Source organism: Phacochoerus africanus, chromosome 7 (genome assembly GCF_016906955.1).
Source record: "Phacochoerus africanus isolate WHEZ1 chromosome 7, ROS_Pafr_v1, whole genome shotgun sequence".
NCBI classification, from domain to species: domain Eukaryota; kingdom Metazoa; phylum Chordata; class Mammalia; order Artiodactyla; family Suidae; genus Phacochoerus; species Phacochoerus africanus.
The window spans coordinates 4,428,059-4,496,821 of record NC_062550.1 but is presented as its reverse complement, the minus strand read 5'-3'; the positions used below and the strand labels follow the sequence as shown (position 1 = coordinate 4,496,821).

Below are 68,763 nucleotides of genomic sequence, written 5' to 3'. Positions count from 1 at the left end.
AGAATTCACGTTGTACTTGGGTATTGAAGCAAAGCAGTGCAGGAGTTCCCTGGAGGCCTAGTGGTTAAAGATCCGATGTTGTCACTGCTGTGGCATGGGTTTGATCCCCGGCCCAAGAACGTCCACAGGCTGCAGGCACAGCCAGAAAAAAGAATAAAGAATTTTTAAAACTGTATGATTTCAGTAAGTGCAAAAAAGCATGTGATCAAATCATTCATGATTTTTTTAACTATTTTGAATTTTCAGCAGTGTAGGAATAGGAGGGAATTTCACCAACTAGATAAAGAAACTTCAACCATCGACAGAGGAGTGGATCCAGAAGATGTGGCACATCTACGCAATGGAATATTACTCAGCCATTAAAAGGAAAGAAAGAATGGCACCTGCAGCAACATGGTTGGACCTAGAAATTATCATGTTACGTGAAGTGAGTCAGACAGTGAGACGTCAACCTCCTCTGCTATCACTGACATATGGAATCTAAAAAAAGGACACCATGAACTTCTTTGCAGAACAGATACTGACTCACAGACTTTGAAAACCTTACGGTTTCCAAAGCAGACAGGTTAGGGCTGGGGGATAGGCTGGGGGTTTGGGAGGCAAATGCTTTAAAATTGGGTTGTGATCATCATTGTACAACTATAAATGTAATAAAATTCACTGAGTTAAAAAAAGAAAGAAAGGAAAATTCAAGAAAGCCTACAGCTAGCATCACAGGGGAAGCGGGGAGGCTGGGGTTTTCCTAGAAGGGCGGAAAGGAGACAGGAGGTCCACTATCCCCACTTTCTTTCCACCTTTCTGTCCTAGAGCTTCTAGCCCATTCCATGTGCCAGTAGCATGGCTGTCCATGCAGAAGGCCCTATAGAGTCTACAAAATGCCCCCAGACCTGTCCTCAGTGAGGGAGGGAAGCGGGGGAGGAAGGAAAGCTGAACCCGGGCAGAGGGCTGCAGGCGCTGGTGCTGTCCAGTTATTTCCAGGCAAATTGGGCCTGGGTGTTCCGCAGCGGCCAGGCTTGTTCTCTCTGGGAAATCGGAAAGCAGCCACTGAAGACAGATTCTTGGCGGGACTGCGGGGCTGCACTGAACCGGCTGACTGGACCCGGGGGCTTGGGCCCCGGGCAGGGGGCTGGCTGCCAGCTTCTCAGAGGATGCATTAGAGGGGCGGTGGGGGATGGGCACTTGTGAACGACCTCAGCCCAGACCCCTTTCACCCCCAAGGTATACGCCCCACGGGAGAGGGGAGGGGGAGTTATGCAGCCAGAGCCATTCCCATGGGGTGGGGGAGCGAGTGGGTCTCGGGAGGGGGAAGCCAGCCCACATGGCTGGCGGGCGGGTCCTGCCGCGCCCACCCTCTTGGGCACGCCTGCCCTGGCTCAGCACCTGGACCAGAGCCGGAGACCTCACAGGGAGGCACCGGGCCTGTGGGATGAGCGCTGGTCCTGGAGTCCTGAGCCCAGCTCTGCCCTTGGTGGGAGCTTCCACTGCCCACTTAGGAGGAGGGGTACCTCCAGCTCCAGCTTCCAGGGCCCTTTCTGGAGCAGAATTGGTTTCTGGGTCTGCTACCCCTGCCCCCACCTCGGAGCTCCCCAGGGCTCCCGTCTGTAACCAGGCCCAAACTTAGGGCCTAGCACGAATGAGGCATGAGGAAAATACTCCTTGAATTAAACCAGACTCAGCTCCTGTGACCGTGACCCGGGGGGCCAGGTCAGCAGAGGGACGCCAGGCTTTCAGCGGGGACCAGGGCCGGAGCAGATGGATCAAGCGCCGGAGCCAGAACCCGCAGGTGGAGAGGCAGAAGGCCGATGCTCTCTGCCGGAGCCCCCAGCCCCCGGCCAGCCTCGCCAGGCTGCCCACCGCCGAGCTGGGTCACCTCCCCCAGCCAGCCTGGGCCCTGGGAATATCAGCGGCAGACAGTCTGCTAGTCAGCTGGCATAGGCCCCAGCCTGGCTCCCACCTCTCCCAGGGTCAGAAGGAGGGGGCTGTCTTGTGATGGCCCAGGAGGAGGCACCCTGTTGCCAGGCTCTCCGGGCATGACGGCCAGGAGCCCCGCTGCGGGGGAACAGGGAGATGGCTTGCTTGTTGCTAAGAGGGAAGATGCGCCTGGAGACTGTGGGTACTCACGAGAGGGCTGGACAGGACTCCGGGGTGCTGGCTGTGCCTGGTAGCAGCCGAGTCTGGGGAGGTGGCTTTGCGCTGATTGGATGCTCTGGGAAGGGCGGGCAACTCTGGGATCAGGTATCTTAGGAAACCCCGTCTCCAGGGACCGCAGCCTGGAGTGAAGGGTCACTCCTGTAGCGGGAAGGGGGAGATTTGGTCATTTCGTGGCCTGGACAACCTTCACGCTGTGATCTGTGTTCAGTGATTACTAAGCTGGAGGGCTCATGGGGGTTTTTTGTGTGTTTTTTGTCCCGGATGGGCCTTGTCTGGTGTTGGTGTTCTGTGTCATTGTTTATGTTCCATTGACAACAAGCTGTTTGCTCTGGAGAGGGAGAGGCGCCCAGAGAGGGGGGAGGGCTGTGTGGAGCATGGCCCCTTGAATGTTCGGGAGAATTCCTGGATGGGTGTGGGTGCGACGAGGGCCCAAGCTCTGCACTGAGCTCTCCTGGAGCCCCTGGATCTCCTGTGGGGCTCCCGAGGAGCTGCCAGGCAGTGCAGGAGCCTTCCAGAAGCCCCAGAATCCTGGGTGGACGGGCCAGGGAGCAGGAGTGGACATTCCCAAGATGAGAGATTCAAGGTTGGGTCACAAGGAAATAGCCCTTTTTCCTTCCTTCCTTCCTTCCTTCCTTTCTTTCTTTCCTTTGCTTTTTAGGGCCACATCCATGGCATATGGAGGTTCCCAGGCTAGGGGTCGAATTGGAGCTGTAGCCACCGGCCTACGCCAGAGCCACAGCAACTCGGGATCTGAGCCTCGTCTGTGACCTACACCACAGCCCACAGCAATGCCGGATCCTTAACCCACTGAGGGAGGCCAGAGATCGAACCCGAGTCCTCATGGATCCTGGTTGGATTCCTTAGCACTGAACCACAAAGGGAACCCCAAGGAAGTACCTTTTTTTTTTTTTTTTTTTTTAAGGAAATAGTCTCTTGTCAGGGTGGGCTCCATTCAAACAGTGACCCCTGGAGTAGAACTGGTATTTCAGGTGTCTAGAGGAAAAGTCTGGAACCTTCAAAGAGAGACACAATCAAAGGTGAAGCTCTCCTGCCCCATCTGGGCTGGGACAGGAAGAAGTGTGTGAGTCCTGGGGTCTCCTGAGGCTGGCTCCCTCCCACTTGCCCACCTGTGCCTGGTACACAGGTGTGATGCCCAGGTGTGCTGCCCAGATGTGGCATGCACTCGTCAAAACGTCTCTTGGGTACCGACTTGGTCCAGCGCTCTGCAAAGCGCATCCATCATTTGCCAGACTTTCTCTGAGCACCTACCTTGGGCCAGGCCCTGTGCTGAAGGCCAGGTTCCTGCTTCCGAGGACTTTCCATTCCAGGGAAGAAAAGGAGGAGGTGAGGAAGGGACCCCAACAACTCCTCCTGTTTTTTAAGGCTTCCAGGCCACACTAGCTCCACAGGGAACAGGAGCCTGCCAAGGGAACAGGAGGGCCCACGTGGGTCAGCAGTGCCGTCAGACACAGGACCTGAGAGCCAAAGGTCAGGTCCAAGAAGCTGAAATCCCAAAGAGAGCGGTGCACGCAGGGGGGCACGCACCCCAATGTCATGTGATTATTACCCAGAAATCCTTATTTCCCCTTCAAATCACAAAACATAATCTTAGATCAGGCCCACCAGTCAAGAAGAGGGGCCCCTTGGAGTTCCCGCTGCGGTATAACCGGATCAGCGGCATCTCTGCAGCACCAGCACACAGGTTCGATCCCCAGCCTGGCGCCGTGGATTAAAAGAGCCGGCATCGCCACGGCTCTGGCCTAGGTTGCAATTGTGGCTCGGATCTGATCCCTGGCCCAGGAACTCCCTATGCCTTGGGGTGGCCCAAAAAGGAAAAAAAAAAAAAGATGAGGAAGAAGAGGGGCCCCTCTGGCAGCCGTGGGGGGCAAGGCGGTCAAGGTCAAGGGTGAGACCTGAGCTGCCCCGAGGGGTGGACAGAGTCAGGGTCCAGGGTGTTCCTGGCGAGGCCGGGGGTGGACCCCTGGCCGCCTGTCATCACAGCCGCTTCTGAGGTGGTATTGGCCTCTCTCCGCTGCAGGTCTGGGTTCCAGGCAGAGCCTCTGTCTTCCTTGTGTGCTCCTGGAAAGAACCCCACCAGCAAGAAGTGTGTAAGACTATAAAGAGCACGATGCTGGTGAGTCTACCTCTGGAAGGAGCAAAGGACATTTGCCTGGGTGGGGGCTGGGGGTGGGGTTCTGTTTTTTCCTTTACTAGTTATTTTATGTGTATAATATTCTTATAACACTTTAAGCACCCATGGGAGGAAAATTAATCCTGGAGTCCCCATCATGGCTCAGCAGGCTAAGAACCTGACTAGTATGCATGAAGATGCAGGTTTGATCCCTCGCCCTGCTCAGGAGGTCAAGGATCTGGTGTTGCCATGAGCTGTGATGTAGGTTTTGGATGCTGCTCGGATCTGGCGTGGCTGTGGCTGTGGTGGAGACTGGCAGCTGCAGCTCTGATTCCATCCCTAGCCTGGGAACCTCCATATGCTGCAGGAGCAGCCCTAAAAAAAAAAAAAAAAAACCTAAAAAAATAAATTTTGGGAGTTCCCGTCGTGGCGCAGTGGTTAACGAATCCAACTAGGAACCATGAGGTTGCGGGTTCGGTCCCTGCCCTTGCTCAGTGGGTTAACGATCCGGCGTTGCCGTGAGCTGTGGTGTAGGTTGCAGACGCGGCTCAGATCCCGCGTCGCTGTGGCTCTGGCGTAGGCCGGTGGCTACAGCTCCGATTCGACTCCTAGCCTGGGAACCTCCATATGCCGCGGGAGCGGCCCAAGAAATAGCAACAACAACAACAACAACAAAAAGACAAAAGACAAAATAAATAAATAAATAAATAAATAAATAAGAAAATTGTGGTCTTTTAAAAAAATAATAAAATAAAAAAAATAAATTTGCAAAGGACTTTTGATTTGCAAAGCACTTTTCTTTCTGTCTGTCTTTCTTTTTGGGGGGGGGCGGGGGGCATCCCCACAGCATGCAGAGGTTCCTGGGCCAGGGATGAAACCTTCACCTCAGCAGTGACCGAGCCATAGCAGTGACAACACCAGATCCTTAACCCATTGAGCCACCGGGAAACTCCGACAGCACGCTGTCCTTATGCCTGGCAATGAGCACCAGCTCATGAAATATTGTTCAGTGACTCAATCAACCAAAGAAGAAACCAATGAAAGCACAACCCTGTGAAGCTGGCAGGTGTGACCATCCCCTCTGTAGGGACGAGGAGCCTGAGGCTCAGCGTGGAAGGGTCACTGGATAAGGGACTCAGCCTGGGTCTGCTGGCTGCCAAGCCTGTGCCCTTCCGTGCCAGGACAGTCCTGGCACACGGTGGCGCTGGCCTCGAGGAAGGAAATGGGAGGTCAGCCAGCTGCCACGGCGGGGCTGGGACCTCACCTGAACCTCCGTGGTTTCCCGCAGCCTCACGTGACCCGCAGAGCAGCTGCGAGGCGGCACGTGTACTCACTGGGGTTTCCTGCCAGGCCCTGGATGCACTTAGCTCTCACAGGGCTCCCGCAAGAGGCACACGGGTTCACCCCCACCATCCCTCTGAGGAGAAGAGCTCAAAATCCCCCCAAAGCCAGACGGGAACTTTAAACCAGGAGGTCCTGGGTTGGGGCACCAGCTCTGTCATGACTCACTGCATGTGGGCATTTTTTAAAGATTTTAGGGGAGTTCCCGTTGTGGCTCAGTGGTAATGAACCTGACTAGTATCCATGAGGATGTGGGTTGGATCCCTGGCCTCGATCAGTGGGTAAAGGATCCAGCGTTGCCGTGAGCTGTGGTATAGGCCGGCAGCAGCAGCTCTGATTAGACCCCTAGCATGGGAACTTCCATATGCCATGGGTGCGGCCCTAAAAAGACCAAAAAAAAAAAAAAAGGAGTTCCCATCGTGGCGCAGTGGTTAACGAATCCGACTAGGAACCATGAGGTTGCGGGTTCGGTCCCTGCCCTTGCTCAGTGGGTTGACGATCCGGCATTGCCGTGAGCTGTGGTGTAGGTTGCAGACGCAGCTCGGATCCCGCGTTGCTGTGGCTCTGGCGTAGGCCGGTGGCTACAGCTCCGATTCAACCCCTAGCCTGGGAATCTCCATATAGCCTGGGAATCTCCATATGCCTCGGGAACGGCCCAAGAAGTAGCAAAAAGACCAAAAAAAAAAAAAAGATTTTATTTTTTGGAACCACTTTAGGTTTACAGTAAAATCTGCCAGACTACACCACAGCTCACAGCAACACCGGATCCTTAACCCACTGGGCAAGGCTAGGAATCAAACCTGCAACCTCACGATTCCTAGTCAGATTTGTTTCTGCTGCACCAAGACAGGAACTCCGAGGTGTGCAGTAAAATTGTGAGAGAGGTAACAAAGATTTCCCATAAACTCCATGCCCCCGACCCATGATTGGTTTCTTGGGCTAGAGGAGGGCATTTGTTACAATAGGGGCGCCTACGTGGACGCATCATTATCCCTCAGTGTGTAGTTGACTTCAGGGTCATTCTTGGCGCTGGACTTTCTGTGGGTTTGGACAAGTGTCTAATGGCATGTACCCACCAGTGGAGGATCACACAGGGCGTTTTTACGGCCCCAAACCTTCTCTGTACTCCAATTATTCACCCCTTTCTCCCCCCCAGCCCCCGGCCACCACGGACCTTATTGTCTCCAGAGTGAGCCTTTTCCAGAATATCATGGAGTTGGAACCATACAGTCAGTAACCTTTTCAGATTGGCTCCTTTCACTCGATAATGTGTATTTAAGGTCCTTCCACGCCTCGATGGCTTAATAGTTCATTTCTTTGGAGTGCTGAATAACCTTCCATCATCTGACTATTCCAATACTTTATCCACTCATTTACCGAAGGACATTCTTAGTTGCTTCCAAGTATTGGCAATTAGGAATAAATCTTCCAGAAACAGCTGTGGGCAGGTTTTGTATGGAAATAACTTCTTGGGACAAATACCAAGGAGAGTAATTGCCGCCTCACGTGGTAAGAATATGGATAGTTTTGTAAGAAACCACCAAATAGGCTGTGTGGTGCAGGTCACAGATGCAGCTTGGATCTGGTGTGGCTGTGGCTGTGGTGTAGGGTGGCAGCTGCAGCTCCGATTGGACCCCTAGCCTGGGAATGTCCATAAGCCGCGAGGGAGGCCCTAAAAAGAAAAAAGAAAAAGCAAAAAAAAAAAGAAACCACCAGACTGCCTTCCAAGGTCTCTGCACCATTTTCTATTCCTACCTGCAATGAATGAGCGTTCCTGTTGTTCCACGTTTTTGCCAGCATTTGGTGATGGCAGCGCTGTGGATTTTGGCTGTTCTGATAGGTGGGTAACGGTATCTCAGTATTGTTTTAATTTGCATCTCCCTAACAACAGTGGACACAAGGTGTCTTTTCAATGCTTATTTTGCATTTGTACATCTTCTTAGGTGAGGTGTCTGTTAAGCTCTCTGGCTGGGTTTATAACCTCTCTGCGCCTCAGTTTTCCAGTTCGGTAGAGTGACAGAATTAATATTATCTATCTATTAATGTTTGGGTCCCGGTCCCAGCAGAAGACAGAATTCACTCCTGGTGGTCCAAATGAGAGACGTGACTAAGGGGAGTGCTTACAGAGTTGTGGGCAGGTTCAGGAGCACCCAGAGCCTGGCGATGGCAGGACACTGCCACCCTCCCTGGGGCTGGAGGAACAAGCAGAGGCAAGGACGTTTCCAGCGGAAGCTGGTGGGAGCTGCAGTCCCAGAGGGCCTCCCAGCAGGAGCCATGGTCACAGAGGACACAGACGACGTCAGTGCCACACCACATGGGCAGTGGGAGGAAATGCCCCACCCCCTCTGATCTCCAGCTGTTGCCCCATTGGCCTAGACGCCCCCTCCCCCCCCCCCCCGCCCCAGGTCCACCAGGGTCAGCGCAGAGCCAGGTGGCAGATGGATCTAGGGGCAGGGGATGCCACAAAGGAAAAGCGACCAGCACTGCTTCCGACCGGGACATTCATCCACTCATCCTTTCAACAGTTGACCTACTTGGCACCTTCTAAGTGCCAAACGCTGTTCTTTTTGGTCTTTTAGGCCACGCCTGCGGCATATGGAGGTTCCCAGGCTAGAGATCGAATCAGAGCTGCAGCTGCCCACCTAGGCCACAGCCCCAGCAGTGCCAGATCCCAGCTGCATCTGCAACCTACACCACCGCTCCTGGTAATGCTGGATCCTTAACCCACTGAGGGAGGCCAGGGATCGAACCTGCGTCCTCATGGATACTAATCAGATTCCTTTTCTCTGAGCCATGATGGGAACTCCCCAAACACTGTTCTAACCACTAGGAATCCTTTAGGGGAAGAAAGGAGACAACCCCATCCCTACCCCCCTGCAGGTCTTAGGGACTTTACATCCTAGTAGCAAACTAAACAATAAAGAAATAACCAACGGTAGACTGTAATGCCAAGTGCAAGCACTAGAGGAAGCAGGACAAGGGAAGAGAGAGTGAAGAGTAGGTTATTTTATTGTTATTTCTCTATTTATTTATTTTTGCTTTTTAGGGCTGCACCCGTGGCATATGGAGGTTCCCAGGCTAGGGGTCCAATCGGAGCTGTAGCTGCCGGTCTACACCACAGCCACAGCAAGGTGGAATCGAGCTGCGTCTGTGACCTACACCAGAGCTCGTGGCAACGCTGGATCCTTAACCCACTGAGCAAGGCCAGGGATCGAACCCGCATCCTCATGGATACTGGTTGGGTGCAGAACCCGCTGAGCCACCGTGGGAACTCCAGGACTAGGTAATTTTAGATCGTCCAGAGAACGTGCTAGAAATTCCTCGCACATGCTCACTTCAGGTCTTTGCTCCCACTGGTCCCTCTGGCCAGGTGCCCGCGACACTTTCTGGGACGCCATGGCCTGCTGCCCTGGCTGCGCTGCCCATCCCAGGCCCCTGGTGGATCCCACCAGCTCACTCCCTCCCCTAGACTTAGTCAACAGGAGGCCTGCCACCTGATCGGCCCCATTTTAACACTGTTTCTCGGGGGCTCACGAGGCTTAGCTGCAAACAAGCATAATGATGGGAGGGAAGATGTTTTGATCCTGAATATGGACACAAACATTTGCACAATGGTCTTCCAAAACTTTATGAAACACCTAAGAACCAGTAACCACCTCTGCGGAGAACACCCCAACCAGGCCCCTGCCCCAGGCAGCACAAGGTGGCTTGGCTTTCTGCCAGCAGTCCTAGCAGGGCTGCTAATCCTGCTACAGAGAATTCCTGGTCCAGCAGCCCCTCCCTCCCACCCCCCAACACAGGGTCCAAAGGGAGACCGGGTGAGACTTTTTAAGTGAAGGGTGGTAAGAACCCCTTTTAGAAACTGTGGAGTGCGGACCTGGGGTGCTGAGTGTGGGGTATGGAGTGTTGGCTATTTCCACCAGAGCAGAACTTCTCAAACTTCACAGGAATTTGGGAAGCCCCAGGAGGGCTTGTTAAAACCCGATTCCTAGGCCCCATTCGCAGGTTCGGAACGTCTAGGCTGAGGCCCGAGAATGTACGTTTCTACCAAGTTCCAGGGTGAGGCCGAGGCCGAAGAAGCAGTCGGGCCACACTGACTACCGCAGCCCTGGGGTGTTTAGATGCGGGAAGCGCATCGCTGCACCCTCTTCCCGCCACAAGACCCCGAGGCAGGGACTGAATCGGAAGGTCCGATTTCCCCCGCCCCCACCCCGGCTCCCCGCGTCCTCCACAGGCTGGGGCTTGAGGAGGGGGCGCTCGGTGGGCGACAGAGGGCCTGGGAGGGCTGGGTTACCGGCCGGAGAACCGATCTGGGCCGCCAGGGTGGCCGGGGACGCCCCCTTCCCCGGCGGGCACCGCCCACAGCCTGCGCAGTGCACCCGGGTGGGGGGAGCCGGGAGGGCGCCCCCGATCCCCCGCTCCCAGCCGGGGCGGGCCCCGGCCCCCAGAGGCCCGGGTGGGTGGGCGTGCCCGCGGCGCAGGTGGCCGCCCCTCCCCCCCGCCCCCGGCGTCCCCGGCCGCCCCGGAGTCCCGGGGGCCGGGGCCGCGGCCGCGTCGGGCGCCCTGCGCGGGCCCGGGGGGCGGGGCGGGGCGGGGCGAGGCGGGGCGGGGCCTCGGCGGCCCCCTCCCCCGGCCCCGGGCTCCGGCTCTGCGCGGTGGCGGCTGCGGCGGCGGTGGCACGGGGACCAAGGTGAGCGGCGGCGACGCGTCCCGGAGGCCCAGCCAGGGAAGGGGGTCCCGGTGGGCCGGGGGCGGGGGGCACGCACGCCCCTCGGAAGGCGGGGGCCCGGGCGGTGCCGGCGGAGTGGCGTGTGTGTGCGCGCGCGCCCGCGTGTCGCGCCGAGTGCGGGGACATGGGGTGGGGTGCGGTGGGGGGGTCGGGCGGTCCCCGTGGTTGGGGGCCCTCTCCCACCTCGGTCTCCTGGGGGCTCCCCAGCTCGTCCTCCCTCGAGGTCTCTCTCCTCGCCCCCCCCCGCCCCGCCCCCCTTCTCTTCTCTGTCTCTGAGTTTCCCTCTGTCTCTGCATGTCCGTCCAGCGGCTTGTCCAGCTGCCTCGTTTCCTGATCGTCCTTCCCCCACCGTGCCCCCTCCCCATCGCAGCCCTCCCCTCCCTCTCCCTGCCCCCCTTAATAGAGCAAACAAAGATGCTCGAGGAGGGGGATATCTCCTTTCTGAGCCCTGTCCTGGCTCAACATGCGGCCCCACCCCTCTGGCCTCTGGCCTGGGCCTCCAGCCACCTTCCTGCAGGGAGCTGGCCCTGCAGAGCGTGGGGGTGGGTTTGGGGCAGCAGGGCATCTGAGGGCAGTGGAGCATGTAGAGTCTGTGCCCTGAACCTGGGGACACCCTCCCCCCCCATCCCATGAGAGGTGGCACGCTGGGCAGATCTGCTTGGTCAGGAGGCTGAGCCTCTGGCAAAATCAGACCATGCAATAGACCCCATTCACATGAGCAACGCCTGACACTTTCTAAGATTTGTTTCCCAGGGAGCGGCCATAGGGGAGAACTTGCTGGGTGGGGGAAGGGTCCGTGGCTGGAGGGTCACAGGGTGTGGTCTCACCCCTGCTCGGCCTGGCCACTTCCTGGGGGTGACCGCCACCTCCCCATCCGTGATATGGGGCAGCAGTGAGAGCCGGGTGCAGCTGCCGTAACGACCGTGTGAGATGGCCATCGCGTCCAGGTGATTAGCAGGGTTCTTGGCGAGAGCCTGGCAGTGCCCGAGGTCCCCCAGGATCCCAAAGGCCAATCCCTGGACTGCATCTGGACAGGGAGAGCCAGCTCCCTGGGGCCTCTCGGACCTGCTGTCCCAGGCCCAACCCAGGGACCTTTCTTGGAGCGAGTGGAGCCTGGAACCATCAGACTGTCCTCTTTCATGACGGTTTGATAAGATGCCGATTCCTGGGCTCCTGTCCTCACCCCTGATGGGGCCCCAGGGGTCTGCATTTTACAACGCCCCCCGCCCCTTCTGATGCATGCTCAGGTGTGAGCACCCCTGGGTGGTAGCATTGCCTGATGGGACAAGGCCGTGTAGCTCCCTCTGGCTGGCAGGCAATGGGGCGGACCCAAGAGGAGCCCATCCATTCTAGGGACATGGCCTTACTGTGTCCCTGGACAGGCCACGTCCCCTCTCAGCGCCCAAGTCCACATCAGAACGAGGAGGTTAGGGTTTCCCAAGGGTCTTTCCTGCCAAACGGTCTGGGATGCCCAGCCCTTTGTTTCAGTGGAGGTAGCAGGTGGGTGGGAGCTACAGATTCAGGCAGACATGGGCCAGCATCCCAGGACCACTGCTGGCTGGCTGTGTGGCCCTGGGCAAGTCACTTTGCTTCTCTGGGCCTCGTTGCCTAATCTGAAAGCTGGGAATCATAACATTACCAACTCCCTATGGGTGGTCAGGATCCAAAGAGGCTCAACGCCTGACACGTCGCCAGCCCACTGTGAATGGGGGTGGTACCCATCGTGAGAGAGGCTGGCACTCTGTGTGTCTCGGCTGTTTTCACTGTCTGGCGATGGGGACAGTCACATGGACCTGATTTCTCATCAGCAGGGAAAGTGGTCGTGCAGAAACATTTGTCAGCTAATGGATTTTTTGTTTCTAATGGGTGGCTTAAAAGGCCCGAGGATGGCCGTGCAGAATTGCCTGGGTGGCGTTTTGTAGGATCTGGCTGGGCGCCGGTGCCAGCTCCCTTGCTCAAGGCAGAGACAACACCCTTGTCTCCCGGGCGACTCCCCGCAGAGTCAGGAGAGCAGAAACCCAGGAGGGACCGGGATGGGAGAAGGAAGGAGAAAGCCCTGAGCCTCACCAGGTGCCCCAGTTTGTGGACAGAAACAAAACCATCTTCCAGGACATCTTTGGGGACAGCAGAGCTCTCAAGGTGCCCCGAGAGGGACAGGGACAGTCATGCATTCATTTATCCATGCCCTTGCTCATTTCCACGGACCTTCTCCGGGCCTGGTGGATGGCGGGGGCCGCCAGGGAGGCAGAGACCCACACAGGAAGGGGGAGGCCACAGACGCACCGTGTGGGATGGGCGTGACCCGGTCAGATATTCCGTCAGTGTCCTCCGGGTCAAGGGCAGGGACAGGAAGTCCTGCCTCAGGACTCACCCTGAAGCCCGGGCGGCCCTCGGCCCTCGAGGGGGCAGACCCTGAGAAGGCCCAGGACTGGAGGCAGGAGGTGTGATTAGGGCTGCGGGCTGTGATGAAGACGTGGGTTAGTGAGACAAGGAGGTGACTTCCTGTGTCACCTTCTTTTTTGCTTTTAACCACATCCCCCTTTTATGTCTCAAGATCGAATCGCCGTGGGGGAGCACCTAGTGGGGTGGGAGAAGTCTGCTGAGCTGAGTTCTGGTGACTCAAGAATCTGAGTGTCTCTGGGGAGCAGCCTGGATGCCACTGCCTGTGGGTCTTGGCTCTGGCCTCAGACTCTGGGCTCTGGGTGGCCTGGAGGAAGAGCCAGCAGGGGCCAGGGAGGGGCTGGAAAGCCTGGAGACCCCAGAGTCAGGTCCACCTGCCGGAAATCCCAGCAACACCATTTTTTTGGAATGATTTTTATTTTTTTCCGTCAGAGCTGGTTTACAGTGTTCTGTCAATTTTCTACTGTACAGCAAGGGGACCCAGTCACACATACAAGTACATATTCCTTTTTCTCACATTGTCCTGCTCCATCCTAACTGACTAGATATAGTTCCCAGTGCTGCACAGCAGGCGCTCATTGCTTATCCATTCCAAAGGCAATAGTTTGCATCTATTACTCCCAAATTCCCAGTCCATCCCACTCCCCACCCCTGCAACCACAAGTCTCTTCTCCATATCCAGGATTTTCTTCTCTGCCGGCAGCACCATTTTTTAGCTGTGTGGCCGCGGGAAAGCTGCCTAACCTCTCTGAGCTTCAGTGCTCTCACTTGCGTAGTGTAGAAAACACAGCTTAGGTGATGAAGACCTGGCTTCAGGAACCAGGCTGCTTGGTGGGTTCAAATCTCATCCCCACCTCTCACCAGCTGTGTGATGTTGGCAAGTGCCCGAAGGTCTCTGTGTGCCCCGGTTTCTTCATCTGGGAAGCGGCGATGACCGCACACCTGCCGCCTAGGGTCCTGGTGAGGGCTCTGTGGCTACATGAAGGGTCCCCAGGTCAGTGCCCTGTGTTGGTGGGATGGAGTGGTGTGCGGTGACGTGGTCTGGCAGTGACAGTGGCTTGCAGTCAGGCTGGCCTGGCATTAGCCCTGGAGTTCCTGTTAGTATTAGTGTTGAAACCCACTGCCAGGGTCAGGAGATGGCTGTGGGTGAGGAGATGTGACAGGGCCCCTTGGTGCCTGGCACAGAGAAGCCTCAGGGGATGCTGGTGCCCAGCCGCGCCCTCTGGGGAGAGCAGAGGGGACCCAGGGGCAAGAGAGTCCTTCTGAACAGGTTCTTAAGAAAATCAGTGTAATTCGGTTCACTGAGGGGTGTTGCTCTCCTCTGTTCTGACTCCAAACCGTGGGTTTACTTCTGGAAGGAGGAAGGGGTCGGCTGTTCCCTGAGCATCTGCTGGGTGCCAGGCCCTGTGTGAAGTCTTCCCGAGGCACCATCTCACAAACTCCTCCCAACCAGCCCAGGAAGTGATCGTGGCCATGCCCACTTACCAGATGGGCAAACTGAGGCTCGGAGAGGCCAACGGCTGCCCAGGGATGCAGGCAGCAAGGAGCAGGGCTGGGGCTCAAACCCCAGGGTCTCTGGCACGAGGCGTGCTTGCCCGCTTTCCGCCACACTACGTGGTAAAGGAATGTCGCCAAGATGCCACACCGTCAGGAGCTGCGCCATGGGCTCCTCTGACCTCAGTGGAAGTCGTGTTTGTTTCATGGAAAGTTCTTTTTTTTTTTTCTTGGTGTTTTAGGGCTACACCCATGGCATATGGAGGTTCCCAAGCTAGGGGTCAAATCGGAGCTGTAGCTGCCGGCCTACACCACAGCCACAGCAACACAAGATCCAAGCCGCATCTTTGACCTACACCACAGCTCACGGCAACACAGGATCCTCAACCTGTGAGTGAGGCCAGGGATCAAACCTGCATCCTTTTGGATACTAGTCGGATTCATTACCGCTGAGCCACGAAGGGAACGCCCCATGGAAGGTCCTTAAGGGTTCGCTTTCTGTGCCATCAGCTGGGCTGGTTAAAAGCCTTCTTTGTGTTGCCAAAGCAGCTTCTCCAGCAAAACCAATCTGCCTGGAGCCATTTACACCCCTTTGAGTCTGACGGGGGTGGGGTTACTCTGCAGCTTGGCTTTCAAAGCTCTGAAATGGGAATTTTTATTCCTGCCCTGGTTAACTCCCGTGGGTGGGTGGGTAGAGCTGTGAGATGATAATAGCCAACACACATACAGCCCTTGACAGGTACCTAGAAAACGTCTTACCTGTGTGCCCTCATTTTACCTTCTGAGGCCTCCTGAGGTCGTTGCATGATCCCATTGTATAGACGAGGAGGGCACAGCACAGAGAAGTCAGAATCGTGTCCAAGGTCACACAGCTGGTAAGACAGCAGGTCTGATTCAGATGGCCTAGAGCCAGCCAGTGAGGCCACTTCTTGGTGGATAGACATGAGACCTCTTGCTTGATTATTCCCAGTGACAGGGAGCTCACTACCTCACGAGCCCCTGTGATTGTTAGTCTAGGACTTGGGTAGTTGGTGGCGATGGTCCGTGGTGCAGTAGACTCCACTTAGGAGAGGATCTTAGGCTTGGCTTTGGCTGTGCTGGGTCTGAGGTGCTGGCAGGCCGACCGTGGAGAGATGGGGAGGGGGGCTCTGCATACTTCCTTACTCACAGTGCTGTCCCTTTCGTCCCCCCCAGACCAAATCTGAGGCTGAGCACACAGGGGGTTAGACAGTGGGTGCCCAATAAATCCTTGCAGGGGACCAATCCTATTTCTAAGGAAAATGTTAAATTATAAAACCAGGAGTCCCCATCGCAGCTCAGCAGAAATGATTCTGACTAGCATCCATGAGGACGCAGGGTTGATCCTTGGCCTTGGTCAGTGGGTTAAGGATCCGGCGTTGCCGTGAGCTGTGGTGTAGGTCGCAGACGTGGCTCGGATCCCTAGTTGCTGTGGCTGTGATGTAGGCCAGCAACTAGAGCTCTGATTCGACCCCTAGCCTGGGAACCTCCATGTACCGTGGGTGCAGCCCTTCAAAAGCAAAACAAAATTATGAAATCAACATAGGGAGTTCCTACTGTGGCTCAGCAGGTTAAGAACCCAGCTAGTAACCATGAGGATGCGGGTTCAATCCCTGGCCTCGCTCCGTGGGTTCAGGATCCAGTGTTGCCGGGAGCTGTGGTGTAGATCACAGAAGCGGCTTGGATCCCATGTTGCTGTGGCTGCGGTGCAGGCCGGCAGCTGTAGTCCCGGTTTGATCCCTAGCCCGGGAACTTCCATAGGCCACGGGTGCGGCCCTAAAAAGGAAACGAATGAATGAATGAATGAACACACACATACGTACATACATAGATAAATAAATACATAAATGAAAAGTGAAACCGCCACGGCCATGTCATACTGGAAATACAACCCCACTCTTACCTGTCACCTGGAAAAGAAGGCTCACTTTTACCTGCAGCCTTCGCCCCGTCAGCATCATCATTCCAGTCTCTTTTCAATTGATAACCTCGGCCTAGAACTGCTTTCACCCGACAGCACCCCCCACGCGTCCTCCCGCATCCTGTTCGTTTTCCTTTGCTCCGATGCTGCGAGCGTCTCCCCCGTTGCTAGGACGCTCCGGTAGCTCCTAGAGCGCGAGGATGATTCTGTCCTGACCGCACAGTAGCCTCTGGTCGTGTGTCTTGGCCTGTCCCCTGTCTGTGGAGCCTCCACGCGGACAGGGGTGTGAAGAGCCGATGCTGACCCCTCGAGGTCCAACAGGACGGCTGGTCAGCCCCGCCAGGCTGTGTGACCTCAGGCCGGGCCCTGCCCCTCTCTGCGTCTCAGGTTCCTGCTCTGCTCGGAAATGGGGGGACGACCCTCACAGGACAGGGCTGCTGGGAGGAGAAAACAAGGGAATGTGACGTCAGTGACGTGGCGGGGGCGGCGGCGGGGGCGTGAAAGGCGCTACCTGACCCTACTGGTACGGTTGTCCTGTTGTCGTTACTATTCACTATTGTTGTTGTTGTCGGTATTTAGGTCCTGTCACCCCAGTTGAATTGCGGAGCCCTGCAGTCAGGAGCCAGGCTCTGTATTTGCCTGTGTCTGACCCCTGAACACGCTCTGGAATATTCATTGATTTGATTCTCAACATTCAGGTCCCTCCAAATAGAATGAGTCTCCACGTGGGCAAGGCGCTGGGAGGCTTTTCACTGACCCAGTCTCAGGCACGGTGATCATCAACCACATTTTATTTGATTTATTGTTTTGTTGTTGTTGTTGTTGTTGTGTTGCCTTTTCTACGGCTGCTCCCACTGCATATGGAGATTCCCAGGCTAGTGGTCTGATTGGAGCTGTAGCCGCTGGCCTACACCGCAGCCACAGCAACGCAGGATCCGAGCTGTGTCTGTGACCCACACCACAGCTCACGGCAACGCCGGATCCTTCACCCACTGGGCAAGGCCAGGGATTGAACCTGCAACCTCAAGGTTCCTAGTTGGATTCGCTAGCCACTGAGCCACGACGGGAACTCCTCAACCGCATTTTAGAAACAGGCTGAGAGAGCACAATGGGCCTGCCCAAAGTCACACAGTAGGAAGAAGAGAGCCAGGAAGACTTCCTGGAGGCGGCGGCAGTGGCACTGGGCCAGCAGGATGGGGCACGTGACTGGGCCAAGGGGCAGAGTGCCCGTGTTCTGGGGGGAGGTGCAGAGGAGCGGGGGAGCTGTCCGGGGCAGGACAGGGCCCAGCGCCCAGCACAGTGCGGGGCAGAGCATGGATGAGGCTTGAGGCCATTTACTGAGCTGAACTGTCCTGAAGTGACAACAGGGCAGGAATGAGCCAGCTGTCTGGGCCCCTGACCCCACCGGCACCCCATCCAGCCACTTCCTTCTGTCCAGGCAGGAAAGGGTGCTCCGAGGGGTGGGAGACCTCTCAGGCACCTTCCCGGGGCCTGCTCTGGGAGCAGTGATAAAATATTTATCAGAAGTGCCGGCAGCCAGCCTTTCCTGCACAGGGTACAGCAGGGGGCAGTTCTCGCCCTGGGCCTGCAGCCTCGCCGAGTCCCGCTGAGTCACTGGGAAGCCCAGGAGCCACCTGCCCACACCCTCCTCAGCCCCTCTGCCCTTTGGCCACGTGGGGGCCTCGTAATATGTAAGCCATTCGGCTGCCCACAGAGCCGGGGCATCCAGTGTGGTTAGTGCTGAGGGTTTCAGAGCTCTCGCAGCGGCCAAGGTCACGGGCAGAGGCAGCCAGTGGGACGAGGTCCCCCAGGTGCCCACCCACCCCTGTGGGCTCCCACCTCTTAGTACTCCTGGCACCCAGCAAGGTAGGTCCTTTGCCCGCCTGTCAGGTAATGGGGACCCCCCCGAGGCTCACGGCAGGGACGCCGCGAGTCAGGTCTCGCACCGTCGGGCTGAGCAGAGATTTGGCCCTTGGCCGTCTGACCCCTGCCACCACCACGAGGCCAGAGTCCGCTCTCGCCCGGAGTCAGGGCCTGGGGGTTCTGCCCGCCCCAGCGTGACACGGAGCTGTGACTTCAGGTTTGTGCTTTTGATTTTCAGAGTAACAGCAACAACAAAAAACAGTAGCAGATGGCTCCTTCCTACCCTGCGTGGTGTGGGTGGAAGGACAGGGCTCTCAGATTCCTTTGTTCATTCATTCATAAAGCAGCGTTCCAGGCCCCAGGGGCCCGTGGGGGACACGCAGGCCGTGGTTGGGGGTGCCCTCAGAGCCGCAGAGGGCTGGCTTCTACGCCTGGGCCCACCTGCTCCCGGCACCCGTGCTCTGTGACCGCTGGCGGGTTACTCCGCCTCTCTGAGCCTCGGTCTCTGATTGATTTGGGCATGGGGGGTAAAGGCTGCTTTCTCGAGTGTGGATCACACCTCCGTCCTTGTTCTCGGTCGCATCTCCACGTCGGCCTGCCGGGCATCCATCGGCCTTTGAAACCGTCTGGCTTCTAGAGAGATCCCGGCAGGCAGGCCTTGCGGTTGGTTCTCCACAGGAGATAATCTGGCGCCCGTGCCCCAGCAGCCCTTGCAGATCCGACGGTTGAAGGTGGAAGCTTTTTCCAAACTCGGTTCTGAAGGGAGCTGGGCCCTGAGCCGTGTGGGTGGCCACGGGTCATCTCCCCGTCCCGGCCTGCCTGGGCACGGGTTCGTCTCGCCCTCTGCCTTGCCCTCCTCCTGCTTCCTCCGCCCTTCCTCTGTCCCGAATTCTTTTCCCTCCCTTCTTCACTGGGGGCTTTTGTTGTCCCTGCAGGAGGATGCCCTCCTCCTCCAAGAAGCCCTCCTGGCTGCCCTGTGCCTCCCCAGGCAGGGCGGGAGGCACCCCTCCCCTGCCCCCTTACCCTGGACGCCCGACTTTTATCTGGGACCCAAAACTGGCTCTGTCCCCAGTGGCCCTCCCTCCAGCCCGGGGCTCCGAGGGCAGAACTCCGCTGGATTTACCTCTGGACCTCCGGGCTGGCACGGGGTGGGACCAACAGCATCCAAGGAGCGGGAGAGGGGGTGACGGATGGCAGGGCTGGCTGGGGTTTTAGGGACATGTGGGCAGGAGCAAACCTGGAAGGTATGAACTCACTGCGTTTCTGTGAACTGGCTCTGCAGACAGCACCCCGTTTTCCTGGCCTTCACAGACGTTCAGCTAGGAGAATGGGAAATAAGGATTCGAGGGGCTGAGACTGTGGTGGGGCAGAGCCCAAGGGGTTGGCAGTGCTGGCCTCCTCCTGTGGGAGCTTTGTGACCCCTAGTGACACAGGCCCTCCCTCAGGCCTGACGTTCGTTAGGCAAACCCAGCGTTTATTCGTGCGAGGGAAGCAGGACAGCAGGTGCTTGCGTTCTTGGGGTGCTCCCGCGTGCGTCGGACCAGCACTCACAGCCCGGCACGGAGAAAAGAGTGGAGGCGTTCCTGTTGTGGCTCAGCAGGTTAAGAACCCAACATAGTACCTGTGAGGATGCAGGTTCAATCCCTGGCCCCACTCCGTGGGTTAAGGAGCCAGCGTTGCCATAAGCTGTGGTGCAGGTCACAGATGCAGCTCAGATTTGATGCTACTCTGGCTGTGGCCCAGGCCAGCAGTGGCAGCTCTAATTCACCCCCTAGCCTGGAAACTTCCATATGCTGGAAGTGCGGCCCTAAAAAGAAAAAAAGAGATAGGAAGGAGATGCACCCTGATGGCAGCAAAAACTTTCTCTGGTGGTTTGTTTCCTCTTCCAGCTTTTTCGTGTTTTTCCAGTTTTCGTGAGTGCATGTGATGACGTGGTCTGTGTGTCGAGAGTCTTGTGCCTGCGAGGCACCTGAGCCAGAGACACAGTGCCTGCCGCCGGGACACTCAGTCTGTCGGAGAGAGCCCTCCTCCGCCTGACGGCCCTGACACCGTCTGATGGGGAGGCTGCGGGGATGCGGCCCGGTGGCGTGATGGAGCGGGCGCGAGGGAAGCCCAGGGAGGCCCTGGCCCAGCACAGGAGGCACCTGGGGACAGGGCTCCCAGGAGAACCCACAGAAAAGGGAAAGACGTTGATTTCACAAGTCCAGCTGGAAAGAGCTTCAAGCAGCCGAAAGGAGATTAATGCGGACACCCCCAGTGAGGACCCGAGGGCGTTGGGAGAGGCCCCAGGGGTGGCAGAAACAAAGCAGGTGGGTCCGAGAGAGGGCGGGCTCAGGATGCTCTGGCTCCGGCCAGCTGAGGATGGAGGCAGGTGGGGAACACATGGGGGGGGGCAGTGAAGGTGAGGTGTCTTCTGCTTTACCTTGACCTCTGTGCTAATGGGTCAAGGTGGCCGGCCGTTGACCCCGAGGCTAAAGGGGCCTCCAGGAGGGGGTGTGGGGTGGGGGATGTCTCTGAGCTCAGGTGGGTTTCCCTCCTGCATGTGCTAACACAGGGGACTCTGTGCTGTAGGCAGGGGGAGGGGAGGGGAAGGAAGAAGCCCACCAGGCCCCATCCAGGGCCCACCCTTCTCCTTCCCCTGCTTCACCAGGAGTGGGCGAGGGTCCTCGGCCCCTGTGGATTTTGAGCTGGGCAGGCAAGGTGGGCAGAGAAGGCGGTGTGGGCTGGGCCCCCCGGGGGCAGGGGCTAGACGTATGCCCAGTGTGGGCCCCCACCCCCCGCCCCGGGAAAATGAGGGCATCTCCTCTCCCTCCACCATATTCTAGCTTCCTTCTGGAGCAGTTATGAGGCCACACAGGCACTGAGGCTGCCCCAGGGTAAAAGATGTGGCCAAGGTCACATTCAAATCCAGCGCTTAGCTCAGGTTCTTGTGCGTATTAGGTTCTCAAGAAATAAGTTCTTTCTTTGTCCCCCCACGCTCTTTAGGGCTGCACCCCCAGCAGGGAGGGATCTCACTCTCTGAGCCTCCTGGGGAATGCGTCCCTGCAGCACGTGGCCTAGACAGTACTGTCCTCCAAGTGCAGTGGTGTGTATGCTAAGGTGGGGCTCATGGAGAAGACTGTGGTGGGTGAGGTCACCCTGAGCAGGGTTTTGCAGGATGAATAGGAGTTGGCCCACCAGACCAGGCTGAGGGAAAGGTTATCACAGTCAGTGAAGGACAAGCACATGGACATGAACTGGCCTTGCCACCAGGAAGTAAGTTGGCTTCCGCTTTCATTTGCTCAGGAGGCTGCAAGGAGGCTCTTGACGCCCCCTCCTCTCCCCTCAGACAACCGTGAGCTGACAGCCTGGGCTCCTGGTAAGGGGCTGGGAGCTTGGGACCAATCACCCCCTGTCTCATCCCTGCGGAGAATCCTAGGAGAACCCTCTCCTGTCACCTGCCCCGAGTCTGGGGAAACCCCATGGGCCATGCCAGTCGCAGGCGGAGCCGTGTGGCTTTTGCAGCGATGGCAGCCCCAGCTCGCAGGCTGACTTCTCACCTCGGTCCCCACCCCATCTGCCACCCACGCCGGGAACCACAGAAAAAGAGCCTGGGCTTCTGTGACTCAAAAACAGAAACTGCCGAGACCTGAGTGGGGAGCCCCTGGAAGTCAGGCCGGGGGCTGGGCTGGGCCACGCGCCCACGCCCAGTGCCCCAGAGGACGGCTCCAGGGGAATAGGCGGCAGGATGCTGTCCCCGTGCCAGCTCCTGGCCTCGGCCCCGTCGGCTGTGGATCTGCCCAGGCCCCGGCCCTTGGGCAACTTGTGGACCCGCGTGGAGTCCCCTCCCTGAGCCCAGACGTGGCTGGCAATTCACCCAGCTGCACCCCAGGACCCCTGCACCCCAGCACCCCAGCCTGGGGTTTCACTGCACCGGCCGCCACAGTCAGAGCAGTAGGGACAGCGACTCATGCCCACTGTGAGAGGTGAGGAGGGCAGAGCAGCCGCACCTGGACCCTGCGCTGGCCCCGGGTCCCATCTCACAGATGGAGAGACTGAGGCTCGGGAGGATGGGGCAGTGAGCTGTGGGGAGGGGCCGGTGACTGCATCCGCGGTAGGGAGTTGGGAGGAGGGCGCCTGGACCTGAGGCCAGCCTGGCTAACCCGCCCCCAGAGAAGGGGTTCCCAACTGATGCAGATCCAGGAGGGTCCTAGCGACAGGCTGGGGGCAGGGCCTGGGGCTTTGCAGCTCCACGAGCCACCTGTGACCCCAGCCCCCGGCTCCCAGAGCCCAGAGCTGTGGACACGCACCATCTGAGCCTCCCGGGAAGGAGGGGTTCCCGAAGGCCCTCACCTCTCATTCCATACCCGCGTCTCCTCCACCCCTGCCGCCACCCTGAGAGGTGCCCACTCGTGATGGTGGCATCAGATGGGAGGCTCAGACGGGGGCCCACAGGGCCTGGGGTGGAGCGTGGGGTGGGGAGCAGTCAGGAGGTCTGAACCCCAAGTGGTGTGTGTTGGGGGGCTGTGGCTGGCGGGAGCTCCCTCTGCATCCAGGCTCCCTCTCTGGGGACATGAAAACCCCGAGGAGGGTGGTTGACAGCGCGGTTTCAGGACACTCACACAAGGGAAGCAAAGTCACAAGATTCATCACTCACGGGTCCCAGCAGTGGGGGTGTAGGTGCATAATGAGTGGGGGAAGGGCAGTCCTCCGTCCCAGGTCAGGGGAGCAGGACACAGGGAGCAGGGGGGTAGCCCTGTTGCTTATAAGGTGGCTGGGGCAGAGGTCACTGACTTTCAGCCAGGTCAGAATTTCCATCTGCATCTTCCCCACCCTGGTCTCACCCCCATGTGCCACGGGACCATCCCTGCCCCTCCTGCAGCCTATCAGCCCTGTCTGTGAAGCAGGGATGGCAGTATCTGCATCAGAGGGTATTGGGGCAGCATGACTATATGTGTGCACCCCTCAGGCCCATGCCCGGCTACTAGAAAATGCCCCTAATATAATACCTGTGGTTGTGATAGTGCTACAGTCATTCTCAAGATGTTCCTGGAGTTTAAAAAAAAAAAAAAGTGCTAGGAGATCTAGTACACTTGTGAGATATGGACTGTTTTTTTTTTTTTTTACCTTGAGCTTCCTGGCAACAAAAGCAAAAAGGGAAAGAGGATCACTCACTAGATTCATAATCCTCTTAGGAAGAAAATACAGATTTTCCTGTCATGATACCCAAGGGATCGTCCTCCCAGGAGCCCTCATAAAGGGTTCCCTGTATGATGTGCTGAGCAGCACCCTCAGGGCTCCTGTGGTCTGGTTTGATCTAATGACTAGTATCTGGAGCAGGACCTCGGGCTCTCCCAAGTGCAAGGGTGATGGAGCGGGGCATCCTCAGGTGATCTGCAGGGGGGACCATAACCTTGAAATGACTGAAGTTTCATGTGTCATCTTCAAAATCCACGAGGATGTCACCTCAGGCTGTAACTGAGCCACTTGTATTTAACTATAAAAATAATGTTTTCCCTCCTCCACTCCAAATCTTTGGGTATCACAGATGCTCCACATGGATGGGCCATGTGCTCATTCCTCGGCTTGGCCTGAAGGTGGGGTCCTGGCCTTTTCTGAGGAGCCCGTGAAAGCCACAAATGGCACACTCACCTTCAGGAGCTATGCAGACAGTGTCAGGGTTTCACAGATCCTGAACTCCAGGGACTTGGCAGGCTCTGATCTGGGGTGACGGGGGGAGTTGTAGACCTTCTGGCCCAAGGTCATGAGTATTGTTTCTCCCACTGGGCTCTTGTTAGACATGAACCGCAGAAAGCGCCACTTGCTCTAGAAGTTGTCTATTCTGTGCAAAGCCAGATGTTTTCACTGTGACCCAGACAGGAGTGGACTTGGTGCCTAACACCCTCGTGGACCCACCAGGCACTTGAGTCCCTGGGGGTTTTTATGCCAATTGCGAAACTCCAGGGGAGGACAGGGAAATCAATGCTCAGACTGCATACAATGCTCCGTGCTCCCAGGTCCCATCTCCTTGGATGCCTGGATGTGTACCCAGTAAGCTAGGACCTGGCTTTTATAACATCTAGTTCTATTCTTGTCTTCTTTTGTGTCTTTGGTTATGTTAAACAAATTCATTTTACAGTCTCTTTCCTTTAGTTTCTTGGCAGAAGTTCTAGGAATTTCATCCTGACATGTGTTGTGTTTGCTCTCCTTCCCTCATGGTGGCCTGTTTCCTTGTGCTGTGTCATTTGAGATCCTGAGTTTATTTCCAGTCAGTCTTTATCTGGGGCAACCCCCGAGGTCCAGCTTGTGCACCTGCTTCTCCAGAGCATCTTCATGGTGGCTCTGCCTGGTGGCCTGGGGCTGTTACTGCCTGGGGCTGCTTTTAAGGTCACTGGCTTGGGCTCTCCACCAGCCTATCCCAGCCTCCTCTGAGGACAGACCCACAGCTATAGGTTCTCGGGAGATGTGCGGGCTTTTTGGTCAGAGACAGTTTTCTTGTCATCTCCCTTTGTCAGTGGGCAGACCTTTCTTTGGCTCCCCATTTATTAGGCGTGCAGTGCCTCGAGACTCTGGCTTTCTGCGGAGAGCTCCATTGCATCTCCCATCATCCTGTTTGTGTTGCCGAAACTCAGCCTCTGCCCCCTGGTGCCGAATAGAAACCCAGAGACAGAGTTTGGAAGAAGGAGGGAGAAGAAAAAAAAGCTTTTATTGCCTTGCCAGGCAAAAGAGGCCACAGCAGGCTGATGCCCTAAAGACTGTGGCCTCCTTTGGAGGAGAATGGGAAGGGGTTTTATCGTCTGGGAGTAGGAAATAGGGCTGCAGATAAGGGCCAGGGTGGATGCAAAGCTTGTGTTCTTCAAATCGGGTGTTTAGTGGCCCCAGGACTGGTCCTGGTGGTCCGAAAATGGAGAAGACTTCACCAAGCAGTTGCCTTCTTCCATTTGCTGGGGGTTTAGTTCTGCACAAGAGCTCAAAGATAGTGTCCTGTGTATCCTCTGAGGAGGAACCAGGACCTGCCCAGGCTGCACAGGGATGCAGAGACCTCCCTGGTCTCTGCATCCCTTCCCTTCCCTGATCAGCAGCTGTTTGAACCTGCCCCTTGGAACTCTAGGAAGGTCAGGGAAGCAGAAGCCCATTCCCAACAGGCCAGAAATGGGGACACAGAAAGGCTTTTGTTCCCAGGAGCCCCAAAGGGCCCTGCTTGGTTTTGCTGGTGTCTTATCTCCCTACTGCTGGTTTTAACCTGCGTCTCAGCGCCCCCTTCCTACCCCACAAGGCAGCCCAACTGAAACCAACAACATCTCTGACTTGACCCAAACCCAGAGCAAGTTTCGGACGTGAGCCCATGGCTTTTTGTTGTTGTTGTTGTTGTTGCTATTTCTTGGGCCGCTCCCTCGGCATATGGAGGTTCCCAGGCCAGGGGTTGAATTGGAGCTGTAGCCACCAGCCTACGCCAGAGCCACAGCAACGCGGGATCCGAGCCGCGTCTGCAGCCTACACCACAGCTCACGGCAACGCCGGATCGTTAACCCACTGAGCAAGGGCAGGGACCGAACCCGCAACCTCATGGTTCCTAGTCGGATTCGTTAACCACTGCGCCACGACGGGAACTCCCCCATGGCTTTTTAATTAGAATCCCTCACCTGGTGCCTGGACTTAACTGAGGCTCAGGTTCTTTGTGCCTCAGCGCAGAAGGAATTCAGCGAGAGCCAAAGTGAGAGGCCAGAAGTGGACTTACTGAGATGGGATACTTGCGAGGGATACAAGCAGGCAAGCAAGGAGGCTCTGCCCCGAGGACGAGGTGGGGCTAGATTTGTATAATCCAAGGAAAGTGGGGGCGGGGAAGAGACCATCTTCTTCCTTGTTCTTTGAGCAGAGGTCAGGCTGACGTCATCAGCTCCTCCTTCGTATCCAAAAAGAGGGTATTTGACCCTGTGAGGTCAAACAAGGACTGCCCTGGTGCTTCGTCAGATCAGCCGAAGGGAGGTAACAGAGGCTAAAACATGTTGAGTCATCTCCGGTTTCCGTGTCATGAGGGTCTCCTCCTTTGGAAGGTTGTTTTTCCCTTAAACGCCTCTCCTTGGTCCTAAGGGTCGTTCTCTTGCTGAACTTGAACTGCAGCCTCCGTTTATCTTTCACGTAATGACCTGAGGCGTAGCTCGTGCTTTTATTTCTGGTTTTATAGTTAAGCAGGGCTGCTTCACTCCAATCTGTCCTGGTGGCTTTCTTGAATGATTATTAACGTACAGTCATCTCCCAGAGTTCCCTAGGTTTCCCTCTCTATCCCCGGTCGCCGCCTGGGACTTGCACAACCCCCTGTGTAACTACCCTCCTCCATCCCCGTCAGAACCACTGGGGTTTTAGTTCATGGTACTTTCCTGTGACTTCACTCTTACACTAATTACAGTAAAGCTGGGAGAGTGTGACAGTCAAGAATACAAACTCTGGATTCAGACCTGGGCTTGAATCCCAGCCCCGCCAGCATGGGATGGGCTGTTTCTCCATCTGTGAAAGGGCAACAGCAGTCGTTGGGGTTGCGGCCCAAGTGCCAGAGAGTGTTGACCAAAAGCAATAAAGTAAAAAAAAAAAAAATGGGTTTATTCGGGAACAACAAAGATCACAACTCAGGCCAGGCAATCTCTGGCGAACCACAGGCAAGGCCAGAGAACCATCCTTTTATAAAGGAGAAGAGGAGTTGGGAGGGGCTGTTATAAACAAAGAGTCCATTGGCGGAAACGGGGAGCTCAGAGTGTAGTGGCTTTTCATTGGCTGAGTGGTAACTAACAGTCTCTCATTGGCTGGGCTGCTGCCGGGTCTTCCTTCCTCCTGCTGGGTAGTGAAGTAGTAACCTTTCTGTTGGAGGCGCCAAGGTACAGTTCTTCCTGCCGTTGACTAGGCGTGGTAGATGTGAGAGCTCCCCCTTCTGGCCTCCCGGCTCCATTTTATTTCATTCAAGTAGAGTTGATTTCCAATGTTGTGTTAATTTCTGCTGTACAGCGAAGTGATTCAGTTATACATGTATATATCTGCTTTTTATATACTTTTCCATTATGGTTTATCACAGGATGTTGAATAGCTCCCCGTGCTACACATAGGATTTGTGGTTTATCCATTCTCTATATAATAGTTTGCATCTGCTAATCCCAAACTCCCAATCCATCCCTCCCCAATCCACCTCCCCCTTGGCAACCACAAGTCTCTTTATGGCTACGCTGATTCCATTTAATTAATTAATTAATTAATTTGTTTTTGGCCCCATCCACCCATGGCACGTGAAAGTTCCAAGGCCAGGGATCGAACCCACACCATAGCAGTGACCCAAGCCGCTGCAGTGACAGCACTGGATCCTTAACCACTGCTCCACAAGGGAATGCCTCTAACTCCATTTCATTATTTTTTTATTTTTTTCTTTGCTTTTTAGGGCCACACCCACGGCATATGGAGGTTCCCAGGCTAGGGGTCAAATGGGAGCTATCGCTGCCGGCCTACACCACAGCCACAGCAACATCAGATCCGAGCCAAGTCTGCGACCTACGCCACAGCTCATGGCCACACTGGATCCTTAACCCACTGAGTGAGGCCAGGGATCAAACCTGCATCCTCACGGATCCCAGTCAGATTCGTTAACCACTGAGCTGTGACGGGAATGCCCCCTAACTCCATTTTAAACAAATTTTCTGTTTATTCGTTTTCCCAAGGGCGTGATAGATTCAGGCACTGAGAACACCGCTTCGTTTGGAATGACTGCATATTGCAGGCATTACACTGGCTTTCAGTAAAATTAATGTTCAGTAGGATGTAAGTACAGTCATAGATTAGCTTAATGATACATTATCATTCCGGCCCCTGGTGATGCGCCTCACGTTCTTACAGGCTCGGTTCTGCATTGAGAAGATGCGTGTCCGTCCTTTATCCGGCATTTCTAGGAAAGATGTAGCAAAGAGCCTTCAGCTTGTCCAGTTCTCCGCATCATCCGGCCTCTTGACCTTTAAGTGCTGATTGCAGGATGATCAGGACGCTCTCCGTGTCTTGCTGCCTCTTCCCCAGCACGTCCACAGCCTGCATGTACCTGCCTCCAATTCTCCTCCTAAGTCGCAGGCCATCTTTGGAGTCTGGTGGAATCCAGCTCGGTCACATACCTACCAGCTCTGACTCATTTGTGCCAGTCCTCCTCCCTTGTCTGACTGATACCCTCAGGGCCCGATATGACTTTGGAATTCCTTTTTTTTTTTTTTGTCTTTTTGGGGCTGACCCATGGCACATGGAAGTTTCCAGGTCAGGGGCTGAATTGGAGCTGAGCTATAACCACGGCAACACAGGGTCTGAGCAGTGCTGGATCCTCAACCCACTGAGGGAGGCCAGGGACCACACGTGCATCCTCGTGGACCTAGTTGGGTTCGTTCCCACGGAGCCACCACGGGAACTCGTGGAATTCCTATTATTTTTGGGTGATAATGCAGTCTGTCGCTACCCTGTGGGAAGGATTGGGGCAGCATCCTGGGGACAGAGTGTGCACTAGAGCGCCTCTCGCTGGGTGGACAGACTCACAGTAGCCTCCCTTCTGGTCAGAACAGCTTTTGGAGCCAAATGAGCCCTGAAAATCTGAGTTTTCAGAGCTTTTTGCGTTTCCGAATTGAGGGTGGGGTCTTACATGTGGGGGTAGGGGGGTTGACCTTGACCCACACTCCAGCAAGGACAAGTGGAGATTTATAGCCAAGGAACAACAACAGCACAAAGAACCAAAAAAAAAAAAAAAAAAGGAAAGAAAAAGAACAAAAGTAAAATAATAAAATAAACTGCTTGGAGTTCCCAGTGTGGTGCAGCGGGTTAAGACTCTGACTGCAGGAGTTCCCATTGTAGCTCAGGAGAAACGAATCCAGCTAGTATCCATGAGGTTGCAGGTTTGATCCCTGGTCTCGCTCAGTGGGTTAAGGATCTGGCATTGCCAGGAGCCGTGGTGTAGGTCACAGATGCAGCTCTGATTGGACCCTAGCCCGGTAACTTCCATGTGCCACAGGTGTGGCTCTAAAAAAAAGCAAAAAAAATAAATAAATAAAATAAAAGGACACAGCCAAGAAGCAGGGCGGGGCAGTGAATGAAAGGAGAAGCAGTGTTGGCCTCTGTCCACCAGTGCTGAATGGAAACTCGGAGACAGGGTTTTGGGGGAAGGAGAAAAATTAACTTGATTGCTCTGCTGGGCAAAGGAGGCCCCAGCAGGCTGATGCCCTGAAGACCGTGCCCTCCTTGGGGAGAGACTAGGAAGTGGTTTTATAGTTGGGGCGTAGAAAAAAGGGCCGCAGATGAGAATCTGCGGTGGCGATGCCAGCTTTCATTCTTCTGCAAAGCTGGTGTTTCCTGGCCCCAGGACTGGTTCTGGGGGGTCCTCCTTCTTTCTGGAATGCAGAATGGTTGAGAAGCTCTTTCAGGTGTTTCAGTTCTGCAGAAGGACTCAAAGATAGCGTTCTGTATCTTCCTTGAGGAGGAACCAGGACCCTGCCTGAGGCTGTGCGATTGTTTCTTTTTTTTTCTTTTTCTTTTTTTTTTTTTGTCTTTTGCCTTTTCTAGGGCCGCTCCAGTGGCATATGGAGGTTTCCAGTCTAGGGGTCCAATCAGAGCTATAGCTACTGACATACACCAGAGCCACAGCAACACGGGATCCGAGCCACGTCTGCCACCTACACCACACAGCTCGCAGCAATGCCAGATCCTTAACCCACTGAGCAAGGCCAGGGATCGAACCCACAACCTCATGGTTCCTAGTCAGATTCGTTAACCACTGTGCCACGACGGAACTCCTGCACGATTGTTTCGTGACTGTTCCTCACTGGTCTCTGCATCCCCTTCCTTCCCGGACTGGCGCATGTTTGAACCTGCTTTTGGGAACTCGGGGAAGGTCTAGGAGGCTAAATGAGGCCTATTTCCTGCAAACAAGAAACTGGGGACACAAAGGCCCTTGTGCCCAGGAGCCCCACAGACTCCCTCTTGATGTCACCAGGGATGGGGGGCTTCCCTAAACTGACTTAGGATTCTGGTTTACAATGGATTCTACAAGGACAGTGAGGGAAGCCCAAGCTCAGGGCTTACCCAGCAGAGAGCACCAAGGACCAACTAAAAGCTGGTCAAGCAGAGGAGTTCCCCTCGTGGCTCAGCAGAAACAAATCTGACTGGCCTCCATGAGGATGCGGGTTCGGTCCCTGGCCTTGCTCAGTGGGTTAGGGACCCCGCGTTGCTGTGAGCTGTGGTGTGGGTTGCAGATGCAACTTGGATCTGGCGTTGCTGTGGCTGTGGTGTAGGCCAGCGGCTACAGCTCCAATTCGACTACTAGCCTGGGAACCTCCATATGCCGAGGGCGTGGCCCTAAAAAGAAAAAAAAAGTGGTCAAGAGGGAAGTCTTTGGGAGTTCCAAAATCCAGTTCGTATCCACGAAGCTGAGGGTTCGCGCTCTGGCCTCGCTCTGCGGATTACGTTTCCACAGCGTTGCTGTGGTGTAGGCTGGCAGCTACAGCCCTAATTTGACCCCTAGCCTGGGAATCTCCATATACCGTGTGTGCAGCCCTAAAAAGACAAAAAGAAGAAGAAGAAGAAAATGGTCATCGTTGTCCACTGTGCGCATTTGCCTCGCCCTGCTCCCTGCGGAGCCGGAGCCTGATGGAGGAGGCAGGCCCTGTGCCAGATCAGGAGGGTGGCCTGCGGGTTGTTGGCTGAGTTGGGTCCAGGCAAGAAGGTCCATGTCCCCAGGGTGGGGACCCAGGGCCCAGGGGAAGCGGGAGGACTGGGCGTGGCACACGGGAGGCCAGCTAGTGGTCATGGCTAAGGCTGAGAAGCACCTACTGTGTGCCAGGCCCGTCCGGAGCATATGACATCTCTGCATTGCATTTATAGCCCTGGGATCAGCAGGGAGGGGTTACTCTGTTTCCCATTCTACAGATGAGGAAACTGAGGCCCAGTTCAACAAAAGTGATCAGGCCAAGGGGTCAGCTGCTCACTGACCACAGTCCAACCCGGGGCCGTCTGTGGCCAGTTAACAGAGCCCACACTCTGAATCACGATGCTCTGCTGCCTTTTGCTGTTCATATAATTCACTGAAAAAGAAACGAGTTGGAGGGAAAGCAGGAAGTGCATCCAGGAAGAGGGCAGAGGCCGGGTAAAGGCCCGGAGGCGGGGAGCCGGCTGGGGACAGTGGGCCCTTTGTCTCTGGGAGTTGGGGGGTGCAGGCCGGGGCCCGGAGGGGCTTAGTGGGAGATGCAGCAGGGGAAACGGTGGCCATGCCCAGACTGTGGAGGTCTTGGACACCACACAGGAAATGCGGAGCTCCTCCTGCAGGCCACGGGCCTCGGCTGAAGCCTCTGAGCAGACGGGCAGGTCCCACCTGGGTGGCAGAGTGAGTGCGCCGAGCTCAGGGCGGGTTCCCAGAGGCTGTGAGGCCCGAAGCCAGGAGGCCGGGTCTGGGGAGGGGAGGGTGGGTGGACCGGCTCTGGGGGCAGGGACAGGGCCTGCATTTGCTGGCCCAACAGGGATCAAGGGGACAGCAGGGCGGCACTACCTGCCCACGCTTCAGGCCAGGAGGGTCCCCGCCTCCTCCAGGAGAAGGCCTGGGTTCAGTCCACAGCCTTCCCTGGAGAAAGGCCAGGACGGGAGTGGGGACCACAGCGTCCATCCTTCCCCTCCCCCCCACGTCAGCCCATGGCCTGGCAGGTGACATCAGATTGTGGAACCTCAGTGTCCCCTGTGGTGGGAAATGAGGACACCCAGCCGGCAGAGCTATAGTGGAGGCTGTGGGCCAGGCTGGCCAGGGCAGGCCCTCAGTAAGGGGCACCTCTGGGCCCAAGGAGGAGGTGGGATCCGCCCCCCCTGCTGCCCCAAACCTTCTAGCAAACCTCAGCAGCAGTTTCTCCTGCATTCAGTCCATCCCCTCATGGACTGTGGGCTGCATCTTTGCAGAAGCAGGAGGATGGCGAGTGGGGTGTGTCCTGGAAGGGCACCCCCTCCTCTAGGGGCAGAACTTAGACTTAACAGAGTCCAGCCGACCCAGCATCACCTCCTCACTGGGCTCTTGGGGCTTTATTTGCAAAGTCAAGAAGGCAGGTCCCGGAGTTCCCGTTGTGGCTCAGCAGAAACGAATCTGACTAGCATCCATGAGGACGCAGGTTTGATCCCTGGCCTCGCTCAATGGGTGAAGGATCCAGCGTTGCCGGGAGCTGTGGTGTAGGCTGCAAACATGGCTTAGATCCCGTGTGATTGTGGCTGTGGCTATGGCATAGGCCAGAAGCTACAGCTCTGATTCGACCCCTAGCCTGGGAACTTCCATGTGCCACGAGTGCAGCCCTAAAATAAAAGAAGACAAAAATAATGATGATGATGCAGTTCCCCCACACTGGAGCTTGTCCCTCCCGCCCTTTGGAAGGAGTGAAACAGCAGCAAAGCCCCCACGTCTGTCAACCTCAGGCCCCTCCTCCTGGGGCTTTTCGTTATCAGTGCAAGTTCTGGCATCCCGCGTGGTACTTGCTCTTTCTAAGTATTCTTCTAAGAAAAGCCTGCTGGCCAAGAAAGTGCCAGAGAGGATAGAAACCTCGACGCCAAGCCCAGTCCGTCCAGCCCTGCCCTGTGTGGCCTCTGCCTGCACAGTGGGGTGCTCGTGGGGCCAGCTGGAAGGGCAGCTGCAGACGTGCGGGTCAGGAAGCGCAGGCGGGTGGCCCGCCCCATTCGCGTGCAGGGCCCAGGGCCACGGGGCCTTCTGCACAAGCCACCTCTCCCCTCCCATCTCCCAGAGCCCGGGGGTCCCTGTTAGAGAAATCAGAGGAGGGGTGAAGGTGTCTCATCTGCTGAGAGTTGGGACTCGACCTTTCCACATTTGGATGTAGGTTTCCTGGATGTGAAGGTCACAGCCAGAGTCCGGAGGGTGCAGCCCCATTTGGGGAAAGTCCGTGTGCTGGCATCTTAGGGCTGCCTTAACCCATTGCCACCAACTGGGTGGCTTAAAACCAACACTGATTTTCTCCTGGTTCTGTTTGTTTGTTTTCTTTCTTTCTTTCTACTTCATTTTTCTTTTTATGGCTAAACCCATGGCATATGGAAGTTCCCAGGCAAAGGACTGAATCCGAGCCACAGCTGTGGCAACACCCAATCCTTTAACCCACTGTGCCCAGCCGGGGATCCAGCCCGAGCCTCCGCAGTGACCTGAACCTCTGCAGTCAGATTCTGAACCCACTGCACCACAGCAGAAACTCCAACCTCTTCATGGTTCTGGAGGCTGCATGTCCGAAATCAGGGTGTCAAGGATCATTTCTGTCTCTTGCGGCTTCTGCTGGCAAAGCCTTGGCATTGCTGGGCTCCGTGGCGGCATCACCCCCATTTCCACCCTGTCTCCATGCTGCTGTCCTCTGGCTGTGCCTGTATCCCTGTGCCCGTATCCCTCCGGCTGCGCCCGTATCCCTGTGTCTTCGGGCAGTCTTTTCACAGGGACATCCATGCCTGGGTGCAGGACCCACCTACTCCAGTATGATCTTAGCTCTGCTCCGTCACATCTGCAAAGACCTAGATCCAAATAAGGCCACATACACAGGCACAAGGGGTTAGGATTTCAGTGTGTCTTTGGGGGATCACAGCCCGTACCCAGCGTGCGGTCTGCGCACCCCAGGACTCAGCCCAGCAGGCAGATTGCTTCTTCACTCTGCAACTCGAGCGTGTGGGGCTGGACAGGCAGGTGGGTCCTTCTCTAGACAGGAGGCTGAGAGGGACAGGCTCCTGGGTGATGGTGGCCCCTCATCTGCCAGTGTTGCCTCTTCTTGTGACATTGATTAAAGGAAGGAGGTAGTGGCTGTTTATTCAGGCCCAGCTCCCCTGGGTCCTGGCAAACACATGTTCATGGGTGGAGGAGGCTGCTGAGCGAGCACCCAGATGCTGAAGCCCGGCCCAGGCATTTGACTTTGGACCAGCCACTTTTCCCAGGGCTCCCGCTGGCTCGCCTGTAAACTGGGCTGATGGGAGCAGCCCCCTGCTTGTGGAACTGCTATGGACATTGAAGGGTGGACGCTGCGACACAGCCAGGGAGTGGCAAGGACCCCACAGGCATCGGCTGTGACCTCTGCCCTCATTTGATTCTCATGCTTACGCTGGACGGGACGTCCCACAGAGGAGTCCCTGGAGGTGGTGGGGGTTCAGGGGCTTGTGGGGGTGGAGCTGGCCGACCTGGTTTGGGGGGTCATGAGAGCTAAGAAAAGGACCTCTGCTGGTCAGAACCCCCTCACCCCAGAGTTCCCGTTTCAGCCCAGTGGGTTAAGAAGCCTACCAGCATCCACGAGTCAGATGATGTGGGTTCGATCCCTGGCCTCGCTCGGTGGGTTAAGTATCTGGTGTTGCTACAAGCTGTGGGGTAGGTCGCGGATGAAGCTCCGATCTGGTGTTGCTGTGGCTCTGGTGTAGGCCAGCAGTTGCTGCTCCAATTCAAACCCTAGCCTGGGAACTTCCACAGGCTGCAGGTGCATTCCTAAAATGACAGAAAACAAAACAAAACAAAACCCTCTCACTCACCCTAAGACTGGGATCCAGATCAGAAGGAGGGGGGATGAGCACACAGGACAGAGACCACTAGCACGGGGAACAACCCCAGGTAGGGCCCCGGGGGCAGCGGGGTGGGGGTGGGCTCGGCTGGTAGGGAGAAGTCTTGGGGGAAACAAGAGAAGGTTAGTAGATGGTGGATGGCAGAGCTGGGATGGGACTCGAGCTCCCTCCCTGATGGCAGAGACCCTACTTTCTTGTCATCAGCTGTATTCTTTTTTTTTTTTTTCTGGCCATACCCGCAGCATGCAGAAGTTCCCCAGCCAGGGATCGAACCCACACCATGGCAGTGACAATGCCAGATCCTCAACCCACTGAGCCACCGGAGAACTCCCCCTGCTGTATTCCTGACGCCTAGAACAGTGGCAGGCATACAGTAGGTGCTCAGTGATCATGTTTCCAGCATTTATCAAAGCACTGGGGAGGTGGGCTTTGTCCCCCCCCCAGAAGTACAGTGTCCCCACTCCCACACCTTCTAACTGACAGCTCGAGCAAGCAGGGTGCCCCTACTCAGCCTCACTGTCCCCGTCTGTGAATAGGGGTAATAATAGTCCATACAGGCTCTGAAGCCACCAGAAGGGACACTTCCTCTGGAGCACCTTGAGGGCAGCACCCCCCACCCTTGGTGTTGGTGCCCCCACCCCAGGCTTGGCATAGGGGAGCCTCTGTGAATTCCCCCATTCATGAAATACAACACACCGAGTTCCCGTCGTGGCTCAGTGGTTAACGAATCCGACTAGGAACCGTGAGGTTTTGGGTTCGATCCCTGGCCTCGCTCAGTGGGTTAAGGATCCGGCGTTGCCATGAGCTGTGGTATAGGTCGCAGATGCAGCTGGGATCCTGCGTTGCTGTGCCTGTGACATAGGCTGGCAGCTACAGCTCTGATTGGACCCCTAGCCTGGGAACGTCCATATGCCTCGGGTGTGGCTCTAGAAAAGGCAAAAAGACCAAAAAAAAAAGAAAGAAAAAGAAAAAAGAAATACAACCCACGGTTGCTTTTGATGGCCCAACGCCCATCCAGCCATGGGTGGTGACTGGTTGTCCAGCCTTGGGACGGTCACTGAGAACCCGCACATTGCAAAGCCTTTGGAGGTGACCAGGCTAATGGTGATTGATGCTGGAGTCACCCTGGGTGGCGTGGGTTCAGCCCTGACTTGGGAATCTCTGCAGTGCGATGGAATAGCCAGCGGTAAGCAAGCCCTCGGCAGGCACCCCACAACTGTGTCAACGGTCTGATCCCTCCGCACCCCATCGTGTGGTGGGTGTGTCCCCATCCCTGTCCATTCCAGAGAAGGGAGGGATGAGCCGGGCACGCCCACCCCACGGCTCCCAGTGCCTGGCACATTGCCAAGCCCCTCCCTGGGTCTCCAGGGCTTCCCCTGCAGAGCCACTGTCCCAGGGGTTCCCTAGTGGGCCAGAGGAACTTTCTCAGTCAGCTTTGGGGAGCACCAGTCTTCTCCACCAGGGGGCAGGAGCGCCCCTCAGAGCGGGCAGGGCCTGGGTGGAGGGGCAGGGCACAGCCAGCTGAGGTTGGTACCAGTGAGGGGGCGGCAAGGACACTGGCCGCTCTCTTCCCCACTGGTGTACGCAGCCTGGCCGACTAGATGCCTGGAGACCCGGATTCCAGAGAGGCACAGACTTAGTGCAGTCCTGCCCCCAGGCTTCAGGCTGTCCATCTGTGAAATGAGGGGCTGAGCCAGGCTCAGGGCTAGGAGCCCCCTGAGATGCTCATTAGCAATCCCCAGGCCAGGATCCCCAAAAAGCCTGATCGGGGTTCCCAGCAGAGGCTGAGAAAAGGCATTTGAACCAGCCCCAAAGTCCCAGTGCCCTGAGCCCGTCTAGAGGTGCCAGGCCCATCGTAAAATTCACTGCTGGTTCTAGCACGGTGCCCATGAGATGAAATTTCCAGGCCAGCCCCTGAGCAGTCACCCCTCGGGGATCAAAACCACCTGGGTCACCGTCTCCTGCCACATCTTCGGGGACCACATGACTTCTAAAGGGCTGTCTGGGGCCTCATTTCGCACCCCTCAACCCTCAACCCCACCCATCTGACAAATGGGCAAAGCGAGGCAGGCCCCAGAGGTCACCTGACTTGGTGGCAGGGCCAGTGGACCCCCGTTCTGTACACCCAATGGAGGAATCCCTCTCCCAACAGAAGGAAAAGCCCCTAGGGGCTCCCCCCAAGTGACCAGGGCGCCAGGTCCCAACGTTCTGCTGGTGGGAGAAGGGCTGGAATGAAGTTCGGATCCTGGAGGAGGAGAGGGCATGGTTGATGCCACCAGGCCTGGCACAGTTCATGGAGCAAGGTTCCTCTGGCAGCTTTGGGGTGCATGCATGGGTACCCCACTCCAACTCCCATTCCCTTGAACGGAGGGCATTTCCCTTGCCTGAGTCCCAGCCACAGATGGGCCCCACCCAGCAGTGTGCGTGCCTGCATGCCTGTGTGTGTGCCTGCATGCCCGCATGTGTGCATACACACACACACACACACACACACACACAGGAGCGCATGCAATACGACTGCTCAATCCCCAACCCCTGATCTGGCCTGGAAGGCCCCATAAGTGAGGGGAGAACCCGGCGGGAACCTGGTGCCCCATGCCTGCCTGCGGGGGCAGCGGCTCAGCCAGAGCTGTCACATGGGCCCTCCGGCCCTGGAGGCCCAGTCATCTGACGCGTCCCAGGAAGCCAGAAATCAGGGTTTCCGATGTCAGTGCCTCCATTGTAAAGCCTTGGCCGCACGCGGTTGGGTTTTTTGTTTCTCCACCACGCGGCAGGCTGTGCGGAACTCGCTTAGGAGCTGGACTTGGCCGTCAGCCACCCCTTTGCCCTCCGCTCCGGGGGTGTGATGGTTTGTCCCCTCTTGGCCTCTGCCTCAGATGTGGGTCCTGGGGGCTGACTGCTCCTGCCAGGCCCCCCTCCTCGCCCGGTGCCCCTCTGTGACTGTCACCAGCCCAAACACAGGGCAGCAGCGCCTTCGCCCAGGTCTCCACCCTTACCCCCAGCACTGGGCTGTTGGGTGTAGACAGCGCATACAAAGGTTGGCAGATGGGGCCAGAGAGCGGTCATGGCCAATTCCTTAACACTGATCTCAAAGACGGCTTTGAGATCCCCCGGCCCGCCCCACGTCCAGCATTTCTTGCTGGCCTCTTCTCCCAGGGCCTCGTCCGTCTTCTGTTTCCTCCCACCTCGGGCTGCCCTTGGCGCGCGTCTCCCATTTTAACCTTGAGTTTCTCATCCAGAGCAGTCCAGCCTCCCTCCCCACCGAGCGGGCCCCTCCTGAGCCGAGCCAACGAAGCCAGCCCCCTGCGGCTTGGGAAACCACCCTTCATCCCGTCCACCCCGGCTCTGCCCCCATCCCGGTGATTCTCTGCTGCATTTACACCAGGGGCAGTTACAGGGGCTCTGTCTCTGTCCAGTGTGGCACCCTTTACAAAGGGTTTAATCCCTTCCTACCTGTGAAATAGATTTATCCCTCCATGTAGCCAAATGTCCGCTGCGTGCCTCCTGCATCCTGGGCTCAGGAAGGTAGGGGGGTGAGGCGGTTGTCTATCCTGGCCTTCCTGATCTACAGCAGCAGATGGAAAAGTCACCAAATGGCCCGAGGGCCACCTCGGAGCCTAACCCAGGGTGCAGGAGGTCAGAAGGGAGAGGGCAAGGAGGAGTTCCCGCTGGGGTGCAGCAGGATCAGCAGAGTCTCTGCAGCGCCAGGACACAGGTTCCATCCCAGGCCTGGCACAGTGGGTTAAAGGACCTGGCATTGCCGCAGCCGAGGCATAGGTTGCAGCTACAGCTGGGATCTGACCCTTGGCCGGGGAAGTCCGTACACTGCGAGGCAGCCAAAAAAGGGGGAAAAAAGAGAAGGAGGTGGGGGAGGAGAGGCGGGGAATTCTCTCCAGGGATTTCAGGCTGTGGACCTGATCCTCAGCGCCTTGGGAGGCAGCAGAAGCTCAAGCACAGGAGTATATGGGTGTGTCAGTGATCACTCCGGCCACCTCGCTTGTTCAGTGTCCTTCAGGGAGTGTCTGTGGTCCTGGCCTGGGGAGGTGATGTGGCGGCGGAAGGAGTACACGGGGTCCCCAGATGTTTCTAAAGGGGTGAGAAACCAGCAGGGACTTGACAGAGAGGGCGGTTCCTCCTGGCCGGTCAGCTCACGCAGGGCCATGCAGGTCTCAGCCTTGGGGGTGACAGGCTCTGGGGGAGTCAAGGGTCTCTGGTGCCTTGATTTTGAGCTCGGGGTCAGGGAGTTGGCCAGGCATGACTCTGCCTCCCTAGATTGAGGGTCATGTCTGGCACAGAGTAGGTGCTCAAGAAATGCTGGTGGACTTTCCACTGGGCAGTGTCTCCTTACCAGGTTCCCATACACCTTATACGAGGCTCTCCTGGTTCCTGGAGCCATAGAGAAACTCATTCGCGGCTCGGCCTGGCCTTGGCAAACCATCCCGCCCAGGTCATCCATCCAGCAGAGAGCTCCAGCCTGGGGGGCTGAACCTGGCCCTTCCACCGCCTCCTTCATGCGGAGGCGCTGATCCTGGCTCTGAGTGCAGGCCAGCATGTCCACCGGCTCTGTGGCGGGCTGAATTAGCAGGCCCCACTCTCTGAAGGGCCAAGAGCTTTGGTTCCGCCATCAAGGAGGGTGGGGCTCACGCACACACCGTGGCACAGGGCCCTGGATCCAGTGGGCTCTGGGTCTTGGTCCCCTCTTCCACACCACATTGGGGGGCCTCTAACACCCTTTTGGTGCTGAGGTTCTAGGAGCAGCCCCCACCCCCCCACTCAGCTAGGAAGCATTTATAGGAAGACATGCAGCTGGGGCCTGGTGACACCAGAGCTTGCTCAGCACAGTCGTTGTTTCAGGAAAGGCCAAGGAAGTCAGAGGAGGGAGGCAGGGCTGTGCTGGCTGGCCCAGTGGAGGTGGCCGGGGCAGCCCAGCCCTGTGGGAATCCCAGAAGCCGGAGGGGTGTCATACTGTGTGCTCAGGAAGACTGGGTTAGGCCCAGCTTTGTTCTTTGTTGATTGTGTGATGTTGGGAAGTTCTTTCACCCTCTGAACCTCAGTTTCCTTAACTGGAAAACGGGCCGGAGACTCCATCCAGGCTTTATGAAGTCTGGGTCCACCCGACGGGGTCTTGAGGGACTTGTGTGGGCACAGCCCCTGTGCAGAAGGACGGCGAGGTGGGGTTGTTTCGAGGCCCCAGTGCTCCAGGGGTCTGGGACAGGCGGGAAGCTGAGCACCGTGTGGGAGTGGTCCCAGGGGCCGGCGCGGGGCAGACGCCTGGGGTTGGATTGTGCGTTCGTGCATGTTCGTTTACTGTGGGCACTTTGGGCCCTCGGAAGAACAGAGGGGCCAGAACAAGGCCCCACGAGGGCGGACTCAGGGGGCGCTGGGCGGGCGGCGATTAAGGCTGCGGAAGCGCCGGCCCCGCCCCCAGCTAGTGGTCACGCCCATCAGCCCGCCCCCTTTCTTGAGGCCCCGCCTGGGTCCGCGAGCCCCGCCCCCTTGTCCGCTCCGGAGGCCGCCCCTGCTCCGCCCCCGTCCTGGGCCCCGCCCCCTCTGGCCCGGCCCCGCCCCGGGCCCCTTTTGCGCCGTGTCTGCGCTACCCGCCGCGCTCCCGGAGCTCCACGCTGCGGCCGCTCGGAGCAATGATTAACCCGGCGGGGCGGCAGGCGCGGGGCCCGGGGCGGAGGCGCGGGGCCGGGGCGGAATCCCGGAGGGCCGCTTGGCTTCCTGCTTTCGCCCAAGTTTCCTCGTAGAGGGCGCAGCGCCGGCCGGGGCCGGCGGAGCAGCGTGGCGCAGGGCGCGCGTGGGCGCCGAGCCGGCAATCGGGGTCACCATGAGGACTCTCCGCAGGTTGAAGTTCATGAGTTCGCCCAGCCTCAGTGACCTGGGCAAGAGAGAGCCGGCAGCCGCCGCCGCGGAGGAGCGGGGCACGCAGCAGCGCCGGGCCTGCGCCAACGCCACCTGGAACAGGTAAGGCCGCGCCCTCCCGGCCCGCCCGCGGGCCCCGGGTCCCGGGGCCGGGGGAGGGGGAGCCCTCGAACCGGTCCACGGGCGAGGGCCGGCCCCCAGCCCGGAACTGTGCCGGGGGCGTGGCACTTTACAGTTTGTGGAGAACTTGCTCCGCCGGAGTTGCTCGGGCGGGGAGGGAAGTTTAGTGCAACGTGTTTCTAGAACCGAGGGATAAAACTGCGGACCCGGGGCTGGTCCCGAAGCGCCCAGCTGGTGGGTGGTGGGCTGGGCCTGGATCCAGCTAGCTCGTGCCCCCCCCCCCCCCGCCCAGGGTCTTCCCACGTCCCCGCTCCAGTGCTCATGGCAACCTGGGAGGTAAATAGAGCAGGAAGTATTTATCCCATTTCGCAGATGAGCCTCGCGGGCGCAGTAGTGGGTTGCCGCTGCGTTTCCTGTTTCTGCGTTCAGGTCCCTTTGGTTGGGGGTGGGCGGATGGCTTTCCCTTGAGCGGCCTCCCGCCCTCCCGGCCGGCGGTGAGCAGGGGGGCCGCAGCTGCCCAGCATTCCTTAGACCACCCTCCCCCACGGGCCCTTCCCAGACAAGCAGGGGCGTGGGAAGCCCCGCCACCAACCGCAGCTTTGTTTGAAGAGCAAGGCTGGGATCGGGAAAAGATGCGGTTAATTTAGTGGGATTCCCCACCGTGTTTGCCCAGGAGCCCTTTTCAAAAATAGATATTTCCACCAAAAGGAGATGGGAGGGGGCGAGAAGAGAATGGGGCAGCTGTTCTGGGGGCTGTGGGGGCTGTTTCCCCGACACACACCGGGCAGTAGAATCCTGCAGACCTTCTGCCCCCTGGGGTCTTGGCTACCAAGAAGCCGACTGTGGATGCGGACACGTGTTTACTGGGCATAGCAGTCTTTTCCTGAGCATCAGGGTGGGCACAGGGCTGCCAGCCTGAGACCCTCTTCCATGTGCCAGGCAGGACACAGTCGTTCACGGCCAAGTTTGTCTTCTGTCCTCCACCCAGCTGCCTCAGTTTCCCTGTCGGTCAGTGGGCGCACACACAGGCCTGACCTGGGGACAGCGAAGGAAGGACCCTCCTTAGGGAACCGCATCAACCCAGCCACCGCACGCTGTCTTAAGTGGGCTTTCTCCTCTCCCAGAATTGAGATAAGAGACCAGCCTCCCACCTCGTTTCTCTGCCCTGGTTTAGTGGAAGGAGCCAAACAGATTTAGTTCAAATCCCAGCTCTGCCTCTAACCTGCTGCATGGCCTTGAGCAAGTCGTTTTTTGCCTCTCTGGTCCTCGATTTCCTTGTCCATAAAATGGGCTAATGAGAGGGAGTTCCCGTTGTGGCTTAGCGGAAACGACTTCGACTAGGAACCATGAGGTTGGTTGCAGGTTCGATCCCTGGCCTCGCTCACTGGGTCAAGAATCCGGCGTTGCTGTGAGCTCTGGTGTAGATCGCAGACACGGCTGGGATCCAGCATTGCTGTGGCTGTAGCCCTACAGCTCCGATTAGACCCCTAGCCTGGGAACCTCCATATGCTGCAGCTGTGGCCCTAAAAAGACCAAAAGACCAAAAAAAGAAAAAAAAAAAGGGGCTAAATAAGAGTGTCCACCTCACAGGGCTGTTGTAGGGATTCAATGTGAAGGTCAAAGCCCTCAGCATGTGCCTGGCACATAGTGGGTCCTTTGTAACTCCTAACTCAAGCTCAAACCTGTGCTGGGGACAACCGCATGTCAGGATGGGCCTGTAGCGCCAGGATTGGGGGCGCCCTCAGGGGCTACTGGTTCCCGAGCCTTCACCACCACCATGTTTCTGAGCCTTCTGCCCCTGCTGGGGTCTCCTGCTGCAGTCAGCCCTGCTGGGGGGTCCCCAGGCAGAGGTGGGGCACCCTGGGCTCGACTCTGAGTCTTCCAGAGCTCAGGGAGGTTCCTGTGAGGACAGGCCACCTGAGTCACTCCACTGTTTTTCACCTAAAGGAGTTTAGAGCGTCAGCACTATTCTGCGCCCCATCCCACAGCTTAGCACCGTGAAGGCCCCGAGCCTCCCAGCCTTTGGACCCGCTCCCCATTTAGAGGTGCAGAGGGGGACACGGCACCGGGCGACCTGCCTGGTGGACACCGCAGAGCAGAGCCCCAGCGCACCTCCCTGGGCAGAGGGAGCCCAAGCCAGGGAGGGGCAGTGCCTTCTGCTTCAGCACACACACTGAAGGAACTCTTGGAGAACCGGGGCCCCTTCCGGTCACTGCCTGTCCCCCCAGTGCAGGGCTCCCTTCCAGGGCCCCCCTAGGATAACAGCCTCAGGATTCTGGACAGTGCGGGTCCTGCTTTGCTGAGCTGTGGGCTCATTCTGAGTCCAAGAAGAACCCCCATTTCTCAGGTGACCACAGCTGTCACAAATGGCCACATACTTGGTGGCTTAAGACAAAGTCCTTCATAGTTCTGGAGGTACCCAAAGTCCAAAATCAAGGTGTCAGCGGGGCCTCACTCCCTCCAGAGTCTCTAGGGGAGGGTTCTTCCTCCCTCTTCCCAGCTCCTGGGGGCTCCTTGGCCTGTGGCCACATCACTTTGCTGTCTGCTTCTGTCCTCACCTGGCCTTCTCTGTGTCCCTGTGTCCCAACCGCCCTTATAAAGACACCAGTCATTGGATGTAGGGCTGACCCTAAAATCCAAGTTGGTTTGTCTCAAGATCCTTAACTAATTATATCTACAAAGACCCTGTTTCCAAATAAGGCCTGGGGTACCAGGTGGACATGAGTTTGGGAACCCTACTCAACCCACTACAGTGACCCTGGGCCCATCCCCTACATTCTCTGTGCCTGTTTCCTCATCTGGCCGTGGGGCAGAATACACCGCCTGCAGCCGTGAAGGTGGATCATTCACTCACTCCCTGGCCCTGGGCCGGCCCGGGCCTAGCATCAAACACACAGCCTCCTGGAGCCTGGAGTCCATACAGGGAGATAGGCGGTAAACCAGGATGCAGGCACACCCGCAAGGTGCATGCAGGTGATGCACAGGGCTGGCAAGACGATAAAGCAGGTGAACCTGAGTGCTGGCCGCACGCAGCTGGGGTCCACAGTCCCCTCTCCCATGGGTGCCCCAGGAACGTGTGGGTGCCGGGCTGCCAACTGGCTGGGTCGTGCTCACCCACTGTGAGCTAGAACTGAACTGTCAGACCCTGAGCACCATGGCTGCTCTAGGGGGAGGCTTCTCCCCTGTGCCCGGCCCAGTGCTGGTGCTGCAGAGAGGTGGCCGCAGAGCCCCTTAGAAGGCCTGTCTGTCACTCCCACCTGAAGCCCCTTTCCCCTCCCCAAGGGCCTGGACAAGGCACATTGTGTCCCTGACTGTCCCTGGCTTCACCCCACAGGTCCTCGCTGGCCCCATGTGTGTCCAGGGCCTCCAGCTCCATGAAGGTTGAGTTCTTGAGCTGAGGGACCAGCTGGGGGGGGGCAGTCAGGAGCTCCCCAAACCCCGGCAGGAGTCCCCTGTCCCCGCCTTTGGGCCAGAGGGTCTTAACCATTATGCAGCCCTACCCGTGCCAGGCCTGGGTCTGCCCACATGCCTGGTTTGGAAAGCCCAGTGCCCGCCCAGCATATGGATGTGAGAAGGTGCGCTGTGTGCCCGGGCGCTACGGGCGACGCTGCCCTCTTACTCCCACAGATGCGCCTCAAAGGCTGGAGTGAAGTCCTCAGCTCCGGGTAGGGAAACAGGGGCCAGGGGCCAGGGGCCTGATCAAGAGCCCTGCTGACGTGGCCTCTGACCCCTGGGCTTTATGAAGCCACTGCCCAGGACCGTGTGAGTTCATGTCCTCTGGGGCCAGGTGAGGCCGGGTTGGTGGTCAGAGCCCCCCACAGGCTGTAGCCCACTGCGTCTGCACATCCCTGGTTCTAGAAGCAAGCCGCTGGCCCAACCCCCACCAAGTGTCCTGCCCCCGGGTCTCCTGGCCCGTGAGTGCCCCACCCCCAGACAGCGGTGCCCACCCCGCCCACCTGTCCCAACCTCTGTGTAGAGGAGCTGCTTTCACCCCGCCACAGCCTTCAGGGTGGGGCTTGTCACCCCATCTTGCAGATGAGAACACTGAGGCTCAAGAGGGCCGGGGACTGGCCAGGTCTAACTCCAGAGCTTCGGCCACCACCTCCTGGGGGTCTCTGAGGGCGCGGAGGAGGTTGGCTGGAGCCTCCAGGGTGACCTGTTGGTTGGGGGTGGGGGGTGGGGGCCTGTGTCTGGCCCTGAGCCCCTGCCCCCCTGAGACAGCCAGGGTGTGGTCAGCAGAGAAATGACCCCCAGAGGTGGCCCGGAGCCTGGGGATGTTCCCTTCCACGGTGACAGGGACTTTGCAGATATGAGTGAGTAGAAGATCTCCAGGTGGGGAGATGATGCAGGCGGGCCCGGTGTCATCATGAGGTCTTAATGGGCAGGAGGCCGGGGGTCAGAGTTCCAGCAGAGGGGAGAGGGGCCGCACCGCAGGCTTGAAGGCCGGCAGGAGGGCCCAGGCCCGGGACCGTGGGCGCCTCTGGAAGCTGGAAAAGGCCAGAAGCAGATTCTCCCCTGGAGCCTCCAGAAGGAGCCAGTGCTAATGACACCTTGATTCCAGCCCCGTGACCCTGACCTAGAGCTTCCAGCGTCAGAACCATAAGGAAAGAGCTTTGGCTGGTTTTAAGCCACTAAGTGTGTGGGCTTTGGTTCCAGCAGCCTCGGGACACGCCTCTGCTGGGCTGCTCGCCCTGGGCCCCCACGTCTCCCACCCACGGTGACCAGAACCTGGCCTCCTAGCCTCGTGGGTGGGAACATGAAGCAGGCGGCTGTGGGGGGGACACGGGCACCTGTCAGGGCAGGTGGGCCTCTGGGGAAACCCTCCAGGCTCTTGCCTGGTGCGCCAGGGGGTCGTGGGCGTGGGGTCCCTCCCGCTCAGCCAGGAGCCCAGGTGGGAGGTGGGGAATTGTCAGAGCTGGGGACAGAGCGACGCTTGTTTGCCGAGGAGCAGGGCAACCTGCCCACAGGCCTGAGAGGGGTGTCCTCACCCCCATTTCCCAGGGGGTCAGATCGAGGCCCAGCGCGAGGTCAGGATTGGCTTCTGAGTCGCCTGTCCACCCCCCCCCCCCCCGTACCTTTCAACTGGGGGTGAAGAGGAGGCCTGCAGACACTTGGGGGATGGCTGGGGCAGAGCCAAGCAGCCCCCCCCACTTCCCGGGTGCGACCCCCAGCCCAGGTACAGATGAGGACCCTCCGGCTCTGGTCACCCTTGTTTGGGTGGGGCAGAGGAAGGACTAGAGTCCTGGCTGTTAAGTGAGGGATGGGGGGTGCGGGGGGGGACCCCATGGAGCCAAGCGCCTCCATCTACCCCACTCACAGGCCAGGTCCTGAGACAAGCCAGGCCTCAACACCAAAGGAAGTGGAGTTGCCGTTGTGGCTCAGTGGAAACCAACCTGACTAGTATCCATGAGGATGCGGGTTCGATCCCCAGCCTCACTCAGTGGGTCCGGGATCCAGCGTTGCTGTGAGCTGTGGTTGTAGGCTGGCAGCTGCAGCTCTGATTAGAACCCTAGCCTGGGAACCTCCGTATGCCGCGGGTGTGGCCCTAAAAAGACAAAAACGAAGAACAAAAACAAGCACTGGAGGAAGTACCCGCCCCTCTTGAGGTCCAGGGCGGCCTTCTGGGGGCACCTGGCAGAAGCCTGCCCTCCTCTCTGTTTTCTGAGCCTCCGCCTCTCCAGGGGTCCCCAGAGGGGCGGGGTCCCGAGCCGCCAGAGGCCAGGCCTTGGGGGCCCCACCTACTCCCTCTGTCAGCGCTTCCTGCATGGGCAGGCGTTGACACGGGACCCGCCCAGCTGGGGCCCCAGCTGCTCGCAGCCCTGCTCCAGCCCCAGCCTGAGCCAGGGTGGCCATGGGTGGGTTCAAGAGCTCCTGCCGTCAGCCCTTCCTCCGAGGCCTGACCATGGGCCCCGTCCTGCCCCCGCCAGCCCTGGTAGCAGCAGGTCCAGCACTGTGGAGCCCCGCCCCGTGCTCAGGTGACAGGTGGTGAGACTTGCCCCTGCCCTCCTGTCCCCTCCATGGGGGAGGGACGGCCTGGCGGTGAGAGGAGGCAGCTGGGGGACAGGTCAGCCACCCCCCCTGGGCCTCCCCCGGAAGCCCCCGGGCCCCTGCGGGTTCCACGAGGCCCAGCCTGCCTGCCTCTGGTCTGGGAGGCCTCTGCCGGGGTTTCACTTCTGTCCCGGGGGTTAAGTCACACGCGGGCCCTCCTCTCCCCACCGGCGGCCCACGGCGAGCCTTTGCTATTTACCCACCTCAGACTTTGGAAGGATCGTGGACCTCGGCTGGAAGGAAGCAGGGGGAGCCGGGCCCTGCCTGTCCCCCACCACCGGTTTGAGCAGCTGCGAGGGGTGGCAGGGCTGTGGGCCTGGACTCCGTTCTGGTCCTGCCAGGCATCGAGCTGTGTGACTCGGGCTATCGCCTGGCTTCTCTGAGCCTCGTGTTTGCTTCTGCAGCCTGGGCTGTGACAGTTCGCCCTCACGCCGAGGTCGGGGGAAGGGGGGGAGATGGAGGGAAGCCCAGGCCAGAGGGCCAGGCTGCAGGGGGTGCTTCTGGGCCCTGCCCCCCAACCCCAGTCCCATGTAACCCCTCAGGGCCCTGTCTGCCCCCCAGCGTCTCTTATAGGGGCTGTCATTCTGAGTCCCATTATACAGACAGGGACACTGAGGCCGGCGGGGTCCAGTCTCGGGATGGACGCATGCAGCGGGCAGCCCAGAGCTGGGATTCAAACCAGGCCCACACCTGTCCCAGCCAGGGAGCTGGAAGTGGGAAAGGCAGAACCCGGGTCCACCAGAACAGGAGGCTGGGCTGGGCTGGGCTGGGGGTGTGGGGCACAGATCTCAGGGGTGACCCTGGGGCTAAACCAAACAGCTACTCACCCCTGCGAGGAGGAGGGATCTGACCTCACGGTGAGTCTCCAGAAGAGGCAGCTGGGAGGATGGCAGCCCTGAGGCAGGAGGCCAGTGTTGCTCAGATCTAGGGTGGGGGTGGTTTAAGTGACACAGAGGGCGCTGGATCCCCACCCCCCGGCTCCAGGGCCTCGGGAAAAGACCATCCAAGGCCACGTGGTTAGGGTCGCCTCTGGGCTGGGCACCAGAGTGGGCTGGGCTCCCTCTGGAAGTTTTCAGGGAGGAAGGAGGAGGGGCTGGTGAGGCCAGGCTCTGAGAGCAGCAGGAGCAGGCGGGTCCCAGCCATGCTGTCCCCTCGGCCTGATGGAGGCCTGGACCCCCAAGGAGGACTTGGCAGGGGCCCCCTCTGAGTGTCAGGAGGGCCCCTCCGCCAGCCCCCAGGCTCCCCAGCCCGCAGGACTGAGGCTGCAGACCCCCGGCTCTGTGCTTGTCCTGCATCTGCCCCCCCCCCACCAGCAGCCCCCCGGGGCAGTGAGGCTCCAGCTGTTAGGATTTCAGGGTGGCAGCTGCAGTAGGACAGCTGGCTTCCTGGCGGCCAGTAGACTTGCGTCCGAGTCTTCCTTTTCTCAGTCTATAAGTGGGGAACAGCCTTACTGTGGCACAGTCGTGGGGCTGGGTCCACCGCGGGCTTCTAGCAGGTGGGCACAGTCCTGGCTGTGCCCACACGCCAGGCCCGGCCCTGGCCAGGCTTCCGTCCTCCCAGCGACCTGGGGGCAGGCACCCTCAGGACCCCTGCTTCACAGGCAGGAAGTAGCAATTCGCGGGCGGGCTTTCCTGGACACGCAAATAAGCAACATTCCAGCCCCAGGCCTGGAGTGGTGAGGAATCAGGCACACGGGTCAGGTGACAAGGCCTCTGGCCGGGTCAGGACCAGCTGTGGAACCCGGCCCTGTCCCTGCACTGCTGAGAGCCGCCTTCACCCACCTGGGACGGGGGTCCGGACCTGGCTCTGTGTTGGGAGGCTGCTGGGTGAGTGCCGTGGGTTCCCAGGACTTGGCCTCCCTGAGGCTCAGTCTCCTCATCTGCAAAGTGGGCTGCCAGTCCGTGATGCTGGGGAGGGGGCAGCCGATGAAAGCAGGGCCTCAGGAGCTGGGTGGCCCATGCCTGCTCCATGGTGTGAACCGCACGCTCACCCAGCTGTCCCTCCATGCCAAGAATCACATTGCGTCTGTGGCGGAGCCCCCCAGACCTGGTTTTCACCCTGGGGGGCTTATGGCTGGTGGCAGGGACTGACATGAAAGTAAACTCACAAAGTCCTGGGGCCCAGGCCTCCCTGGGGAAGGAAGGAGGTCAGGAGGGCTTCTTGGAGGCGGTAGCCTCTAGCCAAGGCTCCGAATCGAATAGCTGCTTGCCTGGTAGATGGCATAAGCGCCACCCCCAGCCCAGGTAGGAGGGGCCGTGGGTACAAAGACCCTGAGTGAGGCGCCCCTGGCAGGCCCTGTGCTCCATGAGGTTAGGGTATGGGCTGCCCAGGAATGTGGGGAGGGACCATTCCAGACAAGCCTCAAATGCCTGGTCCAGGTCTTGGGCTGTATCTGCAGGGCCCTGGGCCGGGAGGCAACTGGCTGCAGGGGGAGGTGCGGGGAGGTGGCATGAGAGGAGGGTGCGGCAGAGATCCAGCAGGTAGGGATGGGCGGGGCCCAGGACGCATCTCCCGGGGACTCTCCGGGCTGCTCCTTTGAGCCAGGTGCTGAGCACCGGGTCCGTGAACAACCCAGGGCCCTGTGCTCCGAGGTTTATCGATTACACCCATCGATCAAACAAATCACCTGTAAACACGTAGGTGCACGCTGACAGGTGTTGTAAACACTGAGGTGGCTTGTGGACTTGTGACCACCTGTGACCCGAACAAAGGATCCACGTAGAGGCAAGTGGGGGGGGGGGGGCGGGGGCAGGACCCGACTGAAGAAATGACGTGCAAAGGCCCTGAGGGGCGGGGTGCCGGTGACACAGGTACCCAGGTCAGGGAGGGCGGCAGGGGCCAGCGCCCAGACACTGGAAGCTGCAAGCGCCAGTCTTAGTTATGTTTGGGGGTGGGAGAGGCCGTCAGAGGGTGCCCCCTAGTCCATGGCTGGGTGTAGGGGGTTCACGCACACGGGGAGGGAGGCAGAGTCCGTGGAAGGTACAGGGGAGGTGCTGGGGGGGGGTGGCACAGGGTGGGAACCCAGGCTGTGGGCAGACGGGGTCCCTCTTTCTGAAAGGACCAGCTCCCTGCTCCTGACCGGACAGGAGAGGGAAGAGGGGGGGTGTCTCGGGGCCCCTGGACGGCAGCGCTCCTCTTTCCCCGCCCGCAGCATCCACAACGGGGTGATTGCCGTCTTCCAGCGCAAGGGGCTGCCCGACCAGGAGCTCTTCAGCCTCAACGAAGGCGTCCGGTGAGTGGCCATCGTCCCATCCTGGGCCTGGGTCTGTGCGTGGCAGGGAGATCTGTGCCCGGTGGGAGGTCCCAGCCAGCGCTCGGTCCAGCCTTGGGTGGGACCCTCAGAGCCCAGGTAGACAGTGGCCCCCATGTGGCCCCTGACCCCTGGCCTTTACCCCCACCCTGCCTTTCAGGGGAAGCAGGGTGGGGCTTGGACGGGGGCTCAAGAACGCCCACGAAGGATATTTGTTCTGTGAAAAGAGGAAGGACCCACCTGCCTAATGACGGGAGCGTTATTCCCAGAAAAGCAATTACAGCCCAGCCAGACGCCCCTCATTTCCTGTGAATAGCTGAGGAGCGGGCACTCATGAGGGAGCCCGGGGCCGACCCACTTCCAGGGACTCTGCGAGGCCAGGGCATTCGACCTGCATTAGCGGGGCACGTGGGAGCTCAGAGAGGTCGAGAGACTTGCCAGGGGTCACACAGCTGCTGCAGGGAGTCATTTCCCACCTCTGAGCTCTTTGACGACACCCCACCCCCACCCCCACCCTGGCCCTGAATCTGGGAAAGAGTTTCTGGGGAAATAGCAGGCAGACCTCTGCATCGGCTTGGGGCAGAAGTAAGCGTGTAATTGGGAGTTCCCGTCGTGGCTCAGCGGTTAACGAATCCGACTAGGAACCGTGAAGTTGCGGGTTTGATCCTTGGCCTCGCTCCGTGGGTTAAGGATCCGGCATTGCCGTGAGCTGTGATGTAGGTTGCAGCGCGGCTCGGATCCCGCCTTGCTGTGGCTGTGGTGTAGGTCGGTGGCTACAGCTCCGATTCGACCCCTAGCCTGGGAACCTCCATGTGCCACAGATGCGGCCCAAGAAAAAACAAAACAAAACAAAAAGAATGTAATTGGGAGAGTTCCTGCTGTGGTGCAGCAGGATCAGCGGCGTCTTGGGAACGCTGGGTTGCAGGTTCGATCCCTGGCCCGGCACAGACGGTTGAGGATTTGGTGTTGCGGCTGCTTAGGTTGCGACTGAAGCTCAGATCTGATCCCTGACCTGGGAAACCCACCTTTTTAAGGACCCAGACCTCTTTTTCCCAGTTGTTTCATGGCATTGCCCTTGAAGGGCGTGTCACATGTCCCACCTTCTTAAACAGACCTGGGGCCCCCCTGTCGCCCCACTTGTGCTCAGCTGTAAGAGGCCACTTGCGTGCTTTCTGCAGCTCCCCAGTTCTTCTCCTTGGTAACTGAAATCGAGGCCCTGCTGTAGGGACACGGGTGTTATTTAACTAAATCGGGGTCATTAGAATCGATGTCTCTCAGACATGCAACGTGAGGACAGCCTGACGGGAACAGCCTAACGGGAACAGCAGCCTAAAAATTGACATCCTAGTACGTCGTTCAGAACTTGAAGACTGTTGAGTGCTGGCCCCCGCGTTGAAATGCCCGAGTCCTTTCAGGCTGTGTTGGGGTTGGAACCTGCCGCCCACCATCCTCTCGGCCCCTGGAGGTGTGCGGTGCGAGAACTGTCAAGATGAGTACAAAGGGCCAGGTTCAGATCCTACCTTAGTGTGTCCTGTGTGTCTCTGGACAAGTCACTCGACCTCTCTGATCCTCTCCTGCCGCCCCTGTAAAAGGCAACCGCAGTCAACACCTGCTGCTGGCTCAGTGAGGGTGGAATGAGTTTCTCCAGGGCAGTGGAGCAAACATGCCTGAAGATGCCCTGCAGGGGGAGAGGGCAGAGAGCCAGAGCCAGGGACTGGGGGCATGTGCTGCCAGCTCGAGGATTCGGCCGAGAAGGGAGGGTGGAGCTGGGTGTTGGAAGCCCAGCCCTGCCAGGTGTTGCCCCTAGAATGTGTGAGAGGCCAGTGGCCCTCCCTTTGCCTCGGCGGACCCCGCAGCCTCCTCTTGTATGAAACCGGGGATGCCTGTGGATGATGGGGACACACGGCCGACCCTGTCCCCCTCCCCCCACAGTGCTGGGATGGGCAGACATCACGCCCCCCCCTCACGTTGCTGGGCAGGTGGGTTGGTCTCCCGCTGCAGGTAGCCCTCAGCCATCCCCCCCGCCCCCCGCCCCCTGCCTCACCCTCACTCACTGGTCTCCCCTCCACCCACAGACAGCTGCTGAAGACGGAGCTGGGGTCCTTCTTCACGGAGTACCTGCAGGTGGGTGCCAGCCGTGCCATCTGCTCCCAGTGGGTCTGAGGAGCTCTAGGTTCAAGGTCTCTGCCTTGCCGTGACTCAGTTTCCCCACGTAGCCCGGGCGGCCTGCTGGGAGGGTCACACAATCAGGCGAGACAGCGCCCGGCCCTGGGCGGAGCTTGAGGCCAGTTTGTTGGTAATTGTCCGCCTCCTCTGAGAGTGTCGGTGGAGGTTCCCAGAGTCCGCGTGTGAGTCACCCACAAACCCTAAGGCCCTGAGCTGTGTGGTGATGATGCCAGCGTTGCCAGGGCCACTCCGTCCCAGGTGCAGAAGCAACAGGCCTGCAAAGTTGATGAACAGACGGGATCCTGGGCTCAGGTGGGTGAGAGAACTGCTGGGGTCAGGCAGCCAGGAAGGCTGAGGTGGAACAGGGACTTTTTTTCCCCCCTCCCCGCTTTTTAGGGCCGAACCCTAAAAAGCATATGGCAGTTCCCAGGCTAGAGAAAAAAATCAGAGCTATAGCTGCCAGCCTACACCACAGCCGTAGCAACGCGGGATCCAAGCCACATCTTCCACCTGCACCTCAACTCACAGCAACACTGGATCCCTAACCCACTGAGCGAGGCCAGGGATCGAACCTGCATCCTCATGGCTACCAGTTAGGTTCTTTACTGCTGAGCCACAGGTGGAACTCTGGCATGGGGACATCCTCACGCAGGGCAAGCACGATGCCCATCACACCCCCCTCCCCAGAGAGGGTGAGCCTCGGACCAGCCCGTGGGTCCTCCCAGCCTGTGGGTTTTTAATCTGGCAGCTTTTTTGGGGTGTAATTCACATACCATACTGCACACCCGATCAAAGCGTACAGGCCGGTGGCGGTCGGTGACCTCACAGAGTTGTGTGGCCGTCACCACTCTCTAATTCCAGGACTCTTTCATCCTCCCAAAAGGAGACCCCGTGTTCACAGATATGGAGTCCCCTTTCTCCTCGCCCCCCAGGTCCAGGCCCCCACTAGTCTTGTTTTGTGTCTCTGGATTTGTCTGTGGGAGCATGTCATGTCAGTGGAATCACACAGCCTGTGGCCTTTTGTGTCTGGCTTCTCCCACCGAGCACAGTTTTTGAGGTGCAGCCCCTTTGTAGCCTGTGTCAGAAACCCATTCCTTTTCACGGCCGAGTAATATTCCATTGCCTGGTGAGACCATTTTGCTTATCCACGCATCCATCCAAAGCCTCTGGGTTGCTTTCATTCTCTGGCTGCTGAGACCATGCGCTGTGACGTGCCACCTGCAGTTGGCGGGCAGGGGGCTGCCATTTGAGCCTCACGGAGGTGATGGTGGCACTCGAGCCAGGCCTTGGGTCGCTGGGCCCTTCTTGCTGGAGTGTCCTTCCTGCTTTGTGGGATGTGGAGGCAGCTGCCTGCCTGGCCTGCTGAGCCTGAAGCAGGAGGCCGAGGCCTGGCCCGTCTCTGGCAGGGGCCCTGCACCACCTTCCCCCCTGGGCCTCGGCTGCCTGTTTTTGGACCCTCGGGGGCCCTGCCCACCTGGAGCCCCCTGGGCACCCACGGAGCTGTGACAGCGTCTCCACGTGTGCCTTTCAGAACCAGCTGCTGACGAAAGGCATGGTGATCCTGCGGGACAAGATCCGCTTCTACGAGGGTGAGTCGGGGGCCCAGCAGCTGGACCAGGCGCTGGGCCACGAGGCTGGCGGGCGCGGTTGCTGGGAACCGTGGCACCGCTGGGCTCCTGGGGCTCTGGGTGGGTGCGGTGGCTCTCTGGGTCAAGAGAGCTCAGAAGGGGCAGGAGCGATACCTCGAGGGCAGCAGGGCCGAGATCAGACCCCAGGAGGGGACCCTGTTGGAAGTGCGTCTGTCCCCATCTCGCTGGAGCCCAAGAGGGCCTGCCTCCCTTCCCTGCCCACGAGGACCCCCGGAGAACCCCCGCCAGCATCTCTGAGGGCCAGAGGGGAACCGGTTTAGGTAGAGGTTGCCTTGCTTCTTCTGGGGGAAGAGGCTGGAGCAGGGAGCCGCTGCCTGGAGGGGAGTGAGTGTGGGCTCCCTGCTGGAATTTGGGGCTCCCTGCTGGAATTTGGGGCCCAGGCTTGGGCCTTCTATGCTCAAACCCACCTTGTGAGGGCTTTGGGTCATTGTACGCATTTCACAGCCAGGGGACAAGGCAGCCAGAGCCCCCAGTTTGTCCCCTAGCCTCACTGCGTGTAAGGGACGGAGTGGGGATTCGAGCCCAGGGCACCCTGCCTGCCGTTCTCGGTCCTGGGCCCACGTGTCTCAGCTGGCCTCTGCCCGCCTGGGGCCTCAGCAAGGAGAGGGAGGGTCCTGCCCAGCCACTGTCCCCCCACCCAGAGCCCTGGCAGGATGTGTCAGGTCTGGGGACCTTGGGCTCCCAGTCCAACAAGCTAGACTGCACCCCCTGGCAGGAGGGAGTTGATGGAGAGCTTGCTGCAGGCCCACTGTGTGCCAGGCCCCGTACGGCAGGACCCACTGTGTACCCCACAGCAGGCCCTGCCTGTGCTCACCCTCTTCTGGACTCTGTCCTGAGTTTCTGCATCACCTGACTCCTGGGTCACGCAGCAGCCCCATGAAGGAGGATCCATTGTCGTGGCCACTGAACGTTTGGGGAAACTGAGGCACCGGGGGCTCAGAAACTCGCCCAGGCCCCACAGCCTCTACCCGGCAGCCTGGCTCCTAAGCCCACCTCCTCTCTTCGCTGCTCAGGGTTGCTCCTCACGCCCTCCCTGGCCTTGGAAAGAAAGTCTTGGCTCATTTTACAGAGTCGGCGAGTGAGGCCTGGGGTGTGCTGGAAACTCAGAGCGGTGTGTGCCGTGCTTCTTCAGCACCGTCTCTGTGCATGTCAGGTGGAGGCAGCCGAGGCAGGAGCCACAGACGTAAGGATGGGAGGCAGAGGCTGTGGGGGGTCCAGGCGGGCTTCCTGGAGGAGGCAGCACCTAAGCTGGCAGGAAGATTTGCTGGTGGGGCCGCCCTCCCACGCCCCTTTCCTGACTCGGCACATTCCGGCAGTGCCTGCCCTCCCACCAGCTCGCCCAGGGCCCCTGGGACCTTCGGAGAAGAGGCGCTTTGTGTAGCTTGGTGGAGTCCTGCCCGCGGCGGCCCTGCCTGCCAGGCCACCCGGCAGGGAGCACCGGTCCTGTCTAGCCTCCGCTGGCCTCAGGGACAGGCACGGAGGCCCAGCTCCAGCTCCCATCCAGCCATGGACACGTCATTTCCCTCTGGCCTCAGTGTCCCCACCTTGGCACTGGGGTTAAATGGTCTCCGTCCACGTGTAAGCACAGGTCAGGCCTCCGGGGACCTGGACATGGAGACCCAGGCCCTGCCTGGCAGGGGCTTACGACCCAATGGGGACACAGACATGGACCAGACAGTGACAGTCCTGTGTGATAAGTGTGAGAGCGAAAGGAAGCCCTGGGGAAGGAAGGGTTCATTCCACCTTGGCAGTCAGGGAGGGCTACATGGAGGTGGTGGCCTTTGAGTCAGGCCTCAAAATGTGATCTATTCAAGAGGACATCTGGCCCCCTTCAGCCCATGCAGTGGGGACAGTGGCTGATGCCACACCCCCAGGGTGGCCTTGAGAGCCTCCCCCTCCTGCCTTCCACCCCAGGTTGGGCCCCAGGGAAAGCTCTTCCTTCAGACTGCTCCCTGCAGGCAGCCACGCCCTCAGTCGGGGCCTCAGCCGGAGGGGGTGGGTGGCCCCCTGTGGGGCAGCCCCAGGACCTCCCTGCATGCCCCCCCTACAGCCTCCAGCGAGGCCTTGGCCATCGGCTCCCCCGCAGAGGGACCCCTGGGGGTAGGAAGCCTGGAGGGGCTTTGAGCTGGTGGCCTCCCACCCTGGACCATGTCCCAGCTGGCAGTCTGGGTACGATGGCGGGCAGGGGGACTTCTTAGCAGCCAGATGCTCGGGGACCCTGAAGAGGACGCCAGGGTCTCCTATGGGCCCCGGGCTCTGCCCCTCTTGTCCTGCAGGAATCCCAGCCTGGTCTCGGTCGGGCGACCCAACTCCACTGTGGTGGCCTTCACGCGCTCACGTCTGAAACCGGCCACCCTCCTCAGAGCCCCTGCTGCGGCCTTTTCCACTCTCTGTGGTCACCACGGTCCCAAGGGTCTCCCAGTCTCAGGCTGAGGCCCGAGCCGAGGTCGGCCAGGTCCGTCTCCATCTCCAGGGCCTGACAGTCAGCGCCGGCGCACCCGCACTGAAGAGGAAGACAGACAGACTGACCACCCCTCCCCAGCCGGGGGAGGGCCAGGGCAGGGCCACTGCGAGGGGACAGGCCCGCAGCGGAGCGCTGTCAGCCCTGAGGCTGTGGGATGCTCATTGCACCCATTTTACAGAAGGCCACGCTGAGGCTCAGGTCGAGGAACCTCCCAGGGGTCCCCGTGCAGGGCTTCAGCCCCGTGTGCCCGACTCTAACCCCAGGCAGGCCGGTGCCCCCAGCCAAGAGCCCAGCCAGGAGACGGGGCCGAGCGTCCTGGCCCCTTGGCCGGCGTGTGGCTCTGGCTGGGCCTGGGCTCATGGTTTACAACGTCTCGTTCCGCCTGGTTTCCGCCCCGCGGGCTGGAGAGCAGCCTGCGCCCAGCAGACGCCGGCCTGGCCCGCGCCCAGAGCCGCCCCACGGCCCGCCCGGGGAACTGAGCTGCCTTTCTTCCTGCCGGCGACGGCGGGGACCTCAAGGGACCTTCATGTGCAGGCAGAGCCCTGCGGGTGGCGGGCACCCACCGTCCTGGATTCCAAGGAACTGGGCGTGGCCCCCTGGGAGGCCAGGTTGCTGGCCGTGGGCAGGGACCCCGGTGCCAGCAGATGGGCCCCCGGCAGAGGCCAGACCTGTCCTCCCCACGGTCACCGCCGCCAGGCTCCCCCTCCCAGAGCCGGAACCTACACGGACCTGGGGGCTTTGTGGGGCAGGGGAGGGGGCCGGGGAGAGCGTGCGGAAGAGGCAAAGCCCTTGACCGACGCCCTCGTTCCCGTGGAAACGTCCAGGCGTTGCAGTGAGCAGTGCACTCTGGTTGGCCGGCCAGCCTGTGGCCCCTCCGCTCCCAGAGACCCCCAGCACGCCCGTCCTTCTCCAGCCAGTCGCTGGCCTGGCTTCTGGGTGGGGTCCCGCCAAGCCGCCGAGGCCTTGGCGACACGTCCTGGAGGCCTGCTTCCCCTGATCCCCAGCTTTCTGCTCCTTCTGCAGAAGTGCTGAGGGTTCAGTGCTTGGTATTTCTTGGGGGAACCTGGAGCCGTCTCAGACCCCCAGGGTCTGTCCACCCTTGACCGGGGCCGCTTCTTCCCCGGGGCCGGCAGAAAGAGGCCCGCAGAGCTTGTCCAGATGCCTGCTTTTCACACATCTGCCTCCGTGGTTCACAAGTCCGTCAACTGGGAAAACCATCCTCCTGAGTTAGCTTAGAGAGCACCTCCTCCGGGAAGCCCTCCCTGCCTGGCCCCCTGCAACCTGGGACATGTTGCTGCTCTTGGACGTGGGCCCCTGGGCTCCCCAGATCCCACCCCAGGCAGCCAAGTGGTGGGGACCCGAGCGTTCAACCGCTCAGGGGCCCCGGCTTTGTCTGCCCGCGGGGTCCTCCCCCATCGCCAGGATTGCTGTCCACTGTCCTGCTGCCCTGTCACGCGGTGGGACTGGGGCGCTTTGGGGCACAGTGGAGGTGCTGTGGGTGGCCAGAGGCAGGGTGAGACCAGGGTGTGCTCTGGCGCTCCTGTTGGGGCCGTGCCTGTGGGGCTCGTGTGGGCGGAGGCTGGAACCCACCGCAGCTTCTCTGCCCCAGGCCTGCCTTCTGGTTTCCTCCCATCAGCTCTGGGGGCTCCCCTGCCACAGCCCCCCTTTATTGTCGGGGCAGCTGAGCATGGGGAGGTAAATTGGGGGTCCAACCACTGTCACCCTGGTGGGTGAGGGGGCCTCCAGAGCCCAGCCGTCGGCTCCTGCGTCCTCCCGGGGACGGGACAGGTGACTGGTGACCTGGGAGGCGGGACGCGTCCGTCGGCACCCGTTGGAGTGGTGGGTGACGGTCCTTGTCCCATAGGACAGAAGCTGCTGGACTCCCTGGCCGAGACCTGGGACTTCTTCTTCAGCGACGTGCTGCCCACCCTGCAGGCCGTCTTCTACCCGGTGCAGGTGGGTGGCCCTGGGCCCCAGAGACAGCCCGCCCTGGCCTGGGGGTGGACACACCCCTGCCCCTCTCTGCCGCGTGGGGGCTGGCTGCACACGTCCCCAGACTTCTCAGATCTGGCTCCCACCACAAGATGGACCCAAGGAGCAGCGGCAGCTCCCCCCCGGAGGCCCCTAGGAACCCTGAGCCTCACACAGTAGGCGGTGCCGTGCCGTGCAGGCAGGAGGGGCTCTGTGTGTGACAGTAACCCTTTCCTTGCCTGAGGAAGCTGCGTGGGGCCCTCTGCTCAGAACCAGGGTCTTCTGAGGAGGAGGACAGGGTAGAAGGGGGCCGGGGGGGGGGTCTGTCCCCCTGTGTCATCTGCTCAGAACTGCAGAAATGGGAAGAGTGAGGGTCTCAGCAGGGCCTTCTGTGTCCGCAGGGCAAAGAGCCGTCCGTGCGCCAGCTGGCACTGCTGCACTTCCGGAATGCCATCACCCTCAGTGTGAAGCTGGAAGACGCGCTGGCCCGCACCCGCGCCCGCGTGCCCCCTGCGGTTGTGCAGATGCTGTTGGTGCTGCAGGTGCGGGGGGGGGAGCCTTCCCCAGGATTTGGGTCCATGTGACTTATCAGTGGTTGGGGGGTCGGAGGAGGCTGATCAGGAGGAATCTGGAGGGAGGAGGAAGCTGCAGGGGCAGGGAAGGAGCCAGGTGACGCTGAGGGTTCAGGGAGTTCCTGTCGTGGCTCAGCGGAAACAGACCCGACTGGTATCCATGAGGATGTGGGTTCGATCCCTGGCCTTGCCCAGTGGGTCAAGGATCTGGTGTTGCCCTGAGCTGTAGTGTAGGTCACAGACATGGCTTGCATTTGGCATTGCTGTGGCTGTGGCTGTGGCTGTGACCGGCAGCTGCAGCTCTGTTTCGACCTCTAGCCTGGAAACTTCCATATGCCACAGGTGCAACCCTAAAAAGAAGATGTGGGTTCAGGAGAAGGCTGGCCTCGGGATGCCACAGGGAGCCCAGACGAGTGAACAAAGCCCCCTCATGGGCCGCGGGGCGGGGCCTTTACACCCCCCAGCCGTCTGTCCCTGGAGCTGGGGTCCCCTCCCCACTCCCCACAGCCTGTCCAGGCATGTCTGGTGCAGGTGGCTTTCATCTGCCAGGGCAGCCCCAGCAGCCGGGGGCAAGTGGCCGGCCCAAGTCAGGGGTCTGATGGACACGGTGCTGTCCAATTTGCTGGCCTGTCTCACTATCCCGGGACAGGGGCAGGCGCTGTCAACCCCCATTGAGTCCTCGCTTGCTGGAGCTGAGAAGCCAGGGGCCTCCGCAGGCCGACAGGCTCCAGACACTTTTCATATCCTGAACACACCCGTGCATGTGCAAGTCCTTCTAAATTTGGGACCCAGGGCAGCTGGTGGAGATTCCAGAGCAAGGCAGGGGCTGACGAACGTGGGCGGTGGAAGGATTGAGGGGCTACGCTGCGTGAGAGCTGGTGGGGGTCCTAGCAGCCAAGCAGGGTGCCAGCCTGCAGTTGGGATTTTGAGGGGTTTTAGGTCAGACCTGGCTGGGTCAAAGGTTGGGGGGGCGTGACTGCAGAGACACTGCGTCCCTCGGCCTCTTTCTTTGCGTGATAGAGAAAGACCGCCCTACCTGGCAGGGCAGCTTCGAGGATAATGGGAAGAAATTGGGAGTTCCCGTCATCGTGGTGCAGCGGAAACGAATCTGACTAGGAACCGTGAGGTTGCAGGTTCGATCCCTGGCCTCGCTCAGCGGGTTAAGGATCTGGCGTTGCCGTGAGCTGTGGTGTAGGTCACAGACAGGTCTCGGATCTGGCTTTGCTATGGCTGTGGTGTCGGCTGGCAGCTGCAGCTCCAATTGGACTCCTGGCCTGGAAACCTCCATATGCCACGGGTGTGGCCCCCCCCCCCGAAAAAAAAAGAAAGAAATTGATGCTGAGTCCTCTGTGGTGCTTGCTCCTAGGAGGCAGGCACCAGACGGCCGCTGGGGTTTCCGGGCAAGGAATGGAAAGGCCTCACCTTGATCCCATGAACAGCCCCTGAGTGGGCAGCCAGGCCAAGGCAGTGCTGCCCCCTGGTGGTCACTGCACCTCACGCAGCTTCCCCTGGAGCCGCCTCCTGCCCCTCCTGTGTGTGACCCCCGCCCCCACGACTGGGACGCTTTGTTGTTGCCTTGGCCTCCCCCCTTTTTTTGTCTTTTTAGGGCCGCACCCACAGCATATGGAGGTTCCCAGGCTAGGGATCCAATCAGGGCTACAGCTGCCAGTCTACACCACAGCGACAGCAAGGCGGGATCTGAGCCGCATCTGCCACCTACCCCAGAGCTCATGGCAACGCCAGATCCTGAACCCCCTGAGCAAGGCCAGGGATCAAACCCGCATCCTCATGGATACTACTCGGATTCAGTAACCACTGAGCCGTGAGGGAACTCCGGCCTCCACTTTAAAAAAGAAACCTTTTTTTTTTTTTTTTAATAGTTGATTTGCATTGTTCTGTCAGTTTCTGCTCTACAGCAGAGTGACCCGGTTCATGGCTGTGTACACATAGCTACATGCGTGCCCCCACGTTTTCTCGTACTGTCGTCCATTGTGTTCTATCACAAGTGATTGGATGCGAGTCCCTACGCTGTACAGCAGGACTTCATTGCTCATCCTCTCTCAGTGTAATAGTTTGTTGAATTCCCGTCGTGGTTCAGCAGAAACAAATCCTCTAGGAACCATTAGGTTGCAGGTTCGATCCCTGGCCTTGCTCAGCGGGTTAAGGATCTGGCGTTGCTGTGAGCTGTGGTGTAGGTGGCAGACGTGGCTTGGATCTGGCATTGCTGTGCCTGTGGTGTAGCTCCAGCAGCTGTAGCTCCAGTTCAGCTCCTAGCCTGAGAACCTCCATATGCCACGGGTGTGGCCCTAAAAAGCAAAAAAAAAAAAAAAGAAGAAGAAGAAGTTCCCAAGCTAGGGGTACAATCAGAGCTGTAGCTGCCGTCTGACACCACAGCCACAGGAACTCAGATCTGACCTACACCACAGCTCATGGCAACACCAGATCCTTAACGCACTGAGCAAGGCCAGGGATTGAACCTACATCCTCATGGATTCTAGTCGGGTTTGTTAGCGCTGAGCCACGACAGGAACTGCTTGGCCCCAAGTGTTAATGGCCTTGTCCCAGTCCCCACGGTTTTCAAGTCCCATAGGGATCTGAGGTGGCAGCTCTTGGTCAGTGTGCGCTGAGGGCCTACTGTGTGCCGGTGCATCACCCACAGAATCACAGTGTCTCCTCAAGGGTCTCAGAAGCCGGATAACGGCCCTGCCTCTGAGCGCACATGGGTGATGCAGCCCCTGGGCCCCCCTTTCCTCACTGTGTAATGGGGAGCAGAGACCAGACCTCACAAAGGGGTTCTGGGAATGAAAGGACATTCAGTCCATGACACGCCCAGCACAGCTGAGCAGCACTGTCACCCACGTCCCCAGCACTGGCGAGGTGGGGACAGTCCCTAAATGTTCCTGACTTCCAGAAACACCAGGGGGCCCGCCCCCTCCTCGTTCAACAGCTGCATTCATGGGGTCTGCGGTGATGGTTCCTCTTGCGTTTAGACTTTTGAACCTTTTCTCTTTTATTCTCAGTCTGGCTGGAGGCGTGTTGATTTTATTGATCTTATCAAAGAGCCAGCTTCTTGGTTTTGTTGATCTTCTCTGTCCAGGCCCTGTTTTCAGTTTCATTGATTTCTGCTTTGATTGTTGTTATTTCTTGTCTTCTGCTTTCTTTGGACTTTTTTTTTGGCCGTACCTGCAGCGTATGGAAATTATTGGGCCAGGGACGGAACCCACGCCACAGCAGTGACCCAGTCCACTGCAGTGACAACCCCAGAGCCCTAACCTACTGCGCCACAAGAGAACTCCAACTTTGGACTTGATTTTCTAGTTTCCTAAGGTGGAAGCTTAGAAGATGGGTTTTTTTAAACTTTTGATTTCCTCATACATCCATTCAATGCTATAAATTTCTCTCTAAGCACTGTTTGTTTGTTTTTTTTTCCTTTCTTTTTATGGCCATACCTGCAGCCTATGGAAGTCCCTGAGCTAGGAGTCAAATCAGAGCTGCCACTGAGGCCTACGCCACAGCCACAGCAACACCAGATCCAAGCTACTTCTAAGACCTAAACCACAGCTTGTGGCAACACCGGATCCTTAACCCACTGAGCAAAGCCAGGGACCAAACCCACATCCTCACGGAGGCCATGACAGGTTCTTAACCCACTGAGCCACAATGGGAACGCCTTAGCACTGCTTTTGATGCATCCCACAGATTTGGTTTTTATGTTTTCATTTCCATTGAATTTGAAGTACTTTAAAACATTTCTTGAGGTTTCTTTATTTTGAAGTGTGTTGTTTAATCTCCATGTTTCTGCGGATTTTCCAGTTAACGCTGTTATTGATTCCTGGCTTCATTCTTTTGTGGTCTAAGAGCCGATGCTGTATGGCTTCTATTCTTTTCTTATATTTTATTTTTTTATTTAATTATTTTTGGCTTTTAGGGCCGCACCCGCAGCATATGGAGGTTCCCAGGCTAGGGGCCTAATCGGCACTGCAGCTGCTGGCCTAGACCATAGCCACAGCAACACCAGATCCAAGCTGCATCTGCAACCTACACCAGAGCTCATGGCAACACCGGATCCTTAACCCACCGAGCAAGGCCGGGAATCGAACCTGCGTCCTCATGGATGCTAGTCGGATTCGTTTCCACTGAGCCACAACAGGAACGCCTGGCTTCCACGCTTTTCAATGCGTTGAGGTGTGTTTTATGGCCCCGAATGTGGTCTGTCTTGGCAAATGTTCCCTGTAAAGCTGGAGACGAGTGTGGATTCTGCGGTCGTGGGACCGCGTGGTCTGCGGATGCTGGTAACGCCCAGCCGAGGGATGGGGGTGCTGAGTTCATCTGTGGCCTTGCCGGTCGTCTGCCTCCTGCTCCATCCCGTTCTGAGGGGGGTCCAGCTCTCCAACCGGGAGAGCGGATGTCTCTTTTTCTTCTCACAGCCCCTTCCCTTCGGGGTCTGTGGCTTCCTGCTCTGTTGCTGGGTGTGGACACACCGAGGGTTGTTGGGGCATCCTGGGGAACCGGCCTCTTTCTCATCAGGTGAGGACCTTCCTCAGCCCCGTGGCTCTCCGGGGTCTGAAGCCTGTCCCGTCTGAAACTGACACAGCTGCTGGCCCCGGTCCGTTAGGTTGATCCGTGATCCGTGACCTGTGACCACGTTGTCACGTGTAAATTTCCTCACTCCCTCACGTCTCATCTGTGTGTCTAGTTCAGTAGGTTTCCTGCAGGAAGCACAGGTAGGTTCTCTTGCTGACTCAACCATCCTTTAAGGTTCACCCAGGTGGACCTTGTTTCTAAACTGCTGGCAGCCCCTTGAGGTCCTTTCTCTCTCTTTTTTTTTCTTTCTTTTTTGTTTTTTTGCCATTTCTTCGGCCACGCCCACGGCGTATGGAGGTTCCCAGGCTAGGGGTCTAATCGGAGCTGTAGCCGCTGGCCTACACCACAGCCACAGCAACGCGGGATCCGAGCCGCGTCTGCGACCTACACCACAGCTCACGGCAATGCCGGATCCTTAACCCACTGAGCAAGGCCTGGGATCGAACCCGCAACGTCATGGTTCCTTGTCGGATTCGTTAACCACTGCGCCACGACGGGAACTCTTTGACGTCCTTTCTTTCATCCGTCCCTTTGTTCATTATCTCATCATCACTCACTGAGACATCATATGCATTCAGCAGGCACGGCCTTAAAACCTGCTGTGGGGAGCTCCCGCTGTGCCTCAGCGGAAATGAATCTGATTAGTATCCGTGAGGACGCAGGTTTGATCCCCGGCCTTGCTCAGTGGGTTAAGGATCCGGCATTGCCATGAGCTCTGGTGTAGGTCGCAGATGCAGCTTGGATCTGGTGTTGGGTTAGATCCCCAGCCTTGCTCAGCAGGTTGAGGAGCCGGCGTTCCCATGAGCTGTGGTGTATGTAGGTTGGCAGCTGTAGCTCCGATTGGACCCCTAGCTTGGGAACCTCCATATGCTGCGAGTGCAGCCCTAAAAGCCAGAAAAAAAAAATGAAAGAAAAGAAAAGAAATGTGCTGTGAGCCTGGCCCTCTGCCTGGGGTGCTGGTGACACAGAACTTGCCTCCTGGTCAGCTCACAGCTGGGTGGCCAAGACCACGGCTGTCCCGTGAGCAGCCTCATGCTCCAGGCTTTGGCCTCCAGTGAAACAGGAGGTGGATCCCTTCCCAGCTCCGGGCGAGAGGAGTTGGCAGAGGAGGCAGCGTGGGGTGGAAGGAAGGCCTTTGATGGACGTGCCTTCGCTGCCCAGTTTGGATGGGGACCTGGACCGGGCCCTGGCCTTCCTCCCCGCCCTGCGGCCCTTCCTCCCCCAGGGCTCCATGGGGTGCAGGAGTGAGGCGGGGGGCCCTGGCTCCGTAGGATCGCCTTGATGAAGCCAGCTCGAGGAACGGGACATGGCTGTCCCAAGGGGGGCGAGGGCAGAGTGCCTGGACTCACTTGGCCACAGAACACCCTTTTCCTCAGGCATCAGCTGCTGTGGGCAGCGAGCAGCCCCAGGGTGTTAGAGCCAGAGAGTGGTTCCGAGGGCTGGGGAGGGCGGGCACGGGGGCATCGCCCTGGGGGCCAGGACCCACCCGGGGGGTGGGAGGACGGACGGGGCCGTGCGTGTGGCCTCTGAGCTGAGCCCAGCCGGGCTCGGGAGGCAGGGGATGGGCTGTGCGGTGACCCTTGCCTCCTCTCGTCCTGCAGGGCGTGCACGAGTCCCGGGGAGTGACCAAGGACTACCTGCGCCTGGAGGCGCTGATCCAGAAGGTGGTGTCGCCCTACCTGGGCACCTACGGCCTCTACTCCAGCGAGGGTACCTTCACCCACCCCTGCATCCTGGGTAGGGGTCTCCTGGGCCTGGGGTGGGAAGCGGGATGATCGCTGGCCCCTGTGCTTCTGCCCGGGGGCCCAGGCCTCCCAGTGGAAAGACGTGCAGAACGGGGATCCCATGGGGTTCGAGTTTCAGTCCCGCAGCACACTCACCCCCAACATCCACAGGCTGTGCTGCGTGCCGGGCCCTGGGCACAGAGGTGGGTCACCGGGGTCCGTCCTTCCAGAGCTGAGGGGGACCCAGCGGGCAGACACCACCAGCAGTGTCACGATGGCTCCTGAGAGCCCCGTAGAGACCCCCGCCTTCCCCAAGTTCACGTCCATGCTCAGTCCTGAACGTCAGGGGTTGGCCAGCCAAAGGACACAGCACGCACAGAGGCCCGGGGCCCAAGACGCCCCAGCTTGTCTGGGGACTCAGGGCGGGTGTGGCTGGGCGTCCTGGGCTGCCTGGCCTGGTCTTGCTCTTGAACAGACGGGCAGCCCCCATGGGCCCATTCAGCACTGTAAACTGAGCGCCTGCTGTGCGCCAGCCCGTTCTGGTCCTGAGGGTTCAGCAGAGACAAGCCCCACCCTCATGGGCTCTTGTCCCCTAGGGGAGGCCGACCAGAGAGTAAACTGTCCCCAGACAGTCCCCAAAGTGACCTGTGCCCAGGGAACACGAGGGCCTTGGGCGGGGGAGCTAAGGGTCAGGGAGGACCCAGGCCTGGGTGGAGGTGTGTGCAGAGAGCTGAGGGGACAGCAGTGGAAGGGCTGATCAGGGGTGTCCCCACTTCCAGAGCGCCCCCACCCCCCACGCAGCTATAAAAAAAACCTGCCCGGCAGCTGGACTCAACCCAGGCAGCGCCCCAGCAACTGGAGGGGGACTTTGAGCTGCCCAGGTTCTGTGTGGCCCTGGCCATCAAGATCCCCACCAGGCGCGGGGAGCTGGGGGCTGGGGGGGTTGGGGGCAGCGGGGGTTGTGCGCTCTCCTCTGGTCCACGACCTGCCACTGCTCACCCTGCTCAGCCCTGCCACCTGGTGGTCACTCTGTGGAAGTGCAGGGTCCTGAGTGAGTGGGAGCCTGAGACCTGCCCTCATCACCATCCTCTCCTGCCCCCCCGCCCCGCCCCAGAGTAAAGCCCGATGCGGGCACTCACCACTGCCTGACCCGTGGCCCATCCAGAGGGCTTTTTAGTCCCCCCTTACACAGTAGGGCTTCAGCGCTGAGGGCAGGGGCTGTGTCTGCCCAGGAAAGTGCTGGCGTACAGCAGGTGCTTAGATTTGTGACTTTCCGCAGGTGGGGAAACAGGCACGTGCACAGGTCCCTGGCAAAGTGCCTGTTTGAACCCGGGCAGTAGACTGGAGCCCTCCACCCCCACCCCCGCCCATCCGGGCTGAAAGGCTGGACCCAGGAGAGGAGGGGGTCCCATAGGGCTGGCCCGGGTGTCAGCTGGAGTAGAAGCCCCCACTCTCCTCCCCGGCGCAGCCGCAACGCCCCAGCAAGACCTGCGCGGGTCCAGCCAGCTTCTCCCTAGAGCGGCCCCTTCCTGCAGAGCTGGTTGCTGCCTCCAGCGTCTGGCTGGAGCTTCCCCGGGGCGGGGTCCCCCCGCCTCCACATGCCTGATGCCCCGTCTGTCTCTGCAGAGAAGCACTTACTGCGCCGCTCACGTTCCGGGGACGTCCTGGCCAAGAATCCGGTGGTGCGCTCCAAGAGTTATAACACGCCGCTGCTGAACCCCGTGGCGGAGCACGAGGCCGAGGGCGCGGCGGCCGGCAGCACGGGCATCCGGCGACACTCCGTCTCCGAGATGACGTCCTGCCCGGAGCCCCAGGGCTTCGCCGACCCGGCCGGCCAGGGGCCCCCCGGGACCTTCAGGCCCTCCCCGGCGGGGCCCTGCCCCAGCAGACTGTACCCCCCGGCCCAGTCCCCGGAGCCCGGCCCGGGCCCGGCCCGCAGCTCGCCGGCCTCCTCCAGCCCCGAGAACCTGGTGGACCAGATCCTGGAGTCGGTCGACTCGGATTCGGAAGGGATCTTCATTGACTTCGGCCGGGGCGGGGGCGCTGGCGCGTCGGGGTTTGAGGGCGCGGGGGGCCGGCAGAGCGTCGTGTGACGGCTGCGTGCGTTCCCACCGACCCCGCGTGTGTGCCCGTGCAGTGCGTGAGTGCGAGAGTTTTCTACTGTCCCATCCAGTCCCCGACGGCCGCAGCCCTCGGCCTTCCCGAGTCTGTCGGAAAAGCTGCAGCCGCCACCATCCCAGACCCCGCGCCTTCGTTCTGGGGCGGCGGCGGCTCGCGGAGCCCCGTCTGCGGGATCGGGCACCGCCACCCCCAACCCCCCCACACACACCGCCCTCCAGGGCCCACACCACGGAGACTGTGAACCCCTCTGCCTGGCCTAGCCCCCAGGGTGACATGGCCGGTGGCAGACCTGGTTTCCCCTCGCCCACTCGCTCCAGCCACAGCGTGACCTCCCAAGCGTGACTCTGCCCCAGACCCTCCAGCGGTCCTGGTGGCTGGGACAGGAGGCGGGTGGAATAAAACTTGTCTATCTGGCTCCCCGACCCTTGCGTGCGGCGCCAGGCCAGGCCCAGCGGGTGTCCTTCCAGCCTCACACCACACCCAGCCCCTTGGGGGCTCCCCTTCCCACCCCCAGAGGGGCAGGTTCCCCAGATGGCTCTGGGTCTCTGGGGAAGGGACCCACCCTCTCGTGGTATCAGTTCTCCTGGGAGGTGGTGGCCTGTGAGCGAGTGAGCCCACTGGGGGCACTGGGAATTGGGTGGTTGGAGAGGCGAGGCAGACACCCCCACTTAGAGGAGCCATCTGCAGGGATAAGGGAGAAACGAGCCTGGAGCTCTTGCTCCAGCCCTGGGCAGGAGTGCAGGGGTAGCAGGGCAGGAGCTCAGCATTAGGATCTGTGATGCGGGCACATACTTCTCAGGACCAGGCCTAGTGGCCAGGAGAGCAACAGTGAGCCCCTGGTTTGGGGGTGGGATGGGGCCAGCAGCCTGTCCCTTGTCTGAGAACCAACAAGAGTGTAACCATAGGAGTTCCCTTGTGGCCCAGTGGGTTAAGGGTCTGACATTGTCACCATAGCAGCTCAGGTCACTGCTACGATGCAGTTTCAATCCCTGGCCTAGGAACTCCACATGCAGCCAAAAAGAGAATGTGGCCATGAGTCTCAGCTGATGGGGCTGATTCCTGAGCTGTCCTGCTGGGCTCCCAGCTCTTACCCAGCCTGGGATCAGCCTGGGGTGGGGTGGGGTGGGGGCATTATGGGCAGTGTCCACTGGAGGCAGAAGGACCAGGCAGAGGGTGAAGATGTGGCAGGGAGATGACTGCCTGAGCTCCGGCCACCTTGGCGTGCTGGGCCCTTGGTTCTGCCCCTGCTCCCCCCACCCCTGCGGTGGGGGCCCCATCGTGGAGGTTTGAGTGCCCCAGGCTGCCATGAGTTATTGGACCTGGTCTGATCCCCAGGGACTCCTGTGGCACCTGCTGGCTCCTGGGCCATGACCAGGCATGGACTTTGTCTGTAGGGCCCCTGAGCTCTTTTAAAAATCCCTCCACTCCGGGGGCAATGGGAGGCTCCAGACACGGGCCAGCAGTGCCTCCCCTGCGGAGGGGAGATAAACGGGGGGGGGGGGGGGGGGGCTGAGCCTGAGTCCCACAGCAGCTCTGGGACACTCAGTGGGATCTCCAGCTGGGGCTGCCCACTGCTCTCCATCAAGGGGCAGCCCACCAAGGTGGGCTTTGAGTGGGTCCACGTGTCCTACCCAACCTTCCT

General features: G+C 59.2%; 1 protein-coding gene across 9 annotated transcripts; it reads left to right on the top strand.

The window, feature by feature from the left end:
- Nucleotides 1–10,264: 10,264 nt before the first annotated feature.
- Nucleotides 10,265–67,535, top strand: PRR5 (proline rich 5). Of its 9 annotated transcripts, none has more exons than XM_047786020.1 (9): nucleotides 10,265–10,313; nucleotides 40,435–40,554; nucleotides 49,772–49,852; nucleotides 51,946–51,994; nucleotides 53,568–53,625; nucleotides 58,014–58,105; nucleotides 58,522–58,662; nucleotides 64,878–65,013; nucleotides 66,627–67,535. In XM_047786020.1, exons 2-9 carry the CDS (start codon nucleotides 40,445–40,447, stop codon nucleotides 67,091–67,093), a joined length of 1,134 nt encoding a protein of 377 aa, XP_047641976.1. In that variant the 5' UTR covers nucleotides 10,265–10,313; nucleotides 40,435–40,444; the 3' UTR covers nucleotides 67,094–67,535. The 9 variants fall into 9 exon arrangements, with proteins under 9 accessions (XP_047641976.1, XP_047641977.1, XP_047641975.1 ...); XM_047786021.1 differs by lacking the exon at nucleotides 10,265–10,313 and adding an exon at nucleotides 21,691–22,013; XM_047786019.1 differs by lacking the exon at nucleotides 10,265–10,313 and having other exon boundaries at nucleotides 40,146–40,554; nucleotides 64,878–64,986.
- Nucleotides 67,536–68,763: the final 1,228 nt, after the last annotated feature.

What these genes read in the sequence shown, in the direction of transcription:
- PRR5 (XM_047786017.1), top strand. Translation starts at nt 40,418, where the DNA reads ATGAGGACTCTCCGCAGGTTGAAGTTCATGAGTTCGCCCAGCCTCAGT. An exon ending in AGCCTCAACGAAGGCGTCCG is followed by an intron (nt 49,853 to 51,945) that starts GTGAGTGGCCAT and finishes CTCCACCCACAG; the next exon opens with ACAGCTGCTGAAGACGGAGC. An exon ending in CAAGATCCGCTTCTACGAGG is followed by an intron (nt 53,626 to 58,013) that starts GTGAGTCGGGGG and finishes CTTGTCCCATAG; the next exon opens with GACAGAAGCTGCTGGACTCC.